The sequence below is a fragment of the Rutidosis leptorrhynchoides genome, chromosome 9 (genome assembly GCF_046630445.1).
Source record: "Rutidosis leptorrhynchoides isolate AG116_Rl617_1_P2 chromosome 9, CSIRO_AGI_Rlap_v1, whole genome shotgun sequence".
NCBI classification, from domain to species: Eukaryota; Viridiplantae; Streptophyta; class Magnoliopsida; order Asterales; family Asteraceae; genus Rutidosis; species Rutidosis leptorrhynchoides.
This window is the reverse complement of record NC_092341.1, coordinates 136,108,358-136,180,446: the sequence shown is the minus strand read 5'-3', so window position 1 is coordinate 136,180,446 and position 72,089 is coordinate 136,108,358. Positions and strand designations below refer to the sequence as shown.

Sequence of the window (72,089 nt, the reverse complement as noted above, 5' to 3'; positions counted from 1 at the left end):
CAATCTCTCCTTAATTTGTACTATCTTCTCAGTAGTTTCGTGTATGATCTCAGGACCAGTTAAACGTCGATCTCCTACTTCATTCCAACAGATAGGGGATCTACACTTCCTTCCATACAGTGCTTCGAATGGTGCAGCTTTAATGCTCGCATGATAACTATTATTATACGAGAATTCTGCTAATGGTAGATATTTATCCCATCCGTTTCCAAAATCGATCACACATGCCCTGAGCATGTCTTCAAGAGTTTGAATTGTTCTTTCACTCTGCCCGTCAGTTTGCGGATGATATGCGGTACTCATATCTAAACGAGTTCCCAGGGCCTCCTGTAGTGATTGCCAGAACTTTGATGTAAATCTACTATCACGATCGGATATAATGGAAATAGGTATTCCATGCCTTGAAACAATTTCCTTTATGTATAATCGTAATAGTTTCTCCATTCTATCCGTTTCTTTTATAGGCAGGAAATGTGCAGATTTGGTGAGACGATCAACTATTACCCAAATGGTGTCATAACCCCATGCAGTCTTGGGTAACTTCGTGATAAAATCCATGGTAATACCGTCCTACTTCCATTCTGGGATTTATGGTTGTTGAAGTAACCCTGACGGCATCTGATGTTCTGCTTTAACTTTGGAACAAGTTAAACATTCCCCGACATATATTGCAACGTCTGTCTTTAAATTAGGCCACCAATAATGCATCTTAAGATCTTGATACATCTTTCCAACTCCAGGATGTATCGAGTATCTTGTCTTATGTGCCTATTTCAATATCAACTTCCTTAATCCACCCAACTTTGGTACCCAAATATGTTTTGCAAAATATCGAATTTCGTCTTCCTGTATAACGAGTTGCTTCTCATACTTCTTCATTATTTCATTTCCTATGTTTTCCTTAGTAAGAGCTTCTCGTTGAGCCTCTTTGATTTGTGAGTTGAGATTCATGCGAATTTTTATGTTCATCGCTCGTACTCGAATTGGCTCTCGTTCCTTTCTTCTTAGAGCGTCAGCCACTACATTCGATTTCCTGGGATGATAGCGAATCTCACAATCATAGTCGTTTATCAGCTCGACCCACCTACGTTGCCTCATGTTCAGCTGTTTTTGATCGAAAATATGTTGAAGGCTTTTATGATCGGTAAACACAGTGCATTTAACCCCATATAAGCAGTGTCTCCATATCTTCAATGCAAACACTACTGCTCCTAGTTCTAGATCATGCGTCGTATAATTTCGCTCGTGAATCTTCAATTGTCGGGATGCGTACGCAATAACTTTATTTCGTTGCATAAGGACGCAACCAAAACCTTGTTGCGAAGCGTCACAATATATCTCAAAATCATCATTCCCTTCAGGTAACGATAAAATAGGCGCCGTAGTCAACTTCTTCTTCAGTAATTGAAATGCACTCTCCTGCTCAGAGGTCCATTCGTACTTCTTCCCTTTTTGCGTTAACGCTGTCAATGGTTTAGCTATTCGGGAAAAATCTTGAATAAACCTTCTATAATAACCGGCTAAGCCCAAAAATTGACGTATTTGTGTTAGTGTCTTAGGAGTCTCCCATTTTTCAATGGCCTCAATTTTAGCTGGATCAACCTGAATTCCTTTGCTACTAACAACATGACCAAGAAATTACACTTCTTTCAACCAAAAAGCACACTTAGAAAATTTGGCGTATAACTGTTCTTTTCTTAACAATTCTAATACCAACCTTAAATGCTGCTCATGCTCTTACTCATTTTTGGAATAGATGAGAATATCGTCAATGAAAACGATAACAAACTTATCTAAATACGGACTACAAACTCGATTCATGAGGTCCATGAATACAGCTGGCGCATTCGTCAATCCAAACGGCATGACCAAAAATTTGTAATGACCGTAGTGTGTCCGGAAAGCAGTTTTCGGAATATCTTCTTCTTTGATGCGTAGTTGATGATAGCCCGATCTTAGGTCGATTTTCGAATAAGCACATGATCCTTGCAGTTGATCAAATAAGTCGTCAATTCTCGGTAGTGGATACCGATTCTTGATAGTTAACTTATTTAATTCACGGTAATCTATACATATTCGGAAGGATCCATCTTTCTTCTTGACAAATAAAATCGGAGCTCCCCACGGTGAAGTGCTCGGTCGAATGAAACCACGGTCCAGTAATTCTTGTAACTGGCTTTGTAACTCTTTCATCTCAGATGGTGCAAGTCTGTATGGTGCATGAGCAACTGGTGCAGCTCCTGGTACTAGATCTATTTGAAATTCTACAGATCTAAATGGAGGTAATCCCGGCAACTCTTCCGGAAAGACTTCGGGAAAATCTTTTGCTACAGGCACGTCGTTGATGCTCTTCTCTTTTTCCTTCATTTTGACTTTATTAACATGTGCTAAGATAGCATAGCATCCTTTCTTCAAGCACTTTTGTGTGATGACCCGGAAATTTCCGATCAAATTTAAACTTTAATCTTTACGTGGTTTCGACACGATAAACAAAGTCTGTTAGGTTGAGTCTCAAAATCTTGAACTGTTTCATATATTCAATTGACCTTCGACTGTTCCCTACGATTCACGAACAACTATTTGTAAATAGATACATATATATTTAAATATATATATAATAATAATTTGAAATATTATTTGATATAATATATGATTTAATTTTAGGAAATAAATATGTAAAACAATATGCGATGTAATGAAAACTTCTATTATAAATATATAGATATGTATATATATGTATATATAAATATTTCTTGTAAATATATAAAATTATATTAAATCTAATTGTTTAAAAATATATATAATATATTTATTTTAATAGTTAAAACTTGCTATTTAAAAGTGTTTGCATATAGAAAGAGAATATATTGATTTCGAGCCTAATTAGTAAACGTCAGTGACACTCGGTTGACGTTTTATTAGTTTTAATATAGATATAATACATGTTCATAAAATATTAAAATAAAAGTTGAAGTGTAAATCGATTACAAAGATTTTAGATTTGTTAAAAATATTTTTACATTTTTAAGTTTAAATATTAGTACTCCATATATATAAATTGGAACAGAAAATAAACAATTATTGAACCTTTTTGATCAGGTTTCAAACAGATAATGAGTGAAATAATAAAATATAATTAAACTAAAAATTCGGGATTTTTAGGAGCACTTTTATATGTTAACTGTCTAGCAACAGACCACGATATATCATTGTGATGGAAAAGTGTCGGTAGCTAAATGACATTTAAAAGGCTGCTTTACTGTTTTACTATTTGGGTACTGTGTTCTTTTTGATTGCCATCCACTAAACATATCTTAGTTATATTTATATATACATATAGGTAATATAGACATAGGATATATATTTATACATATACTCGAATTACATTGCAAGACCACAATCACCTTAGTTACTTTGATAAACCACAACATTCACCGCCACCCTACACCACCCTAGCCTCTACTATCGGCCACCATCATCCACCAAGAACAACCACCACCATCGAAATCCGCCATCACTAGACAACCGTCCACCTCTATCTCTCTCTCATCCTCTCTCTTCTAATTCCATCGTGAATCACCACCACCTTAGCCCTCACGATCGGTTACCACCTTCTATCACCTCACCACCTTAAGACCACCACAAAACATCACCAATCACCACTTGTCGAGCTGTTTTTCTGTCGAGACCAAAACCATCACCAACCGAAGCTCCACCACCTCATCACCCCTACAACCTCCGTGAACCACCCACAACCACCATCACCTAAACAGTGGCTGCTATATATTCCTTTTTCTTTCAACTGCAGCTTCTATTGTTTTTGTTGGTAGCTAACGACGAAGAAGAAGACGAGGTGATGGAGGTCGATAACATGATGAGGATGATGGATGATCGTGATGGTTATGATGTGATGATGAAGATGATAATGATCACGATATAGATGCTGATGCTCGATGATGATAGTGAAGAATGATGATGCAAGTTATGATGATGATCGTGGTTTTCGGTGAGTGTTACTGTTTCGATTTACAATCGGACTGTACAACTTATATGTGTCTTTGCTACTGTTAAATGATGATGATGATAAGGGATCGTATATGATGATGATAAGGGATTGTATATGATGATGATATATCAATAATGACATTATGAAGTTACTGTGTAAACGAGACAAAAGAATTAGATAAAAAAAACAGGAATACGGGTTTCATATAGATATATAGTGGAATATTTTCAGAAATAAACACGCAGCTTAAATGGTTAGGAGAAGTGCTGGGCATACAGGAGGTCGTGGGTTCAATTCCCGGACATGGCAAAAATCTTTTTGTTAAATAAAAAAAAACAGATCTGTTGGGCCGCCAGTTTTGGTGATGGGCCGAGAGGTCTGATTAGACTGTTGGGTCGTAATTGAATTGGATCGTGGAGTTAGTGTAGTGGGCCATGATCCTGTTCTACTGTTGGGCTAGTCGGGTTATAACTAAATTGGAGGAGTTTTATTCAGAAAATAGCAGATGTCTAAATGGTTGGGTATATGGTTGTTAAGCGAGAGGTCTTAGGTTCAAGCCCTATTTGAGACGTTTCTTATTTCTTTTTATGAAAAAGCTTGAAGGTAGCCTAATAACTTTAATTATCATTATTATTATTATTATTATTATTATTATTATTATTATTATTATTATTATTATTATTATTATTATTATTATTATTATTATTATTATTATTCTTATTAGTAATGTTATTTTAATATCATATTTATTTATAGTATCATTTTTACTAAAATTCTAAAAAGTATTAAAACAACCATTTTAATTAAAATTATCATTTTATTATTATTATTATATTATAACAAATAAAGATTTATACATAAAATATATTTATATTACCTATATATAGTATATAATTCAAGATATAATATATACACAAAATATAATACAAATTCTATATAAACTACAACACTAAGTACATAAACATTATATAATTAATAGATGTAATTATTTGATTTCCATTATATGTGTTAATATATATAGTATTGATATAGGTTCATGAATCCAAGGTCAACCCTGCATTGTTCAGTTGTTCCATGTTGTCATATGTATTTTTACTACAAAATACATTAGGTGAGTTCATTTGCTCCCTTTTACTCTTTATATTTTTGGGACTGAGAATACATGCGCTGTTTTTATAACTGCTTTATTAAATGCTTTTGAAATATATTGTGAACTGAGAATACATGCGCTGCTTTTATAACTGTTTTACGAAATAGACACAAGTAATCGAAACTACATTCTATGGTTGGATTATCGAATCGAATATGCCCTTTTTTATTAAGTCTGGTAATCTAAGAATTAGGGAACAGACACCCTAATTGACGCGAACTCTAAAGATAGATCTATCGGGCCCAACAAGCCCCATCCAAAGTACCGGATGCTTTAGTACTTCGAAATGTATATCATGTCCGAAGGAGGATCCCAGAATGATGGGGATATTCTAATATGCATCTTGTGAATGTCGGTTACCAGGTGTTCAATCAATATGAATGATATTTTTTATCTCTATGCATGGGACGTATGTTTATGAGAAATAGAAATATGAAATCTTGTGGTCTATTAAAATTATGAAATGATTATTTATGTTAAACTAATGGACTCACCAACCTTTTGGTTGACACTTTAAAGCATGTTTATTCTCAGGTATGAAAGAAATCTTCCGCTGTGCATTTGCTCACTTTAAAGATATTACTTGGAGTCATTCATGACATATTTCAAAAGACGTTGCATTCGAGTCGTCGAGTTCATTCAAGATTATTATTAAGATAATTATAATTAGATATATTATGAAATGGTATGCATATCGTCAATTGTCGATGTAAGGAAGTTTGTCTTTTCAAAACGAATGCAATGTTTGTAAAATGTATCATATAGAGGTCAAGTACCTCGCGATGTAACCAACTATTGTGAATCGTTTATAATCGATATGGACTTCGTCCGGATGGATTAGGACGGGGCGTTTCAGTTGGTATCAGAGCGATGGTCTTAGCGAACCATGTCTGCATTAGTGTGTCTAACTGATAAGTCGTTAGGATGCATTAGTGAGTCTGGACTTCGACCGTGTCTGCATGTCAAAAGTTTTGCTTATCATTTTGTGTCAAAAATTACCTGCTTATCATTCTTAGAGAATCACTTGCTTATCATTCTTAGTCTAGACACGTTTTACTGCATTGACTGCATGAATAGTGTATAGACAAAATTCATATCTTAGCGTATCTGTTACTTCATATCTCAGCGTATCTGTTACTGTAACTTTGCCTGACGACTTCCGTAGATTCCTCAGTAATTTATGGGATTTTAGTATTATATATGCATATATAAATTATGTATTGCAGGGTACTAATCTACATCTATAATCCATTTCTTATCGAAAAATCCTTCATCTGATCGTACGAGATGAATCCTGCAACCAGTTCGAGTCCCTCAGATTCCGATAGCTATTCCGATAGTTATTCCGACAGCTATTCCGACATAGATGTTCACCTAAGCTCCGAAAACAGCGTCATCGGCATGAATCAACCAATCAGCCATTATCAATTCATCTGATGGGTTCGTAGTCGACTTAATTAATGGAAACGCGCAGAAGGCATTCCTTCCATCAACCGAATTCACCTCTTGACAATGAACCTGAAGCGTTTACCGGCGAGCCTGTTCGAGACACCATTTTTAGTCTCATTTCCAGGGTAACTCGACAAGATCATATTCTATCCACAATTCTAAACCTTATTCATCCGCTCGTTTCGACCGACAATCATCCTGGAGTAATATGTCAACGAACTTCGCGCTCGAATAATCAATTCGAAGAATATGGTGCAAAACGTACCAGCTTCAGCAACATCACCGGCATCAATAGTACCAACAACAACACAAGTTTCAACATCACATGCCCCAATATGTTATTATGTACCTCGAACATAATCATCGTTCTACGTATCATTCTACATCGATTATCTTCATTCTTCATGACGATTAAGTAATCTCTAAATGTTTTAGAGATTATGTATTCTAGTTATAATGGTAAACCAAATGAGTTTAATATCATATTAACTCATTAAATCCATGATTATATCTGAAGAAAATATATATGTATATATATTTTCATAAAGATTGTAATTAAAAATTCTTTTGTACAAACTGTTAATGATGAAAATAATTTAACGGGTAGGTAATACCCGAGGAATATTTAAATTTCACATTAATAAGTTACATTGTACGTTCTGCGAATCTGTTTCAACAAGTCATATACTATCCTACTTACATCCACCGATATACGTATCCGTTCACCAAAGAACAACTATTTTCATCCAAGTTCAATTTCATATTTGGATTTTGACCTATCAGAATCCAACAAGTGGCATAATGAAGAAAATATTTGACGGAATAAAATTTGTTAGAAACAAACACATTAACTATGAGAAAAATTTTGTTAAGAATCCACGCTAACAAAATCCTAGCTAACTGTTCCTAGCTAACTGATTATATTTTAATTTATCACAATTTTATTTATCGTCATTTAATTTCTGTTATTTATTTTACGCACTTTAATTATCGGGACACATATACAATGTTTTGACATATCATATCGACCCATCTATATATATATTTCGGAACAACCATAGGCACTCTATATGCAAATGTTGGAGTTAGCTATACAGGGTTGAGGTTGATTCCAAAATATATATATATACTTTGAGTTGTGATCGAGTCTGAGACGTATACGGGTCACGATACATATTAATTAAATCGAATATTATATATTAAACTATATATGAATTATTGGACTGTTAACTGTGGATTATCAACTGAGGACTATCAACATTGGACAATTAAAATGAATTAAAATATTAATTATAACATATGAAACTAAACAATTCTTCAAGTTTGCCACTCGATTTCATCTTAAACCTCATTGTATCTTGACGATTACAACCGGCGTTCAAACCTTTCATGATTCTTGAAAACACCTTAATCTAGAGGATGAACCAACCGCACTTCGTCTACGGAAGGAAAGATTTATGCATATAGTTGTGCATCTGAAAAACTCTCGGAAACTGAATAAACGTTTAACACGTAATTGTGCTAATTCCTTAGTGTTATTATTACCCAAGATAACTTTGCAATCTCTTTCCAAAATAGCCAGTTTTGTCACAGCTTCAGCAAGTCAACTTCGACTTTTCATTCAAAGTAGCCTTACTATAATCCTGATATATACGATTACCCTTTTGATACCGGAGAATTCTTTTATATTCCACCATATTACCAGCAGACGTACCAGCAACCTCGTTACTACTTGGTTTAAATCTCTCCTACAAATCACTACATTTATCTATTGAAGTCTCATCATGTACTCATCTGCATCTTGTAACAAGAATTGTCATACCAATTACCGGGAATCAGCAATCAGTACTTTGAAAACTCACAGCATATCTATATCAACAGTTATATGTATAACATTCATCTCTTAGAATTATGATCTCTCATTCTGAAATTCTGAAAAGCACTCAGTCACAAATCAACACTCTGAATGTTGAAAAAGCTGAATGAAGCAGCGGAAACCATAGACAACCGTAAACGACCTTAATCATTGAAAGTTTGATGATAAAGAATAGTATGTTGGAAAAGCTCAGAAAAGTTGGAACTGGAAAACGGATTGAGCTAACCACGAAGGAGACCAATGACAAATACAAGGACCATACCATATATTCAAAGAATCCAGGTAATTCTGGATCCGATGAAACCTTCAACGAATATCTTGCTTCGTACTCATGTTAAAATCTTACGGAAAATCTTCCTCATCAACCATCGAACTTAGAAATTCCAAAATATCATCATAAATATCTTCGATATTTCTGAAAATATTTTCATAAATATTCTCGTCCGAAATTATATACCTCTTCGTGTTTCCTGTGTTTCATTATATTGGAAACTTCTGTAAAATCAAAATTTAATTTATGAATGAATCCTGGAGAAATGTAAAGAAACTGATGCATGAGTTAGTATAATATAATGACACTTGATCAACGTGATTATATTACAGTAAGTCATGCTGAGTTTCTAAATGGAACATGATGATTCACAGATTATAACGTCATCATGTGTCATGTTACATAACTCTTTCATTCTGATTAACTTCTGAACATATCAAGAAAATATATTCTTGATAGTTCTATTCTCAGTGATTCTGGTAATTTGACAAATCAATTCGTGCTATTACGCTCTTTCTTGTTTAGAACATTAAGCTCATTCGAAACTCCACACCTATGAATTCTGGACCGTTACTTGCGAAAAGAAAACAAAAGCATGAAGCTCCGAAATAGAAAGGGGGTATAAATCGCAGCAAATAGGAGAAAACATTAACTGTGGATGACAATGATTATAGGAGACAGAAGCAAGGACATCGAAATATAAGGAAAGATATAAAACCCAACAACAACACATAAATTACAAATCGTAGATATTAATACAAATAGCAATATAAGGACACGGTAGAATTAAGAATAGTATCACCACAAGGTAATAATAGAAGTAAACAGATTTTTCTGGTGGAAAGATTGAAAAGAAGAATGACAGAAATGATAATTAAAAAAAAATATCAAGGATTAGAAATGGATTAAGCATTTTCACAATCTTTTGAATGTATGAACTAAGAAAGAAAGTATAGAAATGGTGAGAATAATGGAACGGAAGAGCTTAATTTATAATGGAAATATCAGACAGAGTAATCGAGGTAGATCACCGTATTTAATTATAGAGATCTTAATTTTCTTTCTCGTCGAAAAATCAAATATTTTAGATTTCGAAGATTTTCTTTAAATCCCTTGAATTCCGGAATTCAACCCTGACTCTGTCAAAAGTTAATATGAATCTTTACTTTCATATTTCACTAATTGGTGATAGCTTCATTCGTACTCTTCGAAAAATCGAATTATTTTTTTATCCATATTACTCAATAATGATAAAACTCTATTTATCAGCTCATATTCGTCAGGAAAACATATTTATTGTTAGCCAAGACGACCTCACTCAAATTTTGGGACGAAATTTCTTTAACGGGTAGGTACTGTGATGACCCAGAAATTTCCGATCAAATTTAAACTTTAATCTTTACGTGGTTTCGACACGATAAACAAAGTCTGTTAGGTTGAGTCTCAAAATCTTGAACTGTTTCATATATTCAATTGACCTTCGACTGTTCCCTATGATTCACGAACAACTATTTGTAAATAGATACATATATATTTAAATATATATATAATAATAATTTGAAATATTATTTGATATAATATATGATTTAATTTTAGGAAATAAATATGTAAAACAATATGCGATGTAATGAAAACTTCTATTATAAATATATAGATATGTATATATATGTATATATAAATATTTCTTGTAAATATATAAAATTATATTAAATCTAATTGTTTAAAAATATATATAATATATTTATTTTAATAGTTAAAACTTGCTATTTAAAAGTGTTTGCATATAGAAAGAGAATATATTGATTTCGAGCCTAATTAGTAAACGTCAGTGACACTCGGTTGACGTTTTATTAGTTTTAATATAGATATAATACATGTTCATAAAATATTAAAATAAAAGTTGAAGTGTAAATCGATTACAAAGATTTTAGATTTGTTAAAAATATTTTTACATTTTTAAGTTTAAATATTAGTACTCCATATATATAAATTGGAACAGAAAATAAACAATTATCGAACCTTTTTGATCAGGTTTCAAACAGATAATGAGTGAAATAATAAAATATAATTAAACTAAAAATTCGGGATTTTTAGGAGCACTTTTATATGTTAACTGTCTAGCAACAGACCACGATATATCATTGTGATGGAAAAGTGTCGGTAGCTAAATGACATTTAAAAGGCTGCTTTACTGTTTTACTATTTGGGTACTGTGTTCTTTTTGATTGCCATCCACTAAACATATCTTAGTTATATTTATATATACATATAGGTAATATAGACATAGGATATATATTTATACATATACTCGAATTACATTGCAAGACCACAATCACCTTAGTTACTTTGATAAACCACAACATTCACCGCCACCCTACACCACCCTAGCCTCTACTATCGGCCACCATCATCCACCAAGAACAACCACCACCATCGAAATCCGCCATCACTAGACAACCGTCCACCTCTATCTCTCTCTCATCCTCTCTCTTCTAATTCCATCGTGAATCACCACTACCTTAGCCCTCACGATCGGTTACCACCTTCTATCACCTCACCACCTTAAGACCACCACAAAACATCACCAATCACCACTTGTCGAGCTGTTTTTCTGTCGAGACCAAAACCATCACCAACCGAAGCTCCACCACCTCATCACCCCTACAACCTCCGTGAACCACCCACAACCACCATCACCTAAACAGTGGCTACTATATATTCCTTTTTCTTTCAACTGCAGCTTCTAATGTTTTTGTTGGTAGCTAACGACGAAGAAGAAGACGAGGTGATGGAGGTCGATAACATGATGAGGATGATGGATGATAGTGATGGTTATGATGTGATGATGAAGATGATAATGATCATGATATAGATGCTGATGCTCGATGATGATAGTGAAGAATGATGATGCAAGTTATGATGATGATCATGGTTTTCGGTGAGTGTTACTGTTTCGATTTACAATCGAACTGCACAACTTATATGTGTCTTTGCTACTGTTAAACGATGATGATGATAAGGGATCGTATATGATGATGATAAGGGATTGTATATGATGATGATATATCAATAATGACGTTATGAAGTTACTGTGTAAACGAGACAAAAGAATTAGATAAAAAAAAACAGGAATACGGGTTTCATATAGATATATAGTGGAATATTTTCAGAAATAAACACGCAGCTTAAATGGTTAGGAGAAGTGCTGGGCATACAGGAGGTCGTGGGTTCAATTCCCGGACATGGCAAAAATCTTTTTGTTAAATAAAAAAAAAACAAAACAGATCTGTTGGGCCGCCAGTTTTGGTGATGGGCCGAGAGGTCTGATTAGACTGTTGGGTTGTAATTGAATTGGATCGTGGAGTTAGTGTAGTGGGCCATGATCATGTTCTACTGTTGGGCTAGTCGGGTTATAACTAAATTGGAGGAGTTTTATTCAGAAAATAGCAGATGTCTAAATGGTTGGGTATATGGTTGTTAAGCGAGAGGTCTTAGGTTCAAGCCCTATTTGAGACGTTTCTTATTTCTTTTTATGAAAAAGCTTGAAGGTAGCCTAATAACTTTAATTATCGTTATTATTATTATTATTATTATTATTATTATTATTATTATTATTATTATTATTATTATTATTATTATTATTATTATTCTTATTAGTAATGTTATTTTAATATCATATTTATTTATAGTATCATTTTTACTAAAATTCTAAAAAGTATTAAAACAACCATTTTAATTAAAATTATCATTTTATTATTATTATTATATTATAACAAATAAAGATTTATACATAAAATATATTTATATTACCTATATATAGTATATAATTCAAGATATAATATATACACAAAATATAATACAAATTCTATATAAACTACAACACTAAGTACATAAATATTATATAATTAATAGATGTAATTATTTGATTTCCATTATATGTGTTAATATATATAGTATTGATATAGGTTCGTGAATCCAAGGTCAACCCTGCATTGTTCAGTTGTTCCATGTTGTCATATGTATTTTTACTACAAAATACATTAGGTGAGTTCATTTGCTCCCTTTTACTCTTTACATTTTTGGGACTGAGAATACATGCGCTGTTTTTATAACTGCTTTATTAAATGCTTTTGAAATATATTGTGAACTGAGAATACATGCGCTGCTTTTATAACTGTTTTACGAAATAGACACAAGTAATCGAAACTACATTCTATGGTTGGATTATCGAATTGAATATGCCCTTTTTTATTAAGTCTGGTAATCTAAGAATTAGGGAACAGACACCCTAATTGACGCGAACTCTAAAGATAGATCTATCGGGCCCAACAAGCCCCATCCAAAGTACCGGATGCTTTAGTACTTCAAAATTTATATCATGTCCGAAGGAGGATCCCGGAATGATGGGGATATTCTAATATGCATCTTGTGAATGTCGGTTACCAGGTGTTCAATCCATATGAATGATATTTTTTGTCTCTATGCATGGAACGTATGTTTATGAGAAATAGAAATATGAAATCTTGTGGTCTATTAAAATTATGAAATGATTATTTATGTTAAACTAATGGACTCACCAACCTTTTGGTTGACACTTTAAAGTATGTTTATTCTCAGGTATGAAAGAAATCTTCCGCTGTGCATTTGCTCACTTTAAAGATATTACTTGGAGTCATTCATGACATATTTCAAAAGACGTTGCATTCGAGTCGTCGAGTTCATTCAAGATTATTATTAAGATAATTATAATTAGATATATTATGAAATGGTATGCATATCGTCAATTGTCGATGTAAGGAAGTTTGTCTTTTCAAAACGAATGCAATGTTTGTAAAATGTATCATATAGAGGTCAAGTACCTCGCGATGTAACCAACTATTGTGAATCGTTTATAATCGATATGGACTTCGTCCGGATGGATTAGGACGGGGCGTTTCATTTTGGGCTTTCAAACAGCTAATGAGTTTTAGCTTTGAGTTACTCTTCTCTCCATAAATTATTACTGGCGTTTTATCCTTACGAGAAATGCGAATTGCCTTCTTGGCACACACAACTTCAGCTCCTACTTTGGACATCCAGTCCATGCCGACTATTACATCAAAATTTCCTAATTCTATGGGTATCAAATCAATTTTAAACGTTTCTCCGGCTAAATTTATTTTACAATCACGGCAAATTTTATCGGCTTTAATTAGTTTACCATTAGCTAACTCAATCATGTACTTAGCATCTAGAGGTAATGATGAACAATTCAATTTAGCGTAAAAGTCTCTACACATATAACTTCTATCGGCACCAGTATCAAATATAATAGATGCTTATAAGTTATTAATGGTAAGCGTACCCGTATCAAGCTCTGGGTCTTCACACGCCTCTCTAGCATTAATAATAAATGCTCTTCCACGTGCAGATCCGTTATTCTTCTCTGGATTCGGGCACTGGCTCTTATAATGACCCTGTTTCCCACACCCATAACAAGTAACAGTGGCCAAGGCAGTTCTATTTGCATTGGTGGCAGGAGTCTTGGTGCCATTTGTATTTGTAACGGGAACCCTACAATCTTTAGTAAGATGACCCCTTCGATTACAATTGTTGCACACGACGTTACAATAACCAGAGTGATGTTTGTGGCATCTGTTACATAAAGGATTTCGTCCCTTATAACCTGATCTTGAACCACTACCCGCACCTTGCGTGGTTTCTTATTTCTTGTTGTATTGTTGATGATTACCTTCCCACTTTCTTTTGTTTTCCGATGTCTTGACATCGGTGTTCTTATCTAAAATAATCTGGTCCATCAACTCGTTTGCCATGGTGATGGCTTCATGAATAGTCTTGGGTTTCGATGCTGTAACATTTGCCTTGACATTTTTAGGCAAACCATCTTTGTACAGTTCTATCTTCCATTCTTCGGTTGGTACTAATTCGGGACATAGCAAAGCTAATTCCATGAATCGCTGATTGTAGTTGGTGAGTTCAGTACCAACAACTTTCAGGCTTCATAATTCAGCTTCCAACTTCCTAACCTCATTCCTTGGACAATACTCGTTGATTAGCATTGTTTTGAATTCTTTCCATGGAGTATCATAAGCTACATCTCCTCCTACGACCTTCACATAGTTTTTCTACCACGTGAGTGCACTATCTTGTAAGGTGCACGATGCATACTTAGTCATGTCTTTCTCAATATAACCACTGATTTTAAACACAGACTTAATCTTTTCGATCTACCGGGTTAAACCGACCGGTCCTTCTGTTCCACTGAATGATGAGGGCTTGCAACCTTGAAAAGTTTTGTAGGTGCATCCCACACGAGGATTTGGGTTAACTGCAGCACCTCTTGTAGCCTCGACCCATAACATTCTGTCATTCCCTCGCTAATTGATGAGTTCCTCGATTTCTTGTTCAGTCATTCGGTTCAATCGCGCCATAATCTTCAATAAGAATGAAAAAAATAATTATTCACATGGAATATTATAGATGTAGTGTGTATTTACAGTACATCGTAGCTTATTAATAATATGAACCAGTTATTATTATAAAAGCCTTTTCTTCTTATTAGCGTTTTATAATTATATCTAGGGTAGTACCTACCCGTTAAAATTCATACTTAATAGCTTAGTACGGAAATCAATTACTACCACCCAAATAATACTCAACCATGGAAAATTATTGTATTTCACACTTCACTATTTTACATATGCTTATCTTACATCAAACATTAAGCAAACCACACTAGTAATATTATACAAAACGTTATATGATCCCATGGTTTAAAACAACAGCGCATCGTTTAACCTAAAATGTTTGTGTTCAAAAAAATCGCTTAACACTTATCCTGGATGTCTCCCTGCGTTTTGGCTGAGGGGCCGAAGAACTGGATGTCGGGATAGAACTAATAGGAAGAGCGGGAATAGGGGTGGAAGTGTCTAGTGGAGTTGGTGCCACAACATCCTCACTAAACTCGGGATTTGGATTTTCCAATTCAGTAGCCTTTCGTTTCTTTCCTCGTTCGAACTTGTCTTTCGTAATTTCCTGTATTTCTTCCTCCTCAGGATCACTTTCCGGTTCTTCTTCAATTGATTCATCCGAAAATTGTGAGTCTTCCCCAAACGTGTCGTTTTCATCATCGGATAGGTTAATGACTGGAACACTATCTGAGGATTCTGGTTGGAGTCGCTGAATGTGATAACAAATTCTAAGCCAGACATCTATCACACAACAACTAGCACGTTAGTACCACATAATATTTACATATTAATTTTTTTTTTAACCAATAAGGATAAGCAATAGTTTTCGAAATCAAACACGGTCAAAGTCCAGACTTACTAATGCATCCTAACAAACTCGATAAGACACACTAATGCAAATTTTCTGGTTCTCTAAGACCAATGCTCTGATACCACCTGTAGTGCCCCGTTCATATCGATTATAAACGTCACGTACTTATTGGTGTCATTATTTATGAATATGAACTGTAAATACCTTAGTTTGCATTTGAAATCACAGGTTATAGGTTAAACTTGGGTGAATCTTATGAAAGTGATCATTTCCGTCATAAAACAACATCTAGATGATCATTTTTACAAAAATACTTACACTTTGAGTTATACCATGAGATTTTTATATATTAACATATTCATAAGAAATATCATTTTTGCAGAATATAAACTTCCAATTCATAGTTTAAGATGGTTTTTAATTATCCAACCCAAAACAGCCCCCGGTTGCACTCCGATGACGTAGATTCAGTTTTAAGGTGTTCTTTGTAAAATCAAGTTGTATCTTGTTAAGTTAGCATATCATTATGATATATTACAGGTCTTGAAGTGTTTTAAAAGTCAAGTTAGAAGGATATATTTAGTTTGCAAACAAGTTTGAAATCATTTAAACTATGTTCTTGTTGTTATGATTTGTATATTCTTAATAAGATAGTTATAATTGAACAAGATGATGAACAAAGGTTATACCTCAAGTATGATGAAGAAAGTTACTGAATAAACAAGATATGAACTTGTTCTTGATGAGTTGGAAGATTAAGAAGTGAAATCATGAAAGAAACAAAGGTTGTAAGTAAGTTATATCTTGATTTAAGATGATTAACTTACATGAATTGAATCAAAGTTTAAACATAGTTTTACCTTGGTTATGAAGCTAGAAACTTATGAAGACTTTGAAGAACACTTGAAGGTTGAAGATAAGAGAGTTTAGAATATCATCTAACTTGAAATAAAGTTGATATGAAAGTGTATGTGTGTGTATATAGGCGTGAATGTATATGTATATATAAGGATTTTATGTTTTGATTTCTAGTTCATAAGTCTTCCTAGATGTTAACACTTGATCCCACATGTTGTTGACTAACAAAGACTGCTATGAGCAGATAATTGAGGTCTAATAATTGGTATTTATCAATGGTAAATACATCTAGAAGCTGCGTACAATACGGGTACATATACCCTAGGTATACGTGTAGAAATCTTGAAGAAACGGAACGAGAATTCAAATATAACTATCTTTTGTGAATATACTTATATTGTTTTATGTATTTAAGCCCTTTAAAAGTGATTAAATACATATTTATACGATACTTGTATAAGTATTATAGGTTATAGGTATATATGTCAAAGAACGTTACGTATAGTTATCGTTTTGAAAACTTAAGTTAGTAGTCTCAAAGTATACTTATAACTCATTGTTATTAGTACACAATGGTATGTTAAACCATCCTTAGATCATGTTAAATATGTATAAATACGTATATGTACACAATAGTATAATTATCGTATGTTATATAGTTCGTGATATCATCGGTTAAATTGGACGGTCAAACGTTGTGTAAAACTCTTTTCAAAAACACAAGACTCAACAATTTGGATTGCTTATCATGTTGGTAATGTTTAATTTATGTAAATATTAATCTTATATGTATAAAATGATCGGAAAAATCCGGGTCGTTACAGGCGCGAAGTTCGTTGACTTCTTATATTATTCCGGGATATTTGTCGGTCAGAACGAGCGGCTGAATAAGGTTTAGAATTTTGGATAGAATATAATCATGACGAGCTATCCTGGAAATGAGGATGAAAATGGTGTTTCGGATAGGTTCTTCAGTAAGTGCTTCAGGTTCTTGGCCAAGAGGGCAATGTGGTGGATGGAAGGGATCACCTTCTTCTTGTCTCCATTGATTAAGTCAACTATGAACCCATCAGATGAATTGGGGATGGCTGATTTGGTTGATTCATTCTGGTGACGCTGCTTTCGGAGCTCGAGTGAAACTCCATATTGGAATAGCTGTCGGAATAACTATCGGAATAGCTATCGGAATCTGAGGACTCGAACTGGTTGAGGGATTTATCTCGTACGATCATATGAAGGATTTTCGATAAGAAATAGATTATAGGATGTAGATTAGTACCCTGCAATACATAATTTACATATGCATATATAATACTAAAATCTCATAAGTTACGGAGGAATCTACGAAAACTGTCAGGCAAAGGTAACAATAACATATACGCTAATATATAAATTAGCAGATACGATAAGATATGAATTTCGTCTATACACTATTCATGGAGTCGATGCAGTAAAATGTGTCTAGACTAAGAATAATAAGCAAGTGATTCCCTAAGAATGATAAGCAGGTAATTTTTGACACAAATGATAAGCAAAACTTTTGACATGCAGACACGGTCGAAGTCCAGACTCACTAATGCATCTAAACAACTATCAGTTAGACATACTAATGCAAGACCTGGTTCGCTAAGACAACCGCTCTGATACCACTTATAACGACCCGTCCTAATCCATCTGGACGAATACATTACATTTGGTTACATCGCGAGGTACTTGACCTCTATATGATACTGATAATGCTAAAAACGAACATATATTTCATAGCATTATTCCTCAAGAAAGACAAGCTTTTAGTTGCAATTGTTCTATTTACAAGTGATATTCGTTTAAATAATAAAAGGTGAAGACAAAAGACAGATTCGACGATTTGAAGACGCAAACGACCAAAAAGCTCAAAAGAACAAAAGACAATCAAAAAGGTTCCAATTATTGATAAGAAACGTCTCGAAATCACAAGAGTACAAGATTCAAAACGCAAAGTACAAGATATTAAATTGTACGCGAGGACGTTCGAAAATCCGGAACCGGGACTAGAGTCAACTCTTAACGCTCGACGCAACGGACTAAAAATTACAAGTTAACTATGTATATAAATATAATATAATATATAATTAATTAAATTAATTATATATATATTATATATATATATTATTAAAACCGTCGGCAGCCAGAAACTCCAAGGGTGTGAAATGAAAATACCTCTCCGCGACTCGCGGAGTTTTAAGGCTATTTGGCCGCGAGTCGCGGAGCCCCAAAAATCATTCCTGGCTATAAATCAACCCGAATTCTGATCAAAATATCATCATTTTTTTCTTCTCTTCATACGAAGTAATATATATTTATATTTATAATTTATATTTTAATTTTAATTATAATTCTAATAATAAGGGTATGTTAGCGAATGTTGTAAGGGTGTAAGTCGAAATTCTGTCCGTGTAACGCTACGCTATTTTTAATCATTGTAAGTTATGTTCAACCTTTTTATATTAATGTCTCGTAGCTAAGTTATTATTATGCTTATTTAAAACGAAGTAATCATGATGTTGGGCTAATTACTAAAATTGGGTAATTGGGCTTTGTACCATAATTGGGGTTTGGACAAAAGAACGACACTTGTGGAAACTAGACTATGGGCTATTAATGGGCTTTATATTTGTTTAACTAAATGAAAGTTTGTTAATGTTAATATAAAGATTTACAATTGGGCGTCCCTATAAATTACCATATACACTCGATCGGACACGATGGGCGGGGTATTTATATGTACGAATAATCGTTCATTTAACCGGACACGGGAATGGATTAATAGCCACTAGAATAATTAAAACAGGGGTGAAATTACATTCAAGGGTAATTGGTGTAATTGTTAACAAAGTAGTAAAACCTTGGTTTACACGCAGTCGATAACCTGGTGTATTCATTAAACAAAGTATTAAAACCTTGTTACAATTCGAATCCCCAATTAGTTGGAATATTTATCTTCGGGTATAATAATAATTTGACAAGGACACTTGCAATTTATATTTATGACTGATGGACTGTTATGGACAAAAACCAGACGGACATATTGAATAATCCAGGACAAAGGACAATTAACCCAAGGGCATAAAACTAAAATCAACACGTCAAACATCATGATTACGGAAGTTTAAATAAGCATAATTCTTTTATTTCATATTTAATTTCCTTTATTTTATATTTAATTGCACTTCTAATTATCGCACTTTTATTTATTTCATTTTATCGCACTTTTAATTATCGTACTTTTTAATTATCGCAATTTAATTTTATCGCATTTTTATTATTCGCAATTTCATTATCGTTATTTACTTTACGCTTTAATTTAAAGTCTTGTATTTATTTTATATTTTACATTAGGTTTTAACTGCGACTAAAATTTTAAAATCGACAAACCGGTCATTAAACGGTAAAAACCCCCCTTTATAATAATAATATTACCTATATATATATTTGTATTTTTATAAAAGTTAACTAATATAGCGTTGAGCTTTGTTTAAAGATTTCCCTGTGGAACGAACCGGACTTACTAAAAACTACACTACTGTACGATTAGGTACACTGCCTATAAGTGTTGTAGCAAGGTTTAAGTATATCCATTCTATAAATAAATAAATATCTTGTGTAAAATTGTATCGTATTTAATAGTATTACCTGCTAAAATTATAAACTATTTTATATACACCTCGTTCGACGCCAAGTATTTTTGGCGCCGCTGCCGGGGACAACTCTTAAAAGCCGGAAGCGCAACGCTAATATAAAAAAAAAAAAAAAAGATTTTTATCTACTTTTATTAAAAGTCGTTTTTGTAAAAAAAATTACGTTTTAATTATTCAAAAATATAAAAAGAAAAACAAAAATATAAGTATTTTTAGGATTTTGTTAAATATTTAAGTTTTATAAGTTTCTTTATCTTTATTTTAATTTATAAAAATATAAATTTTATTAAAAATCGTTTATTTAAACTAAAAACAGAAAAAAAAGAAAATAAAAAAAAAAAAAAAAAATAAAGAAAAACGCGTAAAAAGTGAAACCTGTCAACTGTTTTTCTGAACCCCGCGACTCGCGGGGTTTTCCTCTTTATTCACCGCAACTCGCGGAGGTCTTCTGACACACGGACAAAAACCCTAAAACCGCATTAATCACGGGTTATTATTTATTATTATTATTTAAACATTATTATTATTATTATTATTATTAGTTTTAAGTTTTATTTTTATTTAATTTATGTATTTAGTTTAAATAAGTTTAATTAAATTGTAAAATTAGTAGTTTTTATTAAATAAATAATATAAAAATAATTTTTTTTATAAAAATTGTACTTTTTACAACTTTTTGTATATTTTTATATTTTGTACCTTTTTAATCGTTGTAGCGTAACTTTTGTATTTTTAGCTCATAATTAATTTTAAACTTAGTTTTAGCTATAGTTATTTTTACTCCTAGATTTTTAGGCTTTGCCGTAGAATTCCTTAAGTGTTTTTTTTTCTTTAGACTAAGATTTAGGTGCTTTAGAATTTTGCGACGCCTTTTTAAGTTTTAGTTTCTTTTTAAGTTATTTCCATTTGGGATTTAGTTTTTCCTGTAAGCTTTAATATTTTTAGAGACCTTTTACTATGTACCAATTATCATTCCAATTAGTAATTTCAATTTGCGATTATAATTTTAAGTTAGTTGTAGTAATAAGGTTAGGTTAGTTAAGTATTTTTAAGTTTTTATAAGTTTCTTTTATTTTTCCGTCACCTTTTATTTTTCAACCATTTTTTTTCTTTTTCGACCTTTTTCGACGCAATCTTTTTCTCTCTTATTTCTCGCCATTCTAGTTTTTAGGACATAGATTTTTAGTCTACTTCTTATCTAAATTTCTTAAAATTACGAAAATTTATTTTGAGTGGTTAAATTAATAGACATCAAAATTTTCTGGTTCGTAGTAATAGTTGGATTTGTACGTGGACCGGGTTATTGGAGCCAAACAGTCCTCAATTATATTGAGACCAAACGAATCCTGCCCCTCTGCTGCATCTTTTGGCTATTCGAAACGTGGGCAAAATCAGAAAAGTCTATTGATTGGATAACTTATTATAATTTTTCTTTCTTTTTTAAAAACTAATAGGATATTCTGTGAATGCACCGAGCAAGACGTTCACCACCTTTTGTACGTTCACCACCTTTAACTCGATCAAGACATCGTTTAACAAATATAACCGCCGTTGATTTTTCTTTAGAATCGTCATCCAGTCGACCAAGTACTTCAGTTCAAAATACCGATAATCCATTTTTTGAACCCGACCTCACAATTGAGAATCCAGAAAATATTCAGGAACGGTTCATAGATCCTGAACCATTAAACTTTCCTCCGGAACCACAAATCATTCAAACAGAGATTGTTGAGGAACGAACTATTAAATCAGAATCATCTATTGATACCGATTCAACAAATTCAATTATGGAGAATCTGGAACCTTTAAGTATGGAAGACCGAATGAGAGCTAAACGCACTGGCCAAGGTCACGCAATTACTCATCCAGACATTAATGCGCCAGATTATGAAATCAAAGGACAAATTCTACACATGGTGACTAATCAATGCCAATTTAGTGGTGCGCCGAAGGAAGATCCAAATGAACATCTACGTACCTTTAATAGGATCTGCACACTATTTAAAATCCGAGAAGTGGAGGATGAACAGATATATCTCATGTTATTTCCCTGGACTTTAAAGGGAGAAGCCAAAGATTGGTTGGAATCGTTACCTGAAGGGGCGATTGATACATGGGACGTTTTAATTGATAAATTTCTTAAACAATTCTTTCCTGCATCTAAAGCCGTAAGACTTCAAGCAGAAATTGTTACGTTCACACAGAAGCCAAATGAAACTCTATATGAGGCATGGACAAGATATGGAAAGTTATTAAGAGGATGTCCGCAACATGGTTTAGACACCTGTCAAATAGTACAAATATTCTACCGAGGATGCGACATCACTACAAGAAAAGACATAGATATAGCAGCCGGTGGTTCTATTATGAAGAAAACCGAAACTGATGCTTACAAAATTATAGATAATACTGCTTCCCACTCGCATGAGTGGCACCAAGAAAAAGATATCATTAGATCATCTAAAGCAGCTAGAGCCGATTCTAGCCATGACTTAGATTCCATTTCCGCAAAGATAGATGCTTTCGAGAGACGAATGGAAAAGATGACTAAGGATATTCATGCTATACGAATTAGTTGTGAGCAGTGTGGAGGACCACATTTGACAAAAGATTGTCTCAATATTGAATTAACAATGGAACAAAGAGAGAATATTTCATACATAAACCAAAGGCCTGGAAATAATTATCAGAATAATTATCAACCGCCAAGACCGATTTACAATCAAAATCAGAACTATAACCGAAATATTCCATACAACAACCAACAAGGTCCTAGCAATCAACAAGTATCCAATAATACTTACAATCAACAAAGACCGAATTTTCAGAACAAACCACCACAACAAACCGATGATAAAAAGCCGAATTTAGAAGATATGATGACGAAGCTAGTTGAAACTCAAACACAGTTTTTCACATCTCAAAAACAAACGAATGAACAAAATGCTCAAGCATTTAGAAATCAACAAGCTTCTATTCAAAATCTGGAACAAGAAGTGAGCAACCTAGCAAGGTTAATAGGTGAAAGAAAACCGGGAAGTCTACCTAGTGATACAAATGCTAACCCCCGGAATGAAACAGCTAAAGCTATTACCACAAGAAGTGGTACAACACTTAAACCACCTGAAATACCTGTAACTTCTGATGAAACTATTCCTACTCCACAAGAACCACAACCTGATCAAGATAAGGAAAAAGAACCGGTAATTGAAAAGGTTAATGAAGATAACATAGTTAAGGATAAACCTTATGTTAAACCATACCAACCACCACTTCCTTACCCGAGTAAAATGAAGAAAGAAAAACTTGAAGCCGAGCAATCCAAATTCTTGGATATGTTTAAACAGATAAATGTAAATCTTCCTTTCATTGATGTGATTTCAGGAATGCCAAGGTATGCTAAATTCTTGAAAGATCTAATCACGAATAGAAAGAAAATGGAAGAACTCTCGGCTGTTACTATGAATGCTAATTGTTCAGCAGTGCTGTTGAATAAGATACCAGAAAAACTATCTGATCCAGGAAGTTTCACAATTCCATGTTTTCTGGGTAGTCTTAGTTCAATAGAAGCATTAGCAGATTTAGGTGCTAGTATAAATCTAATGCCGTATTCACTATACGCTAAACTAGACCTTGGAGAATTGAAACCAACAAGAATAAGCATACAACTAGCCGATAGATCAATAAAATATCCTAGAGGGATAATGGAGAACATGCTAGTTAAAGTTGGTACTTTAGTATTCCCAGTAGATTTTGTTGTTCTGGACATGGAAGAAGATTCTCAAGTTCCTCTCATATTAGGAAGACCATTCTTAAACACGGCTAAAGCAATGATAGACGTGTTCGGTAAGAAACTGACCCTAAGTATAGAGGATGAGAGTGTTACCTTTTCAGTTGATAGAGCAATGCAACAACCACAATCTGCAGATGATACATGTTATTATATTAAAACTATAGATGCACATGCAGAATTATTAAAAGAATTTCCAGAATTACAAGGAACAGGAGAATGTTCTTTAGGAGAAGGAAATGAACCAATTGATGAAGCTGAAATGTTAGCTACACTTATAGCTAATGGATATGAACCAACAACAGAAGAAATTCAAATGCTAAAAGAAGAAGACAGATATCGATATAAATCATCGATAGAAGAACCTCCGAAATTAGATTTAAAGCCACTTCCAAACCATTTGGAATACGCTTATTTACATGGTGAATCTGAATTACCTGTAATAATATCGTCTTCTCTTACTGAAAATGAGAAATCACAACTCATTTCTGTGTTGAAAGCTCATAAACCAGCTATTGCATGGAAGATTCATGATATTAAAGGAATAAGTCCTTCGTATTGCACACATAAAATCCTTATGGAAGAAGGTCATAAAACGTATGTGCAACGCCAACGAAGACTAAATCCTAATATGCAAGATGTAGTTAAGAAAGAGATTATTAAACTGCTAGATGCAGGTTTGATATATCCAATTTCTGATAGTCCATGGGTAAGCCCAGTTCAATGCGTACCTAAGAAGGGTGGCATGACTGTCATCACAAATGAGAAAAATGAGCTTATTCCTACTAGGACTGTAACAGGATGGCGTGTATGTATTGATTATAGAAAATTAAATGACGCCACCAGAAAAGATCACTTTCCCTTACCTTTCATAGATCAAATGTTGGAAAGATTAGCCGGAAATAGTTACTATTGTTTTCTAGATGGATTTTCCGGATATTTTCAAATTCCAATAGCACCCGAAGACCAAGAGAAAACCACATTCACGTGCCCTTATGGTACTTTTGCTTACAAAAGAATGCCATTTGGACTTTGTAACGCCCCTGCAACCTTTCAAAGGTGTATGATGGCGATTTTTCATGACATGATAGAAGAATGCATGGAAGTATTCATGGATGACTTTTCAGTCTTCGGTGATACATTTAAATCATGTCTAGTTAATCTGGAACGAATGCTAATTAGATGCGAAAAATCAAATCTAGTGCTTAATTGGGAGAAATGCCATTTTATGGTTAAAGAAGGCATCGTTCTTGGACATAAAATTTCAAAAGAAGGAATTGAAGTGGATAGAGCTAAAGTAGATGTAATTGCTAAACTTCCACATCCCACAAATGTTAGAGGAGTTAGGAGTTTTCTAGGGCATGCCGGTTTTTACCGACGTTTCATAAAAGATTTTTCTAAAATTGCCACTCCTATGAATAAACTCCTAGAAAAGGATGCGCCATTCATCTTTTCAGATGAATGTATCAAATCTTTTAATATTCTTAAAGAAAAACTCACTAATGCACCGATCATGATAACACCAAATTGGAATCTACCATTTGAACTAATGTGCGATGCAAGTGATTTTGCAATGGGAGCCGTTTTAGGACAAAGGATTGAAAAACGATTTCAACCTATATATTATGCTAGTAAGACATTACAAGGAGCACAAACGAACTATACAACTACTGAAAAAGAACTCCTTGCTATTGTCTTTGCTTTTGATAAATTTCGATCATATCTCGTTCTAGCAAAAACGGTGGTCTATACCGACCATTCTGCTCTTAGATACCTATTTTCAAAACAAGATGCTAAACCAAGATTAATCCGTTGGATCTTACTCTTACAAGAGTTTGATATTGAAATCCGAGATAAAAAAGGAGCAGAAAATCTCGCCGCTGATCATATTTCCTGCTAAAATTATAAACTATTTTATATACACCTCGTTCTGAATGAATCCCATGGTTTGCAGACTATGCAAACTACTTAGTTTGTGGATTCCTTGAAAAAGGATTATCGTACCAAAGACGAAAGAAATTCTTCAGTGATATAAAACACTATTTCTGGGAAGATCCACATCTGTTTAAAAGTTGTCCCGATGGAATAATACGCCGATGTGTATTTGGAGATGAAGCTAGTAAAATATTAAACCATTGTCACACAGGACCAACAGGAGGGCATTATGGGCCTCAACTAACAGCAAGAAAAGTTTATGAAGCTGGATTCTATTGGCCTACAATTTACAAAGACGCACACCTTCTTTGCAAATCCTGTGATGCATGTCAAAGGGCCGGAAAAATAAGTCAACGTGATGAAATGCCACAAAATGTCATCCAAGTATGTGAAGTATTTGACATTTGGGGTATTGACTTTATGGGTCCATTTCCAAAATCTCATAATAATTTATATATACTCGTAGCCATTGATTATGTATCTAAATGGGCGGAAGCACAAGCTCTCCCAACTAACGATGCACGAGTTGTAGTAAACTTTTTAAAACGTCTTTTTGCAAGGTTTGGAACACCGAAAGCTTTAATAAGTGATCGGGGTACTCATTTCTGTAATAATCAACTTGAGAAAGTTCTTAAAAGATATGGAGTAACTCATAAAATCTCCACCGCATATCATCCACAAACAAGTGGACAAGTTGAAAATACAAACCGAGCTTTAAAACGTATTCTTGAAAAAACCGTAGGATCAAATCCAAAGGAATGGTCCATTAAATTGGAGGATGCACTCTGGGCTTTTAGAACAGCCTACAAAACTCCAATTGGAACCACACCTTTTAGACTTGTGTATGGAAAAGCATGTCATCTTCCAGTAGAAATTGAACACAAAGCATTTTGGGCTTTGAAGACATGTAATCTTGATTTACATGAAGCCGGGCGTCTACGATTAAGTCAACTAAACGAATTAGAAGAATTAAGACATGAAGCATACGAAAATTCGTTAATCTATAAAGAAAGAACGAAGAAATGGCATGATAAAAGAATCAGAAGTTCAAAAGAATTTAAAGAAGGAGACAGAGTTCTTCTTTTCAATTCACGATTCAAGCTATTTCCTGGAAAATTGAAGTCAAGATGGTCTGGACCATTCATAGTCAAAAGAGTTTTCCCATACGGAACAATAGAATTAATAAATTCAAATGGGATTGAATTTAAAGTTAATGGTCACAGAGTTAAACATTACATACAGGGTCCGATGGAAGTCGACAACGAAGTTACTCACAATTTCGATACCACAGCTAACTAAGTGTGGGGAGAATCAAATCTTTAAAGGATAATATGTATTTCTGTTAGAGTTAGATTGTCTGTTTTCGTGTAGTTCTCGAAAATGGAACACGTATGGTCTTTCCCTAGCAGACCCTAAAGAACTAGTCTTCTCCCCCCATTCTGAATTTTTATTTTTTTAGGTTTTTACAAAATGAAGACTGCCTGTGAATTAAACCATGGTCTAATGCTACACGCTTTGATCACTAAACGTAATAATGACATACTCCCGAGTGAATTAGTATCAGTAATCAGAGAAAGAATGGACGGAGTTAGAAAAGGATCCAGATGCGAAGATAATAAGTTACAATTTGGTAAAGGAAAATCAAAATCCGCAGCAAAAAGAAGAGCACGACACCTAGAAAAATGTCACAAATGCGGAAAATGGTCACATGGAGGTAAATGTTCAAATAATCAAACTTATTCAAATACCGAATTTGTTACTTTATGCAGAGACGGACCGTTCATATGTTTAGAAGAAAAGACAATGAATGCTCGAGGTTACGCCTATGCAGCCATGGAAGACCAATTAAACCGACTATCTTATGAATATAATAGATCATATAACTAAGAAATCTATTTCACAGGTATGTCTGTATAGTTTTTATTTTTATTTTTATTTTTAACCTTTTGATAATAAACGCTAATTTGTTCGCTAAAAAGTATTAAATTGGTATTAAATAAAATTAGGTTTGGCGACCGAAATTATTGATATCCTTCAAAAATTTATTACATCACTGCGAAATTTAACGTTTATTCTTAAGGTATAAATATCTTTAAACAATCAACCCAAAATATTTCAAAAATTCGTCATGAGTTAAATTAGGTCTTGGAACCGAAATTACTTTACCGAAAAGAGGGGCGCATATTTTTGATAATATTTGATTAATTAAAGTGGGATAAAAAGACAAAAAGATTTTCAATTTTATTTTTACCATGTTTTTAAAATTAATATTTAAATCTTAAATTAATATTGTAAACTTTGTAAAAACAATATTTTTAAAATTGTAAATATTTGAAAAATTAATATAAGTTTGGTATGAATTTATGAATTTTTAAATTAAGTTTGGTGTGAATTTTTTAAGTTTTAAAATATGAAATTTTAATTTTCTGCATTTCAAATTTTAAGTTTGGTGTGAATTTTGAATTTTTAATATTAATTTTGAATTTTATATTTATGTTGTGTGAATTTAAAAACAAAAATTTACTTTATCTCATTAAGTTAAAAATATGATTTTAAAATTCGTCGTAAGTTGAAGACTAGGTCTTTGAACCGAAATTGCTTTACCCAAGGGAGGGACGAGAACTTTTATTATCATTATTTTTAATCTTATTGATTTAAAGTATGCCAAAAACATTAAAAAACCCAAAAATCTTAGCTTTTAAAACAATCGCTACAAAAAGACAAATTTTAAAATTTTGTCGAGGGACGGACTAGGACATCGATCCGAAACGACCTCGTCCTAAATAACAAGGGAAACAAAATTTTAAAAATTAATTTCTTAATTGTTTATAAGTTAAAGATTATAAAAAAAAAAAAAAAAAAAAAAAAAAAAAAAAAAAAAGGGTAAACTCCGCGACTCGCGGAGTTTGCAGTGAAAACCTCCGCGACTCGCGGAGGGACAAAATTACAGAAAAAAAATAAAACTAGCTGCTCGAACTGATCACTCTCACACACACATAAACACCCAAATACAGCTCGAAAAAACCCGAGAAAACCCACAAAAATCATCCCAAAAACTCGATTTTTCACCGTTAATCTTCAAATTTTTCACTACAATCATGTTGAGAAGGATGATATCTAGGAACTACTCAAGAAAACAGGTACAATTACACCCCAAATCACCTTTAAATCCGAATTTTAGTGTGTTCTTGAGCATATTTTCATAATTTGAATTTTGTTAATTTTTAGTGTAATTAGTGTTAAATTGTTAGTATATTATGCATGTATAACCTAGATTGATGCTTGTTAACATGATTTGAAGCCAAAAACTTCAAAATTTTTAGAATCTAGGGTTTGTGTTCTTGAGCAAATTTGGGGCTTTTTGATATAAACAGGTTATGGCCGATTTTTGTCATGAATTATTGCTAAATTGAGTAGTGTAACATGTCTAGGTAGTTAAATGATCCAAACTTTAAGCCTAAACATGATTTTGAGAATTAAAGTGGACTTTTTCAAGTCCAAAATTCATGAACTTGATTTTTGAAAGATAATGCCATTTGAGACTTGTTTATTTGCTAGTAATGATTATTTTGACATGTTATTTGAGTTGAATGCTTATGAACTTGGCGAAAATTTTCGTATATACTTATTTGAAAAAGTGTAGAATTGATAAAAATGTGAAAATAAGCTTAAGTTTGATATAAATTGATAATGTCATTGTAATTATTTTGATTGATGATTTTGCTGACACTAATGCATATTTGGATGCACAAAATTTGTGTTTAATGTGTTTTGCAGAATGAAAGGGGTGAATCTTCATCCCAAGCCCGCCATGCTCCTGCTGAGAACTTGGAACAACAGGAGGTAGATAACTACTACAAGCAGGATGTACCTCATCCAGTCATGACCTTTTCAGATATGCACTTGGAACAGTTGCACCCGAACCTGCGATTTGACAGACTTTGGATAGATTATCCAAAATATCAACGGGGTTTGCATACTCTTCATTCCAAGGTTGTTGAGGTACCGAGGGTCATAGAATGGGGACCTTTGGAAGCTGTAGAATTGGCCGGGCCAATTAGGGAATTACTGGTACAGAGGTATGGTAATTCTTATTTTAATGACTGGATATGTTTATTCACCATACGCAGACCTGTATATAAAGTATGGTGTGAAGAGTTGTTATGTAGTATAGAGTTGAATGATCGGGTAGCTAGTTTAACCGATCGTTCTTTTGTTAGATTTTTGTTAGGCGGTTCGATGCGCCACATGTCTTTACTAGACATGGCTCAGGCTTTACGTATATATACGCCTGAGGAGTTAGCGTCTGCCGATTGTAGAGGATTGATACTAAACGGTAGGAAAATAGATGAAAATTTTGATACACACGGTGTGTGGAGTCAAATGACAAGCCATCACCGTTTTAAAGGGGGAAACTACTCTTATTTGGATATAGATAGAGCCGAATTAAGAGTAATACATAGGTTTTTAGCTAACTCGATTACACAAAGGGGTAAAAACAAAGAAAAGGTAAATGAACAAGATTTGTTTTACCATATGTGTATTCGAGACCCACACAGCGCTGTAAGTATACCATATTGTGTGGGTTATTATTTATCAGCTATGGTTCGAGGGATGCGTCCACATAGCATAATAGGAGGTGGTATTTTTATTACTTTGATTGGTGAATATCTCGGTGTGGATATAAGTCGGGGGGGATTATTAGTAGAAGAGCCGGAACCCCGCGACACTATAGGTTTAAATGTATACCATGGTGCGAAAGTGTTGAAGCGGCGAAATAACGCCGCAGTACGATACAATGGTAGACATCCACAGGTAGAGAGAAACCAAGAACAAGGTAATGTAGGAGGGGGGAACCAGATGCAAGAAATGCAAAGGTTTATAGCTTCTCAGGAATACGAAAATGCTAGACAGAGAGCATTTGAAGATTGGCAAGTTCATCAGAACCAGATCATAGCGCATTGCCAACACATAGGTAGAAACTATATTCCTACACCGAAACCCGTCTTCCCTCCTTGGTCGATAGAGATGCAGCCACCATATCCTACGTATGACCCTGCCGAAGCATTCTATAGCACTTATGGTTATGCGTGGAACCCCTATTGGTACCAATATCATCCTTAGTTTATTTTTATTTTTATTTTGTAATTTGTAATTATTGATATATTTAATATTTTTGTTAATATTGTAATCATTTTTATAATTTCTAACTTTTATTCTTAGATTTTAATAATTTTTGAATGTGGGGTAATAAACCAAACTTCAAAAATATGTATATATGTTTGCAGTTTATCTTATGTACACAACAGGGTAAAACAACGCATTTTCAAAGACTGGCATTAAGTTCAGCAAAAGCAAGTAATTTTGACGACAATGATGCAAAATATATGTGAAATAACAACAAGACGGAATGAACAAATGACGTGCACCATTTATCATTCAGCAAACAAACGCCAATATATTTGGAAACTTTGGTAAAAATTTAATCATTTTCACACAAATCACCCTCAATAATTTAAATTGTTACTGATTTCTTGCAAATGAGGGCATTGCAAGATCTTAAGTGTGGGAAGGGGTTAAATTCTTTCGGATTTTAAAAATTTTTATTAAACACTTGGTTACCATTAAAAATACTAGTAAAGCAGTAGTTGTATTAGAATCTAGTGCTCTCTGATAAAAAAAGAACAGCCCTAGTCTTATATACTGACTACCCAATTCTAGTAAAATTTTTCAAAATTTTCAATTAAATGAATTCAAATCATGTTTATACATATTTATGAACGATAAAACTAGGTTTTAACACCGAAATTATTGTTACCTCGGAAAGGAGATAAATTGAGAAACAAACTAAAATGTTAAAATTCATTTAAAATGGAATAGAGGACGATAAAAAGAAATAAAAAGCCAAGTGTGGGAAAATTTACCAAGTTATTTTAAACATATGCCACATATATTTGTAACAAATAACTGAAAATACTTTTGCTTTGGACTAAACTAAACTGTTTTACCCAATGAAAGAAAAGAAGAGATGGATCTACACGATGAATCAATTCCATCATTAAAAGGAAGTAAAGTCTTCCGAAAAAGACACGCGCTTCTTGATTTAGGTCATGAAGTTGTCGTTCAGACCAGCTGTAGGTTGACGAAAAATCTAGAAAAGTCATCACTAAAATCAGCAGGAAATCCACGGACCTCAGCATTAAACAGGGTCGCCAAGTGGTCAGATTTATCCTAACCATGAGAAGGATTTATCTCGTACAATGGGGAGGCACCGTGCAAATTAGCTGGATAAGACTAATGAATCAGATCCCCAGAAAGGATAATCTCCTTAAAGATTAAAAATCAGCTTTTAAGACTGATATCACTCAATCCTTGAGATTGACCTTAAAGATTGAGAATTCAAACTCATGGAATTCGATGATATCTAAACTCGAGCTTGAACGAGAAAATATTTTGATCAAAAATACAAACCGATTTGTTTTCTGAAAACCCTATTTTCAAAACGTTCATTACCATTGAACGTAAAATCCTAGGAATTCACCTGGAATTCATTAGGTCACCTGAACTAAATCGGGTGTCAACCGTAAGAACGGTGGTTGCATAGCATGGTCAAAGACAGGACCTTGTGCCAGACCGAAAAATTATAAGGGTGAGTTTTACTATTGCTCCTACCAAGGATAGTAATTGCGTCCGACACGTTATAAACCATAATCAAAAGCATGTCACGGGACATTGCCTTAAACAGTTGCTTGTTCAACGCTTTCCTTTACAACCGGACGGTAGTTTGCCGAAAGGTAATATACGGAACAAGTAAACTGGACGTGTTGCTTTCCAAATACAAGGTTAGCAAGTGGGTGACACAAAACCGCAAGTTTTGAGCTAAAATTTTCAAATCTGAAACCCACCAAACCCACAAAAATATTTTGCAAACACCGGTAAAGGGTTATTCCGGAAAACTTATCTAGGGTAAAAAAAAAAACTAGATTTAATTTTAAAAAAAGATCAAATGTTTTCATAAAGATCCAATTTCCTTAATGGATCTAAATTTTTATAGTCATGTGGGACTGTAAACCATATCGTTACTACCATTGTTTATACCGCCGTATAGAAATCACTGATGTACAAAGTGTGAAGAATAAAGAAGTGATTCTAGTATTTCAAGACAATATTGCTTGAGGACAAGCAACGCTCAAGTGTGGGAATATTTGATAATGCTAAAAACGAACATATATTTCATAGCATTATTCCTCAAGAAAGACAAGCTTTTAGTTGCAATTGTTCTATTTACAAGTGATATTCGTTTAAATAATAAAAGGTGAAGACAAAAGACAGATTCGACGATTTGAAGACGCAAACGACCAAAAAGCTCAAAAGAACAAAAGACAATCAAAAAGGTTCCAATTATTGATAAGAAACGTCTCGAAATCACAAGAGTACAAGATTCAAAACGCAAAGTACAAGATATTAAATTGTACGCGAGGACGTTCGAAAATCCGGAACCGGGACTAGAGTCAACTCTTAACGCTCGACGCAACGGACTAAAAATTACAAGTTAACTATGTATATAAATATAATATAATATATAATTAATTAAATTAATTATATATATATTATATATATATATTATTAAAACCGTCGGCAGCCAGAAACTCCAAGGGTGTGAAATGAAAATACCTCTCCGCGACTCGCGGAGTTTTAAGGCTATTTGGCCGCGAGTCGCGGAGCCCCAAAAATCATTCCTGGCTATAAATCAACCCGAATTCTGATCAAAATATCATCATTTTTTTCTTCTCTTCATACGAAGTAATATATATTTATATTTATAATTTATATTTTAATTTTAATTATAATTCTAATAATAAGGGTATGTTAGCGAATGTTGTAAGGGTGTAAGTCGAAATTCTGTTCGTGTAACGCTACGCTATTTTTAATCATTGTAAGTTATGTTCAACCTTTTTATATTAATGTCTCGTAGCTAAGTTATTATTATGCTTATTTAAAACGAAGTAATCATGATGTTGGGCTAATTACTAAAATTGGGTAATTGGGCTTTGTACCATAATTGGGGTTTGGACAAAAGAACGACACTTGTGGAAACTAGACTATGGGCTATTAATGGGCTTTATATTTGTTTAACTAAATGAAAGTTTGTTAATGTTAATATAAAGATTTACAATTGGGCGTCCCTATAAATTACCATATACACTCTATCGGACACGATGGGCGGGGTATTTATATGTACGAATAATCGTTCATTTAACCGGACACGGGAATGGATTAATAGCCACTAGAATAATTAAAACAGGGGTGAAATTACATTCAAGGGTAATTGGTGTAATTGTTAACAAAGTAGTAAAACCTTGGTTTACACGCAGTCGATAACCTGGTGTATTCATTAAACAAAGTATTAAAACCTTGTTACAATTCGAATCCCCAATTAGTTGGAATATTTATCTTCGGGTATAATAATAATTTGACAAGGACACTTGCAATTTATATTTATGACTGATGGACTGTTATGGACAAAAACCAGACGGACATATTGAATAATCCAGGACAAAGGACAATTAACCCAAGGGCATAAAACTAAAATCAACACGTCAAACATCATGATTACGGAAGTTTAAATAAGCATAATTCTTTTATTTCATATTTAATTTCCTTTATTTTATATTTAATTGCACTTCTAATTATCGCACTTTTATTTATTTCATTTTATCGCACTTTTAATTATCGTACTTTTTAATTATCGCAATTTAATTTTATCGCATTTTTATTATTCGCAATTTCATTATCGTTATTTACTTTACGCTTTAATTTAAAGTCTTGTATTTATTTTATATTTTACATTAGGTTTTAACTGCGACTAAAATTTTAAAATCGACAAACCGGTCATTAAACGGTAAAAACCCCCCTTTATAATAATAATATTACCTATATATATATTTGTATTTTTATAAAAGTTAACTAATATAGCGTTGAGCTTTGTTTAAAGATTTCCCTGTGGAACGAACCGGACTTACTAAAAACTACACTACTGTACGATTAGGTACACTGCCTATAAGTGTTGTAGCAAGGTTTAAGTATATCCATTCTATAAATAAATAAATATCTTGTGTAAAATTGTATCGTATTTAATAGTATTACCTGCTAAAAATTAATAGTATTTTATACCCCTCTGCTTTGACATCAGATACATTTTACAAACATTGCATTCGTTTTTAAAAGAAAAACTTTCATTACATCGAAAGTTGACGGCATGCATACCATTTCATAATGTATCCAACTATAATTGACTTAGTAATAATCTTGATGAACTTAACGACTCGAATGCAACGTCTTTTGAAATATGTCATGAATGACTCCAAGTAATATCTCTAAAATGAGCAAATGCACAGCGGAAGATTTATTTCATACCTGAGAATAAACATGCTTTCAAGTGTCAACCAAAAGGTTGGTGAGTTCATTAGTTTATCATAATCATTCATTTTTATCATTTTAATAGACCACAAGATTTTCATTTCCATTTCTCATAAATATACGTCCCATACATAGAGACAAAAATCATTCATATGGTGAACACCTGGTAACCGACCTTAACAATATGCATATAGAATATCCCCATCGTTTCGGGACTCCCTTCGGACATGATAAATTCGAAGTACTAAAGCATCCGGTACTTTGGATGGGGCTGGTTGGGCCCAATAGATCTATCTTTAGGATTCGCGTCAATTAGGGTGTCTGTTCCCTAATTCTTAGATTACCAGACTAAAAAGGGGCATATTCGGTTTAATAATCCAGCCATAGAATGTAGTTTTATTTACTTGTGTCTATTCTGTAAAACGGTTATAAAAACAGCGCATGTATTCTCAGTCCCAAAAATATATATTGCAAAAGCATTTAAAAAGGGAGCAAATGAAACTCACTATACTGTATTTTGTAGTAAAAATACATATGGCGTCATTGAGCAAGTGTAGGGTTGATCTCGAATTCACGAACCTATATTATTCATATATTTATTAAAACTTATACTTGTAATCGAACAAGTTTAGATATTATTATTAATTGTTATTTCAGTAACTTATATGTTTCATTGGTAACTATATTAACTATATTTATTTTATATACTTTAGATAAATAATTAGTATTTATTATGAAAATATTAATGTTGTTATGCGATATGTTTTAAATATACTCTTATATAGCTATTTATTTAGTAAAATAATATAAATAAAAATTTTTATCTTTTTATGTTAATAATAATAATACTAAAACTAATTAGATCTAGTAATGATACTTCTATTAATAGTTTTGATAATAATACTAGTAATAAAAGTAATGTTAGTAATAATAATAATTTTAATGAAAAGATAATAATGATAAGATAAAAATGCTAGTTTTCATAAAAATAATATTTTAAATAATAATGATACTTTTAATAAAAGTGATGATTCTAATAGAAATTTTAATAGTCATATTAATAGTAATACTATATATTTTAATAATAATAATAATGATAATAATATTAATTATACTAGTAATCTTATTTCTAATATTGGTAATAATAGTAATTACTTAATAACAATCAATAATAAATAATAATAATAATAATAACAATAATAACAATAAAAATAATGATGAAATAATAATAATAATAATAATAATAATAATAATAATAATAATAATAATAATAATAATAATAATAATAATAATAATAATAATAATAATAATAATAATAATAATAATAATAATAATAATAATAATAAGAGTTTTTTTAATAACTACCTCAAAGAAGTATCCCAAAAAAAATGCCCAAGTCCGGCTTTGAACCCGCGACGTCCCGTTAACCCGATAACAACCTAAACCATCGTACCAATGATTCATTTTGGTATTAACCCTCAAGGTTAACTAGTTCATATTCGTCAAACACTTAACATTTCATCATCATTATTTTTCTAATCAATTACGAGTCATCGAACCATGATCATATCCATATAAACCGTCATCACCATCATTATGTATCATCATCAATATCTTATTCATACCTTAATCCTAAACAATCATCATTTCATGCCATAATCATCATCATAACTTAAACTATCTTTCTCGACACCATAATCTCTACCCGATATCATCACTAGATTATTATCAACTTAAATCGTCATTCGATTATTATTTCACGTATTATTGTTGATATTATTAATCATGTTCATTATCGAAATTATTGAAGAGATCATTATCATGATCATAATTTAGTAAATTAATCATCTTCAAATTACATCTAAATGGTCCAACATAGTTAGCCCAACAAAATCCATTTTTGCAAACCCACTAAAAATATTAAAGCGGCCCAACAGCAAAATATGTTTTGGATCACGGCTAGATCACCCAACAATGCTTCGGCCCAATCCCATCTAGACAAAAAGAAACGTACACAATTGCAATTACAATACAGTAATGGCCGACAAAAGAGAAAAGCAGTTGCGTGATATATTCATCCTCAATAATTTAATATCGCCTATCACCATATTTGTCGGTATGATCATCCTTCTGATCATTCTTGTCGTTATAATTGAAAATGAAAACAGATAGGAATAGCGGTAGTATTCAACAATCTACGGTTGTGTTGGTGGTTTTTGATTGAAACAAAAATATATAACGGAACAGTAGCAGCAGCTTGCATCGCAGGAGAGAAAAAAAATATAGGGTTTTGTTTGTGATCCGTAAACAGGAACAGGAAAAGAACATAGCAATAAATTCATAATACCTTCATCATCATCTTGTCTTTTAATCATCATCATTCTCGTTACTATAGCGGGACAGAAATAGAAGAGGAACAGCAACGTTCAACGATTTGCAAGTGAAGGTTTTCGAACAACATAAGTGGGTTTTGGGTTGTTATGGTGATAATGATTTATGGCGATTGGAGAAGGGGTTTATAGTGGTTTTCCACTGCCAAATGGTAGCAATCGTTCATGAACAAAAAGGATGTAGCAACAACGATAGTGAATTACAGGTGGGTTTTCGTTAAGGATTAAGTGATGGTACGATGGACTTACGGTGATCAAATAGGGTGGGGTTTCAATGGTTAAAGGAGTGGTTACAGAAGTCGCGCAGTGAAGCATCAATATAGATGTGAGGGTGATTGGGATGTAATTAAACAATGAGCAAGAAGGTGAGCAGGAATTCTGTTGGGGTTCGATTTAGAACAGAATTATGTAGCATTATGTGGTAGTTTGTATCGTAATAGAAAAGCAAGATGGTTGATGGTTATGCCAAGTTTAAGAAAATTAGAAGAGAGGGAGAGAGATGGCTTACGATTGTGGGATGGTGGATAGTGGCTGTGACCGGAGGTGGCAATGATTGTTGATATGGTTGAGGGTGGCGGAGATCACCATGGTGGTGAACGATGGTTGAAGTTGGTGATGGGCGGTGAAGTGGGTGTCTTCCAAAAATTGAAGATGGTGTCTTGAACTAGAGATGGTGTGTGTATTTGTAGTGATAATCATATAGGGAGATGAGAGAGATAGCATGTGTTGGATGATTGCTATAAAATTATGCATATGGTGGAGTATTTTATTATTACAATACGAGGACAAGGATGGTTGTAGGGTGGTGAGAGTTGTGGTGGTGGTGACGGGTTATACTAATTGTCACAAAGAAGAGGGAAGAAGAAACATGGATATGAAATGGGTGTTGGCCGAATGGTGGTGATGGCGTAGGATTGATGATCTATGCAGGAAGTGGGTTGTAATACTTGTCCAAAAAAAAGTGATTGAAGATGGCACAAGTGATTTTCAATATATACAGTTTACTCATTGTATATAGAATATTAGATATAGGTAAGAATTAATAATAATATATAGAAAATCATACTTTGTATGGAGTCAGTGAATGATTTGAAAAGAGCAAAAGCGCACAGTGATCACACAGTAATCTTCAATCAATAACTAAAATTTAATCACGGGAAAGGAATAGAAAGAGGAAAAGTGATAGTGATGTATAGCCATTTGTGACATTGGATGTTATTGGTGATCGAAACGTGTAACAGAAAGGAAAGAATGTAACTAGTGGGGTTTGATATGTTTTCAAATGTCTTCCTGTATGTATGTTATAAAATCTCCCGATCTCACATGTATAAGAGCATATAGGTATATAGATAATAGATATAGATATATAATAACATAACGTAATAAATCACTTGTTAATGTGAATTGAAAAGAACACTAAATTCTAATCTGTAATAAGGAAGAAATATCTATCAATTAAGCATAGTAATCAATTAATTATTTAGAATTAGAAATCACATTAATTATTAGTGCTCAATTCCAGGTAAAATATGCGAAGTGTTAAATTTAACAAATAGCTCCTTAGTATATTTCTAACTAGTCTATAATTGATATAGCTCAATTTCGGATCACAATTTATTTTAAAATCATATAAGTTTAAATTTTGTTTACTTAATATCAATCGTTACATCAAACGAGTATTACAATCATTAAATATTTATTTTTACTATACCTTATTTATATATAGTTATGTTGTAAATAATTCTTATTATAATATTCTATTTTTTATTTTATTTTATTTTACATAATAAATTTTAATACAACAACATATAATATTTAAAGTTTATTATATTTATATATACATATATATTTAAATACACACAAATCTATTTACAATTATCTGTTCATGAATCGTCGGGGATAGTCGAAGGTCAATTGAATATATGAACAGTTCAAACTTTTTGAGATTTAACATATCAGTCTTTGCTTATCGTGTCGAGTTCATATAAGGACTAAGTTTAAATTTGGTCGGAAATTTCTGGGTCGTCACATAGTCCTCTTCATCAGACACAATGTTTTCGCTCTCATCCCGGAACTCGATATACAATTTGATGATTTCGTTGCTGGTCACTGCTCGACCCACAAGGATGGTCCAGTCTTCTTCATCTTTAAGAAGACTGGCTGGAACATTGGGTTCCTTGAAGAACCACACTTGTGAGAATGCAAGAGGTATGTCCTCTTTGAGAAAATCAAGTAGTTCAGACAACGGGTAATTTCGGACATTCATGCAATACTCCCTCTGTTCAGAATTGAAGGTGGAGTAATTCTTGACCTCGCGGTAGAATTCCCCACCATAGTTAACTTGAAGCATAACATTCATCTGAGACATTTTGAACTTATAAATTTTAGATTTAGTAGATAGATAAGTGTTTGAGGTGTGGTTTGTTAACAATTGAGGGGTTGTATTTATAGGGATTGAAGCACTTGTTTGAACGAATCCAATGGTCATGAGTTAAAATCACATGTTGAATACAGCTTTAATAAAGTAATAGTGGAAACAACTTTATACAAAGCATCTATGTTCAACACAACTTTATGCAGTGCATCTCTGCTCAACACAAATTTATACAGAGTATCTCTGCTCAACACAGCTTTATTACACTAATCCAATGTTGAAATTACACGATATTGAAACTTAAAATTACACAATTTATTAAAATACAACAATTTATTGAAATTCAAAATACTACAAAGACACAATTTAAGCATTCATAGTTCTAAAGTTTGGGGGAAGGCTCCAAATGTGTTCAGTAAGATCATGTCGAAGTTGGTCATGAACGTTTCTATCTCGTATTTCTTGTTCTCGTACATCACGACTTGTAGATCGATTCCTTACATAGTTAGGATTTGCTTCATCAGTGGCAAGTAATTCTTCCTCGAGCCATGTAATGCTAAATCCGTTATCCTCGACTATCATGTTGTGCAAGAGCACACAACAATACAATATTCGTCTTAACTTGTTCACACTATGTGGTCGTCATGCCATTTGTAGAATATGGAATCTACCTTGAAGAACACCGAATGTTCTCTCCACATCCTTACGTGCACTATCTTGAAATTGTTTGAATTTTGCACGTGGCTCATCGGTTGGTGTCGAATACGCCTTGATTAATGTTGCCCACTATGGGTAACTCCCATCGGCTAAATAATAACCATTCAAGTAATCATGACCATTAACAGTAAATGGAGCAAATGGTGCATTTCCATTTTTGATGTCATCGAATAATGAAGATTGATTCAAAACATTCACATCGTTGTTTGCACCCGCAGCACCGAAGAATGCATGCCAAATCCACGTATCATATGAAGCAACGGCTTCAAGAATAATGGTTGGGTGTTTTTGATGACCACTCGTATATTGTCCTTTCCAAGCAACTGGACAATTTTTCCACTTCCAATGCATGCAGTCAATGCTTCCAAGCATTCCCTTGAAACCGTGCTTTTCTTCATGAGCGCTATACAAGCGAGCTATATCACTACTAGTTGGTTTTCTCAAATATTCGTCAACATAAAGTTCCAGAACACACTTACAAAACATATTAAGACATATTATTGATGTGGCTTCCGACATTTGTAAATATTCATCAAACATGTCTGCTGCTGTACCATACGCCAATTGACGCAACGCAGATGTAATCTTTTGCTCGGTAGTAAAACCTAGTCTACCAAGCGCATCTCTTTTTTGTATAAAATACTCTAAATGACTAGGTAAAGGTTCTACATCATAACTAAGTATGTCATTTTGGATGCGTAAAATAAATCTCTATTCATTCTAAAACGTCTTCTAATCCAACGATCAAGATAAGTTGGATGCTCTTGAAAATCATGTTTGTGTAAATTTCTACCTGCTTCTTCACGATCTCTACGAAGGTAAACTCGACGCTTTCGAACTCGGTCATCGTTGGCAGCTTCTTCAGCATCCAATTCTTCGGCCATTTCTCGTAAAAAATCCAAATCCTCTTCATCGTCGGAATCCCAAATATTAAACATTTGGAACAACCCACGTACCATTTTATTTTTTGAAGTATAGAATAGGAATTTTAATAATATTGAATGAAATGTGTGTGAATAATGGTATAAGAGTTGTGGTATTTAAAAAAAATAAAAAAAAATAAAAAAAAAATAATTCAAACGGCTAATTCAACGGCTACCTGCACAGCATTCCACGTGCCAACACCCCATTCGCAAGTCGAACCATCACCTGCATGTGATGGAGCCACCGCGCCTGCGATCATCCTCAACCATCGCGCCCCATAGAGGCGCTATGGGGGCGTGATGGACCCCTTTTCGCTCGATCACGCTGCACTATTCGATGTCTAAGAGAAGTATAGTGTTTTATGTAGGACCATCCCCACTCTTTAAAACCCATGCAGAATTTTTTGAAATGCACAACTCTTTTGAAACCTGCATATTCAAATCCAGTACAAGATTAAAATTTAAAACAATCATTATGGCCTTCACCAAGGTTGCAGAGCTCGGAATTACTCGCTGAGTACTCGATTTTTGGACAGGGAGTAATCAAACTCGGTCAAAACATGGTCAAAACTGAGGATTAGTCGGAAAAATTGGTCAAACTCAGTCAACATCTGAGTACTCCCCGAGTTGTCGGGTACTACCATCTCACTTTCCTTACAAAATGTAGAGACAAGCATATTCCGAGTTAACTTCTCGAGCTGACCCACAAAAATTGTACACCCATTGGAGCCATCACCAGAACCTGAAAGATCAGACTGAAGCGGGCGAAGACCACCACCGGAAACCCTAACATTTTTTGGTACCATTTGCCGATCAAGGGACACGAGGGAGAGAACAATCAATGGAGGAATCTGGTAAATAGCTTATGGTTGATTAAATCACCTAAAGTGGGATGAGGTAAACAGTAAGACATCGCTGGCGATGGTGGATTAGAGGGAGGAGAAAGGCTGATTGTTGGTGGAAGAGTATTGGGGGTTTGGGTAATTTTGAAAAAAGTAGTCGTTGATTGAATTTGAGGAGAAGTACCCGCAAGGAAGCGCGAGTTTAACTCCACTTGTTAGCATGCAACTACCCTTCAAATAAGGAGTGTGTTCATAAAATAGCGAGTACTTTCTGAGTTCTGATTCTTTTTAAGTTATTCAGAAACTACCCCAATCATGTTCAATATTCAGTACTTAAATTACTTGCATATTTTGCATTAGTCCGAAATACAAAAGCAATTTCACATCTTGTACTACGTGTGGCAATATATTAAACGACATTTTATACATTAATACACACTTTAGACTTGCTCCATCTGTCATTAAAATGCCTTAAATTTTCATTGCGTTGAAGCTATTGTTCAAAATTTTAATTTTACAGTAGAATAGAGTGATACCAGTGTACTCTATATGTACCACCAATCTACTCATCTTGTGGATCGCGAGTTCCATTCACAGTTAATATAATGTATTCTACCAACATAAACGATAACACCGACAGTTGCTAGTAGATATGATGTCAAGTTTTTAATAACCACCTAGTCGTAAAATAACCAATTCTTTTCCGTGAATATCAAAAAGCTCGAATAAATTTGTATAAGACCAAGCAAACAGCTGCACGCCTGAAAGAATCAAAAGATACAAAAGATCAGTATTTAAGGCTGTGATCAGTTTTAATCCTAAAAGATTATTTGTGGCATTTGTTGTATGGTTTAATGTGGTAAACTTCATGCAAGAAATAAGGAATGCAACAAAAAGATACGTTACATAATAAATGATGCAACCGCGCAATATCTATAGTAGAAGATTACATGCTAAAAATTCCCACTATCCCCACTAAACGTGGTGATTTCAACTTGTTAAATTATCGATTGATTTTTAATCTCCTAAGTTTTGTTATCTAGAAAAATTGGATCAATATTGTAGGGTGTAGCTATAAGTATGAATGGTCATACTTAAATCTAAGTATGAATTGATCAAATTTTATATAGCATAAGACAAGAATGTTAACAGTCAACTTAACCCGATCGGGCCACTTAGATCATCAACAAGGTTTACCAACTTTGACCTGTTGCATGACCCAGCCATCTTGCCACATACAATCTCCACCCATGCAGTAATGATACATAGAAGGTGATATTATGTACATGACTATGTGATAAACTTCACGTATATACAAGTGCATCTATACTCCGAATTATAGTGGGACTATGGTCATGTTTGATTTGAACTTAATGAGCTTTATAGGATGGAACTTAATATGGAAAGTAATAAAGGGGTGTTTAACAAGGCGCGTCTAAATACATAAAATTTAAATAATTGTGAAATTACATTTTAGTCATAAAGTTAAAAAATTTATTAGTAACTACTTATATAACTACTACACAAAAAGGTTTATTTGGTAATTTCAATTATTTAGACGGTTATTCAGCAAATAAAACAAACAATAATTATTTATCTATCAGTTATTCCCCACAGACATCTTATACAAATTCAGACAACATGACTTAATAAGAAAAAAAACAAACGAAGTCAAAAGCTTACCAGAAGAAAGGAATAGTGTTTTATGTTGGACCATCCCCGCTCTTTAAAACCCATGCAGAATTTTTTGAGATGCACAGCTCGTTTAAAACCTACAAATTTAAACCCAACAATTTGAAAGAAAAAAAAAAAAAAAGAGAGAGAGAGAGAGAGAGAGAAAGAGAACAATATTGCATTATGGTATAATAACTCGAACTGACCTTCTGATACTCAACGGTTGTAATTTCCCTTTTAAGCTGCATTTGTGCAGCTGCATAGATAGATGCCTTTTTGAGCTTCCCTTCTCGTCCTTCAGCTAGTAGAAGGTTGATGACAACATTCCTATTAAAAAAGAAACAAACCAAAAAATTATATCACAAATAATGATAACATAACAAACTAACACGCCCTTTAATGTTGAAAGTATGATAAGTTAATAACCTTAATTCATCATATTGAGGGTGATCTGGAGATGATCTTAATACAAACGACCCATGTATGTCAACAGCAACTTGTTTTAACGTTTTTTGAAGCTCTTCTTGAGAAGCATCTGCGGCTGCAGCAGCTAATTTCGCCTCTCGAGTGCCCTTTCGTTGTGTGTTTTCAGAGACGGCCATGTCACGTAATCTCTGACGTATTTGGTTAAAGCTGTCATCATAAAACATAACATAAATGAAAATTACTTAATATGTGTGACCTATGTTAGAGATGAAATGTAACCCAACTGTCCAATAATGAAATTTCCATCTAAACATAATAGAGTTCTCTTTCGTTGTTCTAGCATTGTTGGAAATCAACAAAAGATTATTAACATTAAAATTGAGCAACAGTACCATCAAATTCAATATCACCAGCATAAAAAATAAATAAATAAAAAACCAAACAAACTTTAGGAAGAACTAAATTTAACAATCAAACATAGAACCATGCTAACAAAAACAGGAAGCTCACCTGCAAACCTTGTATGTTTGAAAAACTTTCTGAAGGGCCTTTGGTAACGCTTCTCGAGTTTCATCTAACATCACATTTTTATTAGGTGGCGCATTTATAACTTTCGGGGTAGCATCAACCGTAGTTTTTGGTGCAGGGCGCCTATCAACAACACTACGTTTCGTGTTCTTCGGAAATATAATCTCGATGATACGTGGCTCTGCAAGATCCCAAATTCTCTTTTGTTCCTTAACAATATCCGGGTACTGTTTTATAAACGAATCATCCGTTAACTCTTTAAACTTCCAATCCCTACACGATTCTCTTCTTACAGCAAAATCATCCAATATTTTTTTCATGCTTTCAGTAAGCATAGATGATTTTGGTAACTGTGATTCACAAAAAATAGGACTTTTACTAAATTCAAGCATAGCATAGTCTCGGAGTAAAAGTTCCTTTCCGCTATCTTTATTATTGTACTTTAGTTTATTTTTTGCAACCCATAACCCTTGAACTAGTTGAGCATGTGTCTGAAGCACTTCGAAAATAGCTTCATCACTATCGTTTGGAGCTATGTGTTTAAGAGCTTTAAACCTATGCACCATTGACCCCTGTTTGATAAATATTAGTAATTAGTAATTAGTAATATGAAATAAGAAACAACATATGTATGATCATGAACAAGATATAACACGTGTTATGTTTGATTTGAACTGAATTGGATTAATGGCTGCTTCATTTTTGATTTTTAACTACTTAGTTTATGGAAGATGAAATATAAAAAGCAGCAGCAGCAACAACAACAACAAAACCCAATACCACATAAGTGGTGTATGGGAGAGGTGAGATGTAGACAATCCTTCCCCCATCCGAGAATAAAGACAAGTCATTTCTTCACCCAGAGTGAAACACTCTCAAAAGTAGAGAAAGTCATCCCTCTCTCTATTCGACGGATAAAGAGATTGCTTCCGAGAGGACCTCCGGCCTTTAAGTAGGAAAAAGTTTTAAAAAAATATAAATATACGTATATCTTTATTTGGTCATTGACATATCATTATTATTTTCTGGTCTAATTTTGTTACATTTGTAATATCCATAATTTATATAGATGTTAACTAACAGATTTTGGATACTAGGATATTATCTCAAATAAAAAAAAGTACGGTTAAAAAAAACATCAGTGATCTTTTCACCAAAAGAATTACTTAACACATCGAAACTCTTGTTTAATTTTTGTTGTGCCAATGACATAATGTTATTGTTTTGGTGTAAAACTGTAAGTGAAACTAACCTCAGAAAGCCGAGTCTTAAAACGCTCTTCAAGTGGAAGTTTGAGCAAAGCACTGAAATAATAACACACAGAAATATTAAATTCACATTTACAAGATAATCAAATTCTATAATTCTATAATCCCTTTCATATTAAAAAAGGAAAAAAGAAGATAAAACTCACTTATGTTGGCAATCTAAACTTAACATGTCAAGCAGGTAAACAGTAGCATTGGCAAAGTAATTGTGTTCACTCTAAAATAGAAAAATCCCTTTGAAAACTAAGAATAGTAACAAATAATAATAACACCAAGGATCTTAGAACTCACTTTCGAGATGCAAGTTTGTGTCTGGGTTTGTCACTTGTGGCAGGACACAAATAGTCGATATAATCTGATCTGTAACCAACATAACCCAAAGCAAATGGTAAGCAATAAACATATGTTCTTATTTAGAACATAAACTCAAATCGGCACAGAGACATACTGAGTCATCACAAATTGGATTTGGGAGGCTTCTTTTGTAACCATATTTTGAATATAACCACGTGACAACTGACTCATTTCACCATGGTATTTGAGAGGAATCCACTCCTGAAGAAGTTAAGAAACCAAGACAAAGAAAAAAAATAAATACAGAATATATGAAGAAAGAAAAAGAAAGTATAAATATAAAAATTAAAAAAATATAAATATAAAATAAAGGAAGCGTGTACACTCCAATACCTCTGCAGTATCCGCATTTTGGTCATTTACTGCTCCTGGTAGCTTGATCTGCATAACATCATATTTAACCATCCTAAGATTGCAATATTTAAGATTGAAGATAAAAAATAACAACAAAAAATATTATTGTCAATATTATTATGAAAAAAGAGAGAGCCCAACTGAAGATCCTGATATCTAGATTCTAAGACATTGCATGACAAGTAGACAAGTAGTTCAAATGTCAATGGAAAAAATCCTAAACATATACAAGTCCAACTAAAAATGATGACATACATATTGAAATTTTTGTGGGAATCGCGACTTCCAAAACTTTAAACGAAGTGCAAGATTGAATTTAGGTAAATTAACTTACAGGAAAATACGGTCTCAAGCACCTTACACACATACAATCATATCTCTCTTGATATGGTATGAGTTCACAATCAAATATTTCAAAAATCAATAGCATATAGCATAAATTAATAATTTTTGAAGAAAAAACAGAATGGGCCATATCTATCTTAGAGAGTGGCCGCGTTTTTCATATTTCATGCATATAACAGTTTAACCATATTTACTTGTGTGATAATCAGCTGCATAGAAACTAAGCCATTTGCCATTTAAAAATTTTCAAAATATCAATCCAGTCATGATTATATTGTTCTTAAAGTCTGCTGGATAATATAACTAAAATATAAAAACAGTTTAACCATATTTAAGTGTGATAATCAGCTGCATAGAAACCAAGTCATTTGCCATTTAAAAATTTTCAAAATTTCAATATAGTCATGATTATATTGTTCTTAAAGTCTGCCGAATAATAACTACAATATACTTCACGAGGCCTCAAAATCAATTGTTCCTAGCATCTTTTACATTAATGATTTCCACTGCTGCTCAATTTGATAATTTAAATAATAGTAAATGCTGGTAACACAAAAGAATAAATATTGCTAGACTTTCTTAACAAATCTAAAATTGAACCTGTTTCATGGATTGTTTTGTAGACTTTTCCTTATTGGTATCTACCGAAATGCTGTCCTCATCACGAGTTATGTTTAACTTCTTAGATGAATGTTGCATAGACGGCCGCAGCTGCACAACTGCATGAACAGGGCTAATATACAACTGCAACAGAAATTGAGAAAGTAGACTTCAATCATTACAAAAAGAAAAAAGAAAAAAGAAAAAAAAAACCTAAAAGATAAACCTGAGAAAAAGATGTACGATATTACAACTCCATAGTTGTTTGGTAAAAAGGACGTAAAAATGCAACAGATAATACAACAACAATAAAAGAGAAAACACGCACCTGATTGCCCGTTAGAACCCCTACAGCATGATTGGCCATTGTTTTCAGTGGCATCCAAGCAGTTGTCACTACCTAAATAATACATAGGACATCATATAACATACTTAACGAAAAATATATATATAAATGCAGCACAAATAAGTCCACAAGTAAAAGAGAATGAGAATGAACAGAATAAAAACAAACACATATATCACAACATCTTGGGACCTAATGTGATAATGGCAAATATAATTATTTAAGTACCCTGCATTGCCAGAACTGTTTCTTTCAACTTAGTTTAACGATAAGCACCAATTCTTAAAAGTTAAAACAACTAACAATACATCAACTGTGTAAACGAAGCCTATTACCAATTAGAAAGATTAATAATAAGTATAAGAATTATTGTTATTATTTCATTTAGTTCCTAAGTTTAAGCATAATCACACCGACACAGTGAGCACACGGAAACTCAAACAGAAACAAACCTGCTTCGTCATCGCTCTGTCATCATTAGCATAAGCATCATAATTCTCAGAATCAACTTGAACAGTCATTTCAACTTCTACTTCAGTAGTGTCTTGGCTCACTCTAACCTATAAAATAAAAATAAATTAATACTGATTATGAAATACATTGGCCGCATTCGATACTTAAAACAAAGAAACAATAGCCACAAACTAATTGTCGCGTGCATACCTTATTACATCTATCCTCTAGCTCATAAGGGCGCCAATTAGGCCTTAAAGGAGATTGCAATACATATAGCTGCATATTCAAGTAACAGATCATCAAATACACATATAAGCAAAATCTTCAACTGTATAATTCTAATTTATAATAACTGTAATCAATCAATGACCTTATAATTTGCATCGATTGAAGACGTAAAGAAAACATCAATTTCACGAACAACATAATCTTCTTCATTATCATTAACATTTTCATCTTGCGGTTGAGGAGTATCTACTACCATATCCGTTATATCAGTATCAGTTTCCGTACTACCATTAGGCTTTCCGGTTTCTTCTGTTTTTGAATAGACCGGCGGTTCTGAATCGTCTAACTCGACTTTAGGAACAGCAGCCGGAACCGGTAAATCCGGTTCGAGTTTAGGTTTAGCAACAGGCTTAAACTTGGAGTTTTTAGGGGCGAACTTTCCGGTTTTGGACGACGCCTTCGATGGACCGTCAAGGTCGTCCAAATCGATATCCATGGCGTTGTAAAGAGTAGCAGATATTGACTGTCACTTAGCTAGGGTTTAAGAGGGTGATTGAAGGGATGGAAACCCGAAACCCGACTTTTTTTGGCCCGAGTTTGGGGCCGGGTCTGCGGGTCAGCGGGCCGTGTATGGTTATAGTTTTAAAACTTTATCAGGGTTTGGGATCGGGTATGGTTTTAGATACAAACTCGGTTACCCGGCCCGTATACCCAAAATAAGACCCGAATCCGTATATTCGACACGTTTAAATTTCAATATATATATATATATATATATATATATATATATATATATATATATATATATATATATATATATATATATATATAGGGGCAGGATCAATGGGGAAGTAACCAATCGGGGGGAAGCGGGGGAAGCAAAAAAAAAAATTAGTTTTTTTTGAATTTTTTTTTCCGGCATCAAGATCATACGAAAATATGAACATTTAGAAGAGACACTTAGTGATGAATTTTATTATTTAGGCGGGAAAACGATCGACAAAAATAACATTCAAGATAATATTGTTCGTGAAGAATATGAACGTTTTTTTTTCATGTTTTGTGAAGTAAAATTTAGCCCGATTTAGAGTTTAGGGTTTAAGGTTTAGGGTTTGGTGTTTTGGGTTCCTAAACTCTAAACCGTTCGTGTTAAAAACTCAATCTAAATCCTAAATCTAAACCCTAAATCTAAACCCTAAACCCTAAATTTCTAAACCCTAATATCTAAACCCTAATATCTAAACCCAAATAGCTAAAACCTCAAAATACGCTCGAAAACACGATAATTGTTATATATTACTTCTTCGAGCGTTTTCCCGCCAAAATAAAAACATTTATCACAAAGTGTCTCTACTAAATGTTCATATTTTCATCTCATTTATAATGTTCGTGAACAAAGTTTTTTCAAAAAACGAAAAAAAAAAAAGTTTTTGCTTCCCCCCGCTTCCCCCCGAATGGTTACTTCCCTCTTGATCCTACCACTATATATATATATAGGGGCAGGATCAATGGAGAAGTAACCAATCGGGGGAAGCGGGGGGAAGCAAAAAAAAAAAAATTCGGTTTTTTGGAATTTTTTTTTCCGGCATCAAGATCACACGAAAATATGAACATTTAGAAGAGACACTTCGTGATGAATGTTATTATTTAGGCGGGAAAACCATCGACAAAAATAACATTCAAGATAATATTGTTCGTAAAGAATATGAACGTTTTTTTTCTTCATGTTTTGTGAAGTAAAATTTAGCCCGATTTAGAGTTTAGGGTTTAGGGTTTAGAGTTTGGTGTTTTGGGTTTATTCCATAAACCCAAAACACCAAACCCTAAACCCTAAACTCTAAACCGTTCGTGTTAAAAACTCAATCTAAATCCTAAATCTAAACCCTAAATCTAAACCCTAAACCCTAAATTTCTAAACCCTAACATCTAAACCCTATAAACCCTAATATCTAAACTATAATATCTAAACCCCAATAGCTAAAACCTCAACATACGCTCGAAAAACACGATAATTGTTATATATTACTTCTTCGAGCGTTTTCCCGTCAAAATAAAAACATTTATCACAAAGTGTCTCTACTAAATGTTCATATTTTCATCCCATCTATAATGTTCGTGAACAAAGTTTTTTTAAAAAACGAAAAAAAAAAAAGTTTTTGCTTCCCCCGCTTTCCCCCGATTGGTTACTTCCCTCTTGATCCTACCACTATATATATATATATATATATATATATATATATATATATATATATATATATATATATATATATATATACATATTATTCTATAATATATGTATATATCTATATTCTATATCTATAATTATTATAAATGGGTACACTGTCAAACTTATTTCATGTATAATCAATAGTTTCTAATAGTGGCAGTGGCTTCTACATTCAAATTTTGTTGGTTACAGAGTGTTTGCGTAGCAAATTTAGTCAAAACTCAAAAATGTGAAAAACGAAGCCTTCATGTTCTGTGGGTTTTGTATGTTGTAGGCTATGTTGGTTCACTTAATAACCCATTATATGTAAATTGTACATGTGTATAATGTAGTTTATCTTGAATGAAAAATGATTATTGCTTTTTTTAGAAAAAAATTATTCATATACCCGTAGAAAAATCTATTTATTCGATAGTTAGTAAGTAAATGGGGACCCGAATACCCGCGGGGAAACCCGAAACCCGATAGTTAGTATGTAAGTGGGGACCGTCGGGTTTGGGACCGGGTTTGGGACCGTGTTTCATAATCGGGTTTGGGACTGGGATTACATATACCCGGCCCAAACCCGGCCCGATGCCATTGATTGATGGAAAGAAAAAGGGGAACTGGAGGAGCAGAGGAGTTTTATAGATGAACGAATAAGTCGACAGCTGCTATCAGTCGTGATTATTCAGCCAATGGGCCTATTTAATTTTTTTTTCAGGGATTTGTCCAAATACATTTATTTAAAAAAAAAATACAGATTACATCTTATTTTTTTATTTTTTTCGAACGACCGACTTTTATTAAGCAACAAAAAACAAAGAACCCAACCTATCGAGAAGCTAGAGGGACAAACAACAATTTACAAAGGATTACATAACCACGAATTAAAACAATGAACATTTTTTCCTCTACTAAAGAGCCACAAAAAAGAAAAATAATGAATAGAATCGAATAAAACACATTTCTTGATTGCATGAGTGTTAAACACGATTCCATTCCTATATCTCCAAATCATCCAAACCGTTGTAACCGCAATGACATATAATCGATTCTTCCAATCCAAGGTAGCGTGCCTGATGTGAAGCGAGGTGTATATAAAATAGTATTATTTTTAGTGCGAAAATACTATTAAATACGATACAATTTTACACAAGATATTTATTTATTTATAGAATGGATATACTTAAACCTTGCTACAACACTTATAGGCAGTGTACCTAATCGTACAGTAGTGTAGTTTTTAGTAAGTCCGGTTCGTTCCACAGGGAAATCTTTAAACAAAGCTCAACGCTATATTAGTTTACTTTTATAAAAATACAAACATATATATAAGTAATATTATTATTATAAAGGGGGGTTTTTACCGTTTAATGACCGGTTTGTCGATTTTAAGACTTTAGTCGCAGTTAAAACCTAATGTAAAATATAAAATAAATACAAGACTTAAATTAAAGCGTAAAGTAAATAACGATAATGAAATTGCAAATAATAAAAATGCGATAAAATAAAATTGCGATAATTAAAAAGTACGATAATTAAAAGTGCGATTAAATAACAAATAATAAAAGTGCGATAATTAGAAGTGCAATTAAATATAAAATAAAGGAAATTAAATATGAAATAAAAGAATTATGCTTATTTAAACTTCCGTAATCATGATGTTTGACGTGTTGATTTTAATTATATGCCCATGGGTTAATTGTCCTTTGTCCTGGATTATTCAATATGTCCGTCTGGTTTTTGTCCATAACAGTCCATCAGTCATAAATATAAATTGCAAGTGTCCTTGTCAAATTATTATTATACCCGAAGTTAAATATTCCAACTAATTGGGGATTCGAATTGTAACAAGGTTTTAATACTTTGTTTAATGAATACACCAGGTTATCGACTGCGTGTAAACCAAGGTTTTACTACTTTGTTAACAATTACACCAATTACCCTTGAATGTAATTTCACCCCTGTTTTGATTATTCTAGTGGCTATTAATCCATTCCCGTGTCCGGTTAAATGAACGATTATTCGTATATATAAATACCCCGCCCATCGTGTCCGATCGAGTGTATATGGTAATTTATAGGGACGCCCAATTGTAAATCTTTATATTAACATTAACAAACTTTCATTTAGTTAAACAAATATAAAGCCCATTAATAGCCCATAGTCTAATTTCCACAAGTGTCGTTCTTTTATCCAAACCCCAATTATGGTACAAAGCCCAATTACCCAATTTTAGTAATTAGCCCAACATCATGATTACTTCGTTTTAAATAAGCATAATAATAACTTAGCTACGAGACATTAATATAAAAAGGTTGAACATAACTTACAATGATTAAAAATAGCGTAGCGTTACACGGACAGAATTTCGACTTACACCCTTACAACATTCGCTAACATACCCTTATTATTAGAATTAAAATTAAAATTAAAATATAAATTATATATATATATATAAGTTTTACGTATGAAGAGGAAGAAAAAAGATTATGAAATTTGATCAGAATTCGGTTGGCTTTATAGCCAGAGTTGAAAATTGGGGTTCCGCGACTCGCGGCAAAATGCCCTTAAAACTCCGCGAGTCGCGGAGATGTATTTACAGCTCACACCCTTGGAGTTTCTTGCTGCCGACGGTTTTTAATATATATATATAATATATATATAATTAATATAATTAATTATATATTATATTATATTTATATACATAGTTAACTTGTAATTTTTAGTCCGTTGCGTCGAGCGTTAAGAGTTGACTCTAGTCCCGGTTCCGGATTTTCGAACGTCCTTGCGTACAATTTAATATCTTGTACTTTGCGTTTTGAATCTTGTACTTCTGTAATTTCGAGACGTTTCTTATCAATAATTGGAACCTTTTTGATTGTCTTTTGTTCTTTTGAGCTTTTTGGTCGTTTGCGTCTTCAATTCGTCGAATCTGTCTTTTGTCTTCACCTTTTATTATTTAAACGAATATCACTTGTAAATAGAACAATTGCAACTAAAAGCTTGTCTTTCTTGAGGAATAATGCTATGAAATATATGTTCGTTTTTAGCATTATCAAATATTCCCACACTTGAGCGTTGCTTGTCCTCAAGCAATATTGTCTTGAAATACTAGAATCACTTCTTTATTCTTCACACTTTGTACATCAGTGATTTCTATACGGCGGTATAAACTATGGTAGTAACGATATGGTTTACAGTCCCACATGACTATAAAAATTTAGATCCATTAAGGAAATTGGATCTTTATGAAAACATTTGATCTTTTGAAAATTAAATCTAGTTTTTACCCTAGATAAGTTTTCCGGAATAACCCTTTACCGGTGTTTGCAAAATATTTTTGTGGGTTTGGTGGGTTTCAGATTTGAAAATTTTAGCTCAAAACTTGCGGTTTTGTGTCACCCACTTGCTAACCTTGTATTTGGAAAGCAACACGTCCAGTTTACTTGTTCCGTATATTACCTTTCGGCAAACTACCGTCCGGTTGTAAAGGAAAGCGTTGAACAAGCAACTGTTAAGGCAATGTCCCGTGACATGCTTTTGATTATGGTCTATAACGTGTCGGACGCAATTACTATCCTTGGTAGGAGCAATAGTAAAGCTCACCCTTATAATTTTTCGGTCTGGCACAAGGTCCTGTCTTTGACCATGCTATGCAACCACCGTTCTTACGGTTGACACCCGATTTAGTTCAGGTGACCTAATGAATTCCAGGTGAATTCCTAGGATTTTACGTTCAATGGTAATGAACGCATTGAAAATAGGGTTTTCAGAAAACAAATCGGTTTGTATTTTTGATCAAAATATTTTCTCGTTCAAGCTCGAGTTTAGATATCATTGAATTCCATGAGTTTGAATTCTCAATCTTTAAGGTCAATCTCAAGGATTGAGTAATATCAGTCTTAAAAGCTGATTTTTAATCTTTAAGGAGATTTATCCTTTCTGGGGATCTGATTCATTAGTCTTATCCAGCTAATTTGCATGATGCCCCCCATTGTACGAGATAAATCCTTCTCATGGTTAGGATAAATCTGACCACTTGGCGACCCTGTTTAATGCTGAGGTCCGTGGATTTCCTGCTGATTTTAGAGATGACTTTTCTAGATTTTTCGTCAACCTACAGCTGGTCTGGACGACAACTTCATGACCTAAATCAAGAAGCGCGTTTCTTTTTCGGAAGACTTTACTTCCTTTTAATGATGGAATTGATTCATCGTGTAGATCCATCTCTTCTTTTCTTTCATTGGGTAAAACAGTTTAGTTTAGTCCAAAGCAAAAGTATTTTCAGTTATTTGTTACAGATATATGTGACATATGTTTAAAATAATTTGGTAAATTTTCCCACACTTGGCTTTTATTTTCCTTTTTATCGTCCTCTATTCCATTTTAAATGAATTTTAACATTTTAGTTTGTTTCTCAATTTATGTCCTTTCCGAGGTAACAATAATTTCGGTGTTAAAACCTAGTTTTATCGTTCATAAATATGTATAAACATGATTTTAATTCATTTAATTGAAAATTTTGAAAAATTTTACTAGAATTGGGTAGTCAGTATATAAGACTAGGGCTGTTCTTTTTTATCAGAGAGCACTAGATTCTAATACAACTACTGCTTTACTAGTATTTTTAATGGTAACCAAGTGTTTAATATAAAAATTTTAAAATCCGAAAGAATTTAATCCCTTCCCACACTTAAGATCTTGCAATGCCCTCATTTGCAAGAAATCAGTAACAATTTAAATTTTTGAGGGTGATTTGTGTGAAAATGATTAAATTTTTACCAAAGTTTCCAAATATATTGGCGTTTGTTTGCTGAATGATAAATGGTGCACATCATTTGTTCATTCCGTCTTGTTGTTATTTCACATATATTTTGCATCTTGTCGTCAAAATTAGTTGCTTTTGCTGAACTTAATGCCAGTCTTTGAAAATGCGTTTGTAGTGACCGGAACTTTTCCATGTTTATATACATTAATTGAGATTGATGTTTACATGATTAAATGTTTCCAACATGTTAAGCAATCAAACTTGTTAAGACTTGATTAATTGAAATAGGTTTCATATAGACAATTGACCACCCAAGTTGACCGGTGATTCACGAACGTTAAAACTTGTAAAAAAACTATATGATGACATATATATGGTTATATATATAGTTAACATGATATTATGATAAGTAAACATATCATTAATTATATTAACAATGAACTACATATGTAAAAACAAGACTACTAATTTAATGATTTTGAAACGAGACATATATGTAACGTTTATCGTTGTAACGACATTTAATATATATATATCATATTAAGAGATATTCGTACATCATAATATCATGATAATATAATAATTTAAAATCTCTTTTTATATTATAAACATTGGGTTAACAACATTTAACAAGATCGTTAACCTAAAGGTTTCAAAACAACACTTACATGTAACGACTAACGATGACTTAACGACTCAGTTAAAATGTATATACATGTAGTGTTTTAATATGTATTTATACACTTTTGAAAGACTTCAATACACTTATCAAAATACTTCTACTTAACAAAAATGCTTACAATTACATTCTCGTTCAGTTTCATCAACAATTCTACTCGTATGCACCCGTATTCGTACTCGTACAATACACAGCTTTTAGATGTATGTACTATTGGTATATACACTCCAATGATCAGCTCTTAGCAGCCCATGTGAGTCACCTAACACATGTGGGAACCATCATTTGGCAACTAGCATGAAATATCTCATAAGATTACAAAAATATGAGTAATCATTCATGACTTATTTACATGAAAACAAAATTACATATCCTTTATATCTAATCCATACACCAACGACCAAAAACACCTACAAACACTTTCATTCTTCAATTTTCTTCATCTAATTGAACTCTCTCAAGTTCTATCTTCAAGTTCTAAGTGTTCTTCATAAATTCCAAAAGTTCTAGTTTCATAAAATCAAGAATACTTTCAAGTTTGCTAGCTCACTTCCAATCTTGTAAGGTGATCATCCAACCACAAGAAATCTTTGTTTCTTACAGTAGGTTATCATTCTAATACAAGGTAATAATCATATTCAAACTTTGGTTCAATTTCTATAACTATAACAATCTTATTTCAAGTGATGATCTTACTTGAACTTGTTTTCGTGTCATGATTTTGCTTCAAGAACTTTGAGCCATCCAAGGATCCATTGAAGCTAGATCCATTTTTCTCTTTTCCAGTAGGTTCATCCAAGGAACTTAAGGTAGTAATGATGTTCATAACATCATTCGATTCATACATATAAAGCTATCTTATTCGAAGGTTTAAACTTGTAATCACTAGAACATAGTTTAGTTAATTCTAAACTTGTTCGCAAACAAAAGTTAATCCTTCTAACTTGACTTTTAAAATCAACTAAACACATGTTCTATATCTATATGATATGCTAACTTAATGATTTAAAACCTGGAAACACGAAAAACACCGTAAAACCAGATTTACGCCGTCGTAGTAACACCGCGGGCTGTTTTGGGTTAGTTAATTAAAAACTATGATAAACTTTGATTTAAAAATTGTTATTCTGAGAAAATGATTTTTATTATGAACATGAAACTATATCCAAAAATTATGGTTAAACTCAAAGTGGAAGTATGTTTTCTAAAATGGTCATCTAGACGTCGTTCTTTCGACTGAAATGACTACCTTTACAAAAACGACTTGTAACTTATTTTTCCGACTAGAAACCTATACTTTTTTTGTTTAGATTCATAAAATAGAGTTCAATATGAAACCATAGCAATTTGATTCAATCAAAACGGATTTAAAATGAAGAAGTTATGGGTAAAACAAGATTGGATAATTTTTCTCATTTTAGCTACGTGAAAATTGGTAACAAATCTATTCCAACCATAACTTAATCAACTTGTATTATATATTATGTAATCTTGAGATACCATAGACACGTATACAATGTTTCGACCTATCATGTCGACACATCTATATATATTTCGGAACAACCATAGACACTCTATATGTGAATGTTGGAGTTAGCTATACAGGGTTGAGGTTGATTCCAAAATATATATAGTTTGAGTTGTGATCAATACTGAGATACGTATACACTGGGTCGTGGATTGATTCAAGATAATATTTATCGATTTATTTCTGTACATCTAACTGTGGACAACTAGTTGTAGGTTACTAACGAGGACAGCTGACTTAATAAACTTAAAACATCAAAATATATTAAAAGTGTTGTAAATATATTTTGAACATACTTTGATATATATGTATATATTGTTATAGGTTCGTGAATCAACCAGTGGCCAAGTCTTACTTCCCGACGAAGTAAAAATCTGTGAAAGTGAGTTATAGTCCCACTTTTAAAATCTAATATTTTTGGGATGAGAATACATGCAGGTTTTATAAATGATTTACAAAATAGACACAAGTACGTGAAACTACATTCTATGGTTGAATTATCGAAATCGAATATGCCCCTTTTTATTAAGTCTGGTAATCTAAGAATTAGGGAACAGACACCCTAATTGACGCGAATCCTAAAGATAGATCTATTGGGCCTAACAAACCCCATCCAAAGTACCGGATGCTTTAGTACTTCGAAATTTATATCATATCCGAAGGGTGTCCCGGAATGATGGGGATATTCTTATATATGCATCTTGTTATTGTCGGTTACCAGGTGTTCACCATATGAATGATTTTTATCTCTATGTATGGGATGTGTATTGAAATATGAAATCTTGTGGTCTATTGTTACGATTTGATATATATAGGTTAAACCTATAACTCACCAACATTTTTGTTGACGTTTTAAGCATGTTTATTCTCAGGTGATTATTAAGAGCTTCCGCTGTCGCATACTTAAATAAGGACAAGATTTGGAGTCCATGCTTGTATGATATTGTGTAAAAACTGCATTCAAGAAACTTATTTTGTTGTAACATATTTGTATTGTAAACCATTATGTAATGGTCGTGTGTAAACAGGATATTTTAGATTATCATTATTTGATAATCTACGTAAAGCTTTTTAAACCTTTATTGATGAAATAAAGGTTATGGTTTGTTTAAAAATGAATGCAGTCTTTGAAAAACGTCTCATATAGAGGTCAAAACCTCGCAACGAAATCAATTAATATGGAACGTTTTTAATCAATAAGAACGGGACATTTCAGTTGGTATCAGAGCGTTGGTCCTAGAGAACCAGAATTTTGCATTAGTGTGTCTTATGTAGTTTGTTAGGATGCATTAGTGAGTCTGGACTTCGACCGTGTTTACTTGAAAAATGATTGCTTAACAAATTTTGTTGGAAACTATATATTTTTAACATGTGAATATTATGTGATATATTAATCTCTTAACGCGTTTGATATTATGTGATAGATGTCTACCTCTAGAACAAGTCCCATTGACTCACTTAATAATAATGAAGAGTCAAATGTAAATTGGAATGATTCGTGGACTGATTCACAAGTTCCCGAAGAGGAACCGGAAGAAGAGTCGGAACCGGAAGAAGAATCGGAACCGGAAGAAGAAATAGAACCGGTGGGGGAAATAATAAAATGGTTAAGTAAAAGAGAATCCTCAACCAACCGACCAAGGTTAATTATGGTCAATGGTGTTTCCGCCAAGGAAGCAAAATATTGGGAGGATTACCAATTCTCCGATGAATCGGATTCCGACAAGAATTCCAATGATGTTATAGAAATTACCCCAACTGAATTTAAAAAGGCAAAAGAAAATAATAAGGGAAAGGGCATAAAAATAGAGAAATCTAATTCCAACCCCGATGAACTTTATATGTATCGTCAACCCCCGAAGTCCTTAAGTTGTAACAATGACCCGGGAACCTCTAAACCACCAGGTTTTTCTAAACCAATGTGGACAACGACGGCTCGTATTAGGGGAACATCATATATCCCTAGAAACTTGGCAAAACGAACCAAAACCGAAGAAGAAGAAACGAGCGAGTCGGAATAAGATAGTTGTATTCGTGTGGTGTAATATATGGAATATAGTGTTCTTATGCTTTATGATATATGTAAAAATTGCTTGTATTAATAAGTATTTTTTTTATGAATCTAACTCTTGTCTATTTTACAGTTTAAAAACACAAAATGGATAGACAACCCAATATTTTAAGAGACCTACCCGGAGACATGATTGATGAAATCTTGTCTAGAGTCGGCCAGAATTCTTCGGCACAACTATTTAAGGCGAGATCAGTTTGTAAGACATTCGAAGAACGTTCCAAGAATGTCTTGGTTTATAAGAGACTTTCGTTTGAAAGATAGGGGATATCACATTGGGAAACCCATAAGTTACGATGTGTTTACTTTGACGCATATATTGCGGGGAACCCAAATGCTATTTTACGCAACGGGTTAAGAAATTATTTTGACTCAATATATCCGAATATTGGACTTCGTGATTTAGAAAAAGCGGCTAACATGCAACATAAAGAAGCATGTTATGCTTACGGATTAGTAATGTTCGCTTCTCACCAAAGTGAGAACAAGAACATCGGGCTACAACTATTAAACAAAACGTTTCCACAAGTGACGGAGTCGGTAATTGGGGTAAGAAATGAGGTTTTTAGATTATTACGGGACTGTTGGACATTACGTAACCCTCGTCCCTTTGATGACGTTACAACACGCTGTCTTATCAACGGCCATAACGGTTATGTTGCACAAGACCAAGGATGGGAAGTAGTCCTAGTAAAACCAGAATGCACGACTTGTTTCTGGACGTATGAATTACGTGTCTTTATTGCCTTTGCCGAACGACTTGTGTACTAGCTAGAATTGTCTTCACAACTATCTTGTATCAAAGTTATTGTGTGCTATATTTCATGCTTTATGTAAAATAAGCGGTATTGTAAGTTTGTAAAATATTGTATAAAAGTTTGAACGCGAAATATTATTACAATCAGTTTTTCATATAGAATTGTAGTAGTTGAATTGTATATTAGCTACTAAGTATGAACTTAACGGGTAGGTACTACCCGAATTTAAACTTATAAAACGCTAATATGAAGAAAAAGCTTTTATAAATGAGTTCATATTATGCTACGAAATACTATTAACTACTCTTAATATTCTGTATGATTAACTTGTTCCATTTAACTATTTTGAAGGAAATGGCACCGACTACTCGACACACCGTGAATATGAATGAAGAGGAATTCCGTACTTTTCTAGCTTCAAACATAGCCGCAGTACAGGCTGCGCTACATACCAACAATAACCTTGGATCTAGCAGTACAGGAAATCGTGTAGGATGCACCTACAAAGAATTCACTGCCTGCAAACCTTTGGAATTTGATGGAACCGAAGGACCGATCGAATTGAAACGGTGGACCGAGAAGGTTGAATCGGTGTTTGCCATAAGTAAGTGTACTGAAGAGGACAAAGTGAAGTACGCTACGCATACCTTCACAGGTTCTGCGTTAACATGGTGGAATACCTATCTAGAGCAAGTGGGACAAGATGATGCGTACGCACTACCGTGGTCAGCATTCAAGCACTTGATGAACGAGAAGTACCGTCCCAGAACCGAGGTCAATAAGCTCAAGACAGAACTTAGAGGGTTACGAACCCAAGGATTTGATATTACCACGTACGAAAGACGATTCACAGAATTGTGCCTATTGTGTCCGGGAGCATTCGAAGATGAGGAAGAGAAGATCGACGCGTTTGTGAAAGGATTACCGGAAAGAATCCAAGAAGATATAAGTTCACACGAGCCTGCCTCCATACAACAGGCATGTAGAATGGCTCACAAACTAGTGAACCAGATTGAAGAAAGAATTAAAGAACAGACTGCTGAAGAGGCCAATGTGAAGCAAGTCAAAAGAAAGTGGGAGGAAAATGGTGATAAGAATCACCAATACAACAACAACAACAATCGCAACATCAATCGCAACTACAACAAACGGCTCAACAACAACAACAACAACAACAACAACAGCAACTACAACAATCATCCCAACAACAATAATAACCGCAACAACAACAACAATCAGAAGCAACTATGCCAAAGGTGTGAAAAGAATCACTCGGGGTTCTGCACCAAATTTTGCAACAAGTGTAAAAGAAATGGTCATAGCGCGGCGAAGTGTGAGGTCTACGGACCAGGGGTTAATAGAACGAAAGGAACAAATGGTGTCGGAACGAGTAATGGCGGAGCAAGTAGTGTCGGAGCAAGTTATGCCAATGTAGTTTGTTATAAATGTGGAAAACCAGGCCACATTATTAGAAATTGCCCGAACCAGGAGAACACGAATGGACAAGGCCGTGGAAGAGTTTTCAATATTAATGCGGTAGAGGCACAGGAAGACCCGGAGCTTGTTACGGGTACGTTTCTTATTGACAATAAATCTGCTTACGTTTTATTTGATTCGGGTGCGGATAGAAGCTATATGAGTAGAGATTTTTGTGCTAAATTAAGTTGTCCATTGACGCCTTTGGATAGTAAATTTTTACTCGAATTAGCAAATGGTAAATTAATTTCAGCAGATAATATATGTCGGAATCGAGAAATTAAACTGGTTAGCGAAACATTTAAGATTGATTTGATACCAGTAGAGTTAGGGAGTTTTGATGTGATAATCGGTATGGACTGGTTGAAAGAAGTGAAAGCGGAGATCGTTTGTTACAAAAATGCAATTCGCATTATACGAGAAAAAGGAAAACCCTTAATGGTGTACGGAGAAAAGGGCAACACGAAGCTACATCTTATTAGTAATTTGAAGGCACAAAAACTAATAAGAAAAGGTTGCTATGCTGTTCTAGCACACATCGAGAAAGTACAAACTGAAGAAAAGAGCATCAATGATGTTCCCATTGCAAAAGAATTTCCCGATGTATTTCCGAAAGAATTACCGGGATTACCCCCACATCGATCCGTTGAATTTCAAATAGATCTTGTACCAGGAGCTGCACCAATAGCTCGTGCTCCTTACAGACTCGCACCCAGCGAGATGAAAGAACTGCAAAGCCAATTACAAGAACTTTTAGAGCGTGGTTTCATTCGACCAAGCACATCACCGTGGGGAGCTCCTGTTTTGTTTGTCAAGAAGAAAGATGGTACATTCAGGTTGTGTATCGACTACCGAGAGTTGAACAAACTTACCATCAAGAACCGCTACCCACTACCGAGAATCGACGACTTATTTGATCAACTACAAGGCTCGTCTGTTTATTCAAAGATTGACTTACGTTCCGGGTATCATCAAATGCGGGTGAAAGAAGATGATATTCCAAAGACTGCTTTCAGAACACGTTACGGTCATTACGAGTTTATGGTCATGCCGTTTGGTTTAACTAATGCACCAGCTGTGTTCATGGACCTTATGAACCGAGTGTGTGGACCATACCTTGACAAGTTTGTCATTGTTTTCATTGATGACATACTTATTTACTCAAAGAATGACCAAGAACACGGTGAACATTTGAGAAAGGTGTTAGAAGTATTGAGGAAGGAAGAATTGTACGCTAAGTTTTCAAAGTGTGCATTTTGGTTGGAAGAAGTTCAATTCCTCGGTCACATAGTGAACAAAGAAGGTATTAAGGTGGATCCGGCAAAGATAGAAACTGTTGAAAAGTGGGAAACCCCGAAAACTCCGAAACACATACGCCAGTTTTTAGGACTAGCTGGTTACTACAGAAGGTTCATCCAAGACTTTTCCAGAATAGCAAAACCCTTGACTGCATTAACGCATAAAGGGAAGAAATTTGAATGGAATGATGAACAAGAGAAAGCGTTTCAGTTATTGAAGAAAAAGCTAACTACGGCACCTATATTGTCATTGCCTGAAGGGAATGATGATTTTGTGATTTATTGTGATGCATCAAAGCAAGGTCTCGGTTGTGTATTAATGCAACGAACGAAGGTGATTGCTTATGCGTCTAGACAATTGAAGATTCACGAACAAAATTATACGACGCATGATTTGGAATTAGGCGCGGTTGTTTTTGCATTAAAGACTTGGAGGCACTACTTATATGGGGTCAAAAGTATTATATATACCGACCACAAAAGTCTTCAACACATATTTAATCAGAAACAACTGAATATGAGGCAGCGTAGGTGGATTGAATTATTGAATGATTACGATTTTGAGATTCGTTACCACCCGGGGAAGGCAAATGTGGTAGCCGATGCCTTGAGCAGGAAGGATAGAGAACCCATTCGAGTAAAATCTATGAATATAATGATTCATAATAACATTACTACTCAAATAAAGGAGGCGCAACAAGGAGTTTTAAAAGAGGGAAATTTAAAGGATGAAATACCCAAAGGATCGGAGAAGCATCTTAATATTCGGGAAGACGGAACCCGGTATAGGGCTGAAAGGATTTGGGTACCAAAATTTGGAGATATGAGAGAAATGGTACTTAGAGAAGCTCATAAAACCAGATACTCAATACATCCTGGAACGGGGAAGATGTACAAGGATCTCAAGAAACATTTTTGGTGGCCGGGTATGAAAGCCGATGTTGCTAAATACGTAGGAGAATGTTTGACGTGTTCTAAGGTCAAAGCTGAGCATCAGAAACCATCAGGTCTACTTCAACAACCCGAAATCCCGGAATGGAAATGGGAAAACATTACCATGGATTTCATCACTAAATTGCCAAGGACTGCAAGTGGTTTTGATACTATTTGGGTAATAGTTGATCGTCTCACCAAATCAGCACACTTCCTACCAATAAGAGAAGATGACAAGATGGAGAAGTTAGCACGACTGTATTTGAAGGAAGTCATCTCCAGACATGGAATACCAATCTCTATTATCTCTGATAGGGATGGCAGATTTATTTCAAGATTCTGGCAGACATTACAGCAAGCATTAGGAACTCGTCTAGACATGAGTACTGCCTATCATCCACAAACTGATGGGCAGAGCAAAAGGACGATACAAACGCTTGAAGACATGCTACGAGCATGTGTTATTGATTTCGGAAACAGTTGGGATCGACATCTACCGTTAGCAGAATTTTCCTACAACAACAGCTACCATTCAAGCATTGAGATGGCGCCGTTTGAAGCACTTTATGGTAGAAAGTGCAGGTCTCCGATTTGTTGGAGTGAGGTGGGGGATAGACAGATTACGGGTCCGGAGATTATACAAGAAACTACCGAGAAGATCATCCAAATTCAACAACGGTTGAAAACCGCCCAAAGTCGACAAAAGAGCTACGCTGACATTAAAAGAAAAGATATAGAATTTGAAATTGGAGAGATGGTCATGCTTAAAGTTTCACCTTGGAAAGGCGTTGTTCGATTTGGTAAACGAGGGAAATTAAATCCAAGGTATATTGGACCATTCAAGATTATTGATCGTGTCGGACCAGTAGCTTACCGACTTGAGTTACCTCAACAACTCGCGGCTGTACATAACACTTTCCACGTCTCGAATTTGAAGAAATGTTTTGCTAAAGAAGATCTCACTATTCCGTTAGATGAAATCCAAATCAACGAAAAACTCCAATTCATCGAAGAACCCGTCGAAATAATGGATCGTGAGGTTAAAAGACTTAAGCAAAACAAGATACCAATTGTTAAGGTTCGATGGAATGCTCGTAGAGGACCCGAGTTCACCTGGGAGCGTGAAGATCAGATGAAGAAGAAATACCCGCATCTATTTCCAGAAGATTCGTCAACACCTTCAACAGCTTAAAATTTCGGGACGAAATTTATTTAACGGGTAGGTACTGTAGTGACCGGAACTTTTCCATGTTTATATACATTAATTGAGATTGATGTTTACATGATTAAATGTTTCCAACATGTTAAGCAATCAAACTTGTTAAGACTTGATTAATTGAAATAGGTTTCATATAGACAATTGACCACCCAAGTTGACCGGTGATTCACGAACGTTAAAACTTGTAAAAAAACTATATGATGACATATATATGGTTATATATATAGTTAACATGATATTATGATAAGTAAACATATCATTAATTATATTAACAATGAACTACATATGTAAAAACAAGACTACTAACTTAATGATTTTGAAACGAGACATATATGTAACGTTTATCGTTGTAACGACATTTAATATATATATATCATATTAAGAGATATTCGTACATCATAATATCATGATAATATAATAATTTAAAATCTCTTTTGATATTATAAACATTGGGTTAACAACATTTAACAAGATCGTTAACCTAAAGGTTTCAAAACAACACTTACATGTAACGACTAACGATGACTTAACGACTCAGTTAAAATGTATATACATGTAGTGTTTTAATATGTATTTATACACTTTTGAAAGACTTCAATACACTTATCAAAATACTTCTACTTAACAAAAATGCTTACAATTACATTCTCGTTCAGTTTCATCAACAATTCTACTCGTATGCACCCGTATTCGTACTCGTACAATACACAGCTTTTAGATGTATGTACTATTGGTATATACACTCCAATGATCAGCTCTTAGCAGCCCATGTGAGTCACCTAACACATGTGGGAACCATCATTTGGCAACTAGCATGAAATATCTCATAAGATTACAAAAATATGAGTAATCATTCATGACTTATTTACATGAAAACAAAATTACATATCCTTTATATCTAATCCATACACCAACGACCAAAAACACCTACAAACACTTTCATTCTTCAATTTTCTTCATCTAATTGAACTCTCTCAAGTTCTATCTTCAAGTTCTAAGTGTTCTTCATAAATTCCAAAAGTTCTAGTTTCATAAAATCAAGAATACTTTCAAGTTTGCTAGCTCACTTCCAATCTTGTAAGGTGATCATCCAACCACAAGAAATCTTTGTTTCTTACAGTAGGTTATCATTCTAATACAAGGTAATAATCATATTCAAACTTTGGTTCAATTTCTATAACTATAACAATCTTATTTCAAGTGATGATCTTACTTGAACTTGTTTTCGTGTCATGATTTTGCTTCAAGAACTTTGAGCCATCCAAGGATCCATTGAAGCTAGATCCATTTTTCTCTTTTCCAGTAGGTTCATCCAAGGAACTTAAGGTAGTAATGATGTTCATAACATCATTCGATTCATACATATAAAGCTATCTTATTCGAAGGTTTAAACTTGTAATCACTAGAACATAGTTTAGTTAATTCTAAACTTGTTCGCAAACAAAAGTTAATCCTTCTAACTTGACTTTTAAAATCAACTAAACACATGTTCTATATCTATATGATATGCTAACTTAATGATTTAAAACCTGGAAACACGAAAAACACCGTAAAACCAGATTTACGCCGTCGTAGTAACACCGCGGGCTGTTTTGGGTTAGTTAATTAAAAACTATGATAAACTTTGATTTAAAAATTGTTATTCTGAGAAAATGATTTTTATTATGAACATGAAACTATATCCAAAAATTATGGTTAAACTCAAAGTGGAAGTATGTTTTCTAAAATGGTCATCTAGACGTCGTTCTTTCGACTGAAATGACTACCTTTACAAAAACGACTTGTAACTTATTTTTCCGACTAGAAACCTATACTTTTTTTGTTTAGATTCATAAAATAGAGTTCAATATGAAACCATAGCAATTTGATTCAATCAAAACGGATTTAAAATGAAGAAGTTATGGGTAAAACAAGATTGGATAATTTTTCTCATTTTAGCTACGTGAAAATTGGTAACAAATCTATTCCAACCATAACTTAATCAACTTGTATTATATATTATGTAATCTTGAGATACCATAGACACGTATACAATGTTTCGACCTATCATGTCGACACATCTATATATATTTCGGAACAACCATAGACACTCTATATGTGAATGTTGGAGTTAGCTATACAGGGTTGAGGTTGATTCCAAAATATATATAGTTTGAGTTGTGATCAATACTGAGATACGTATACACTGGGTCGTGGATTGATTCAAGATAATATTTATCGATTTATTTCTGTACATCTAACTGTGGACAACTAGTTGTAGGTTACTAACGAGGACAGCTGACTTAATAAACTTAAAACATCAAAATATATTAAAAGTGTTGTAAATATATTTTGAACATACTTTGATATATATGTATATATTGTTATAGGTTCGTGAATCAACCAGTGGCCAAGTCTTACTTCCCGACGAAGTAAAAATCTGTGAAAGTGAGTTATAGTCCCACTTTTAAAATCTAATATTTTTGGGATGAGAATACATGCAGGTTTTATAAATGATTTACAAAATAGACACAAGTACGTGAAACTACATTCTATGGTTGAATTATCGAAATCGAATATGCCCCTTTTTATTAAGTCTGGTAATCTAAGAATTAGGGAACAGACACCCTAATTGACGCGAATCCTAAAGATAGATCTATTGGGCCTAACAAACCCCATCCAAAGTACCGGATGCTTTAGTACTTCGAAATTTATATCATATCCGAAGGGTGTCCCGGAATGATGGGGATATTCTTATATATGCATCTTGTTATTGTCGGTTACCAGGTGTTCACCATATGAATGATTTTTATCTCTATGTATGGGATGTGTATTGAAATATGAAATCTTGTGGTCTATTGTTACGATTTGATATATATAGGTTAAACCTATAACTCACCAACATTTTTGTTGACGTTTTAAGCATGTTTATTCTCAGGTGATTATTAAGAGCTTCCGCTGTCGCATACTTAAATAAGGACAAGATTTGGAGTCCATGCTTGTATGATATTGTGTAAAAACTGCATTCAAGAAACTTATTTTGTTATAACATATTTGTATTGTAAACCATTATGTAATGGTCGTGTGTAAACAGGATATTTTAGATTATCATTATTTGATAATCTACGTAAAGCTTTTTAAACCTTTATTGATGAAATAAAGGTTATGGTTTGTTTAAAAATGAATGCAGTCTTTGAAAAACGTCTCATATAGAGGTCAAAACCTCGCAACGAAATCAATTAATATGGAACATTTTTAATCAATAAGAACGGGACATTTCAGCGTTGTTTTACCCTGTTGTGTACATAAGATAAACTGCAAACATATATACATATTTTTGAAGTTTGGTTTATTACCCCACATTCAAAAATTATTAAAATCTAAGAATAAAAGTTAGAAATTATAAAAATGATTACAATATTAACAAAAAATATTAAATGTATCAATAATTACAAATTACAAAATAAAAAATAAAAAGTAAACTAAGGATGATATTGGTACCAATAGGGGTTCCACGCATAACCATAAGTGCTATAGAATGCTTCGGCAGGGTCATACATAGGATATGGTGGCTGCATCTCTATCGACCAAGGAGGGAAGACGGGTTTCGGTGTAGGAATATAGTTTCTTCCTATATGTTGGCAATGCGCTATGATCTGGTTCTGATGAACTTGCCAATCTTCAAATGCTCTCTGTCTAGCATTTTCGTATTCCTGAGAAGCTATAAACCTATGCATTTCTTGCATCTCATTCCCCCCTCCTACATTACCTTGCTCCTGGTTTATCTCCACCTGTGGATGTCTACCATGGTATCGTACTGCGGCGTTATTTCGCCTCTTTAAAACTTTCGCACCATGGTATACATTTAAACCTATAGTGTCGCGGGGTTCCGGCTCTTCTAGTAATAATCCCCCCCGACTTATATCCACACCGAGATATTCACCAATCAAAGTAATAAAAATACCACCTCCTATTATGCTATGTGGACGCATCCCCCGAACCATAGCTGATAAATAATAACCCACACAATATGGTATACTTACAGCGCTGTGTGGGTCTCGAATACACATATGGTAAAACAAATCTTGTTCATTTACCTTTTCTTTGTTCTTACCCCTTTGTGTAATCGAATTGGCTAAAAACCTATGTATCACTCTTAATTCGGCTCTATCTATATCCAAATAAGAGTAGTTTCCCCCTTTGAAACGGTGATGGCTTGTCATTTGACTCCACACACCGTGTGTATCAAAATTCTCATCTATCTTTCTACCGTTTAGTATCAATCCTCTACAATCGGCAGACGCTAACTCCTCAGGCGTATATATACGTAAAGCCTGAGCCATGTCTAGTAAAGACATGTGGCGCATCGAACCGCCTAACAAAAATCTAATAAAAGAACGATCGGTTAAACTAGCTACCCGATCATTCAACTCTATACTACATAACAACTCTTCACACCATACTTTATATACAGGTCTGCGTATGGTGAATAAACATATCCAGTCATTAAAAGAAGAATTACCATACCTCTGTACAAGTAATTCCCTAATTGGCCCGGCCAATTCTACAGCTTCCAAGGGTCCCCATTCTATGACCCTCGGTACCTCAACAACCTTGGAATGAAGAGTATGCAAACCCCGTTGATATTTTGGATAATCTATCCAAAGTCTGTCAAATCTCAGGTTCGGGTGCAACTCTTCCAAATGCATATCGGAAAAGGTCATGACTGGATGAGGTACATCCTGCTTGTAGTAGTTATCTACCTCCTGTTGTTCCAAGTTCTCAGCAGGAGCATGGCGGGCTTGGGATGAAGATTCACCCCTTTCATTCTGCAAAACACATCAAACACAAATTTTGTGCATCCAAATATGCATTAGTGTCAGCAAAATCATCAATCAAAATAATTACAATGACATTATCAATTTATATCAATCTTAAGCTTATTTTCACATTTTTATCAAATCTACACTTTTTCAAATAAGCATATACGAAAATTTTCGCCAAGTTCATAAGCATTCAACTCAAATAACATGTCAAAATAATCATTACTAGCAAATAAACAAGTCTCAAATGGCATTATCTTTCAAAAATCAAGTTCATGAATTTTAGACTTGAAAAAGTCCACTTTAATTCTCAAAATCATGTTTAGGCTCAAAGTTTGGATCATTTAACTACCTAGACATGTTACACTACTCATTTTAGCAACAATTCATGACAAAAATCGGCCATAACCTGTTTATATCAAAAAGCCCCAAATTGCTCAAGAACACAAACCCTAGATTATTCAAAATTTGAAGTTTAAGGCTTCTAGTCATGTTAAACAGCATCAATCTAGGTTATACAAGCATAATACATAAACAATTTAAGTCTAATTACACTAAAAAGCATCAAAATCAAATTGGGGAAAAATAGCTCAAGAACACTAAAATTCGAATTAAATGGTGTTTAGGTGTAGAAATTTACCGTTTTTCTTGAGTAATTCTTAGATATCATCCTTCTCAACATGATTTTAGCAAAAAATTTGGTGATTAACGGTTAAAAATTGAGATTTTTGGGGGTGATTTTCGGTGGTTTTCGGGTGCAGTTTCGAGTGTTTATGCAGTGTGTTTGTGTGTGGGGGAATGAAACTG

At 33.6% G+C, this 72,089-nt stretch overlaps 2 protein-coding genes across 2 annotated transcripts; both read right to left on the bottom strand.

Annotated features, from left to right (window-relative positions):
- Positions 1-41,263: 41,263 nt before the first annotated feature.
- LOC139868397 (uncharacterized) lies at positions 41,264-42,153 on the bottom strand. Its single transcript, XM_071856732.1, has 2 exons — positions 41,988-42,153; positions 41,264-41,859 (listed from the first exon to the last, which is right to left on the bottom strand). The coding sequence occupies exons 1-2, from the start codon at positions 42,151-42,153 to the stop codon at positions 41,264-41,266; spliced, it is 762 nt and encodes a 253-aa protein (XP_071712833.1).
- A 1,226-nt stretch (positions 42,154-43,379) lies between these two features.
- LOC139866481 (uncharacterized) lies at positions 43,380-50,128 on the bottom strand. The gene is made up of 14 exons (XM_071854717.1): positions 49,681-50,128; positions 49,518-49,586; positions 49,307-49,414; positions 48,837-48,908; positions 48,509-48,652; positions 47,543-47,590; positions 47,304-47,410; positions 47,147-47,215; positions 46,840-46,891; positions 45,570-46,159; positions 45,060-45,266; positions 44,840-44,960; positions 44,643-44,731; positions 43,380-43,720 (listed from the first exon to the last, which is right to left on the bottom strand). Exons 1-13 carry the CDS (start codon positions 50,032-50,034, stop codon positions 44,663-44,665), a joined length of 2,010 nt encoding a protein of 669 aa, XP_071710818.1. The 5' UTR covers positions 50,035-50,128; the 3' UTR covers positions 43,380-43,720; positions 44,643-44,662.
- Between the last annotated feature and the right edge of the window lie 21,961 nt (positions 50,129-72,089).

Coding starts and splice junctions, on each gene's coding strand:
- LOC139868397 (XM_071856732.1), bottom strand. CDS start 42,153: ATGGTACGTGGGTTGTTCCAAATGTTTAATATTTGGGATTCCGACGAT. Junction 41,860..41,987: donor TAGAGATCGTGAAGAAGCAG/GTAGAAATTTAC, acceptor GTTATGATGTAG/AACCTTTACCTAGTCATTTA.
- LOC139866481 (XM_071854717.1), bottom strand. CDS start 50,034: ATGGATATCGATTTGGACGACCTTGACGGTCCATCGAAGGCGTCGTCC. Junction 47,216..47,303: donor ATCCAATTTGTGATGACTCA/GTATGTCTCTGT, acceptor TGTTGGTTACAG/ATCAGATTATATCGACTATT. Junction 46,892..47,146: donor CACAAACTTGCATCTCGAAA/GTGAGTTCTAAG, acceptor TTATTATTTCAG/TGCTTTGCTCAAACTTCCAC.